The sequence below is a fragment of the Dendrobates tinctorius genome, unplaced genomic scaffold (assembly GCF_039654945.1).
Source record: "Dendrobates tinctorius isolate UK_male_01 unplaced genomic scaffold, ASM3965494v1 ptg000165l, whole genome shotgun sequence".
Lineage (NCBI taxonomy): Eukaryota > Metazoa > Chordata > Amphibia > Anura > Dendrobatidae > Dendrobates > Dendrobates tinctorius.
The window spans coordinates 35,049,694-35,121,782 of record NW_027361832.1 but is presented as its reverse complement, the minus strand read 5'-3'; the positions used below and the strand labels follow the sequence as shown (position 1 = coordinate 35,121,782).

Genomic DNA, 72,089 nt, shown 5'->3' with positions numbered 1-72,089 from the left:
GTGAGGAAAATGACAAGACAGTTAAACATGAGGTAAAAAGATCTTTCTGGAAGATCCAGTCAGTTGGGGATGGAGAGCTGATCTCACAGGAGGGGAAATCATCATGCAATTGAGGGTCGCAGCATAGTTATAAACAGCAGAGGCCCACACACAAAGTGCAGAAGGAATATTTCTAAACCCCCACCTGGCAAGGTGGAGCCCCCGAATGCCTCCAGGCGAGCCGGACTTATTCCATCACCTGTATGTGGTACTCCGGATTGCAACCAATTACCAGTAAAAGGTAAAGAAACTGCACCACTCTGTGTCCTCCTCTCATTTCTCTGCACCCCAACGTTCACAGCCATTTTGACTATTAATCTAACATCTTTGCCCTGGGACTTTTGCTCTACCTGTGGAGAGCTATTTTCACCCCAGCTGCGCCACATCAACAGTCTCAGGGGAACAACACCGCAGCGATGGTCGTTTCTGACCAGAAAACCACAGGTGGCATTACGTATTTAACCATCTACAAACTTTATCTTCATTTTTACCACATCTAACAACATCACCAACAACTTTTCCCCTTCTCCTTTCATCATTATTATTTAATGGACACCCCAGGGCCACAGACCGGGTCACCGGCGGCGTGACACTGTCCCCCGTTGAAGTCGACAGGCCCGGTATCGAGTACCCCACGGTCCTGCACCGCGCGCATGCTCTCACGTCCTCACGCCGCCGTGCGCGTGCCCCGGGCGTTCCAACTGGCGTCACGAACAGGATTTGGTGAGCCTAGCAAAGCTGGGTAAAGGAGCCTGGCAAAGCTGGGTACTGTGTGCCATAGACTTAATTAACTTTATGAACACTTTTGATACCCACAATGGAACATAGATAAAAATGAGATTCTTTGGGTGCAAACAGAGAGTGCAGGACAGTATATGGGACTATGCCCTTATTCTTCAGGAGGCACTATGGGCTGTAAAGCAGGTTGACCCTGAGAGTGTGCAAGATGAAGATAGATTACTAACAGAGCAGTTCATAGAGGGACTCCAGTCTAACAACCAAAGGACACAGCTGCGCTTTCTAGTCTGACAAGTCCGTCCACCCGTCAGGTCACCTTCCCTACATCTTCATGAGGGCCGGAAAGCTTCTGAGTGGTTTTATCATTGTGACAAGTAAGTCATCGGTGAAGGCCGCTGTCTTATAATGTTGCTTTCCAATTTTTACACCTTCTATTCCTATGCTTTGTTGTATCACAATTAATAAGGGCTCCATTGTCAGCACGAAAAGCAGTGGCAACAGCGGGCAGCCTTGGCGTGTGCCGTTTTTTATGGTGAACGTGTCTGTAAGTGAGCCATTGATTCCAATGTGGGCCTTTGGGTTTTATATAACTTCATTATGGTTAAGACTATCTGACTTGGGAATCCAAACCCTATTAATGTTTCTTCCAAATAGGTCCAGTCTACCCTGTCAAAGGCCTTTTCCGCGTCTGTACCGAGCAGAACCAATGGGAGATTACTCTTTTTCTCGTATTGCATAAGGTGTAAAATCTTATAAGCATTGTCCTTCCCCTTTCTCCCCCCCACAAAGCCTGTTTGGTTTAAAGATATTACCGACGTCAGGAACTTCGCTATCTTGCGCGCCAGCATATTTGCAATTAGTTTCAGATCAACATTCAGCAACGATATCGGCCTGTAGCTACTGCATTGTTCCTGGTCTTTATCTTCTTTATAAATTAATGAAATTTTTGCTTGCAAGGCCTGGGTGGGAAACTGATCCTTACCCAGTATGGAGTTGCACATATTCAGCATGTGTGAGTTAAGGATTGAGGAGAAGGACTTATAGTAAGTTATTGGTAGACCATCAGGTCCAGGTGCTTTCCCACTTGGGCTCTTTGACAGGGCAGACTGGAGCTCGTCCAAACGGAATGGTCTGGTCAGTTGGGACTGTTGTGTTTCAGTCAGTTGTGGCAATTTCAGTCGGGATAGGAAGTTTCTAATTGCGATTTTCCTTTTTTGCTTTTCTAAGCTTGATTCTGTTGAGCGTAAGTTATATAGATGTTTGTAGTATTCCAAAAACTCTGACTGTATTTGCGCATAGTTTTGGGTGCTTAGTCCTCCTGGTTTTTTGATTGAATGTATATATGTACGGGCTTGGCGCTTTCTTATCTTTGAGAGCATAAATTTACTGGCTTTGTCTCCATGTACGAACATTCTAATTCGCCACGAGGTGTACCATTTTGCTGATTTTTTGTTTAAAATGTCCTTCATTTGCTGTATTTTCTTAGTTAGTGTAGCCATCAATTTTGTATCTGTTTGCTTTTTGTGTTGGGTCTCTAAGTCAAATATCTCTTTGTATAGGGTGTTTATTTCTAGCTGTCGTTGCTTATTTTGGTACGAGGTTATTGAGATTAGTTCCCCCTAATTACTGATTTATGTGCTTCCCACAAAATTGGAGCTGAAACCTCCCCTGTGTCATTTTGGTCAAAGTATTGTTTGAGAGTCTTGGTTATGCGGGCGCGAGCTCCGAGGTCAGACAATGTCGACTCATTCAGTTGCCATGTTCTACTAATGGAGAAAGGTTTAGACAGCGTCATTTGGAGGGTTACTATAGAGTGGCCTGAATGAATATTAGGAAGTATTTTTGAGGTCAGGGTATTGGGGAGTAGCCTTCTAGGAATAAATATGTAGTCCAATCTATGATAAGTCTTATGGGGATGGGAGCAGTAGGTGAAGTCTTTGTCATTCGGCTGTAAGTATCCAAATGTCTAGCATCTGCATTGATCTTATTTTTGTTTTAATTCTGGCCAGATCTCTTAGAGATATTGAGCTTTTCATTATAGTGATGTCTATTTGAGGATCCAGTGCTACATTCAGGTCTCTCCCTATGATGAGAGTCCCTTCTCTAAAGTCTTCTATTTTCCTTAGGGTTGCAACAGCAATTTCAAATGTTTCTTATTGGGGGCATAAGGACGGCAAATGTGTACATATTTCCCGCTAAGAGTCCCTTGACCAGCACATATCGCCCATGCGGATCTGTCAGTATTTCATGAAACTGAAACGGTATTCCTCTCGCTATCACCACAGAAGTGCCCCTCAAGCCCACCTGTGTTGTTGTGGCAAGGTACCATGTGTCCTAATATGTTCATTCAAAGTTGGGGAGTTTATCTACTTTGAAATGCGCTTCCTGGACCATTAAGATGTCCGCTTTTTGTCTCTTAAGAGTGTGTAGTGTGTGTCGTCTGGTAATCGGCGAGTTTAGGCCGTTTGTGTTTAAGGAAGCAAAGGTAAATACCTTATTATGAGTGGCCATGAATATGGAAGGTATGGTGGGTGAGTATACTCTTGATCGGTGTCCACCTTTGTCCCAGGTGCCTTTTTGATGCCGGTATTTGGGTGGAGGGAGGGGAAGGGGGAGAGACAGAAGAGATAGATAGAGCATGAAAAAAGAGAAAGAAAAAACATAGTGAAATTTGTGAATATCACAATAATCAGAGAACTACAACTAGAAATTCTATAGAACTTAAACATCGTTCTTGTGGGAGTTTTCAAGGGAAAATTTATTACTCTGAGTCCCAGAGCCCAAAGGATTACATCTAACTCAATATAATAGAATTATAATAACGAGAATCTCTGGAAATCAAGTGCTAGTATTGAGCAAAGTCTCAATAGATATCTACCATGGGATATTATAATCAGTAAGAGGAACCGCATTGAAAAGAACAAGTGTACCAGGGACCCCAGTGTTCATGTCGCCCCTTCGTCTCCTATTGAGTTTGGGAACTTTGTGGATTTCTTCTTTTGTCTCTGGGATTTTGGGGTCCCCTCCAGATGCCACGGAGTTGGGTTTGGCAAATGCTGATAGTGTGAAGCTGAGTGAAATGACTCGAGGTCCAGGAATAGCTCCAGAGGAATGTCTAGGGCCTTGCATATTTCTTTGATGTCCGAGGATGACCTGGCTTGGAATTTTTTATCTCCTGCTGTTATGAAGATTCCAAATGGGAACAGCCAGCAAAAGCGGTGCCCTTTAAAGCTTCTGTAAATGGTTTTAGAATTTTACGCTTTTTGAGCGTTGTGGCCGATAGGTCTTGGAAAAGTCTTACTTTTGAGCCTTTGTACAAAATTTCTTGTGTTTCCCGAGCTCTACGAAGAATCAGGTCTTTAATTCGGTAATCAAGAAAGCGGCACAGCATGTCTCTTGGGGGCTCTCCCTGCTTGGGTTTGGGGCATAGAGACCTGTGCACTCTAATGAGTTCAATGTCCTTAGGATCATCGTCCAGTAGTTGATTAGTGAAGATCTCTGTTGAAGCTTTAGTTAATGCTTCGAAAGTCACTGACTCTGGAGGCCCCTTTATGCGAATATTGTTTCTTTGTTCACGATTTTCGTGGTCTTCAAACGTAGTTTGGATTTTGCACGTTACATCTACAGTTGGTACATCATAGCAATGGCTTGCTTCCTCATCTTTCCATTGCTTGCTGTCACTTCTGTGCAGTACACGCCTGGACCGGACTGTCCTAGACTGCTTCCCAGTTCCTTCCTGGCCTGACCTTGCTACAATGATATTTCCTTCAGCCTGTTTTGCCCCAGACATGAATTCATCAGTCACTACGTTTGGTGGCCCCTGGTGAAGCATCTGGCCCATCTGTACCAATCTTGTCTAAGCTCCAACTCCCTTCATTTCCTTATTCCAGCCAACTTCTGTGCTAAAAGCATTGGCCCAGGCTATCAGATGCCACATATTCCATTTCCTGTACTGGCCCACTGCTAAGACCCGCAGTGGCCGTGGGTAATGTGGACTATAACGACTTGACATTACGTGGCTTCCGAGCTGTCCAGGCCTATAGTCCATGTGGACACTTGGGCGCCCTGGCCCCGTCTGACTAAACCACTCTTCAGCACTAACCTTAACTCTCAGAAGCCCCTCCTACAATTAACCCTCTATGAACATCCTATCAGGCTCCACTAGTATGCCACCTCTAGTGGCCCGCAACCTAATTACATCTACCCAGTCTATGGTGAGACTGTGTACTAAGAGATGCCTCCTCTAATGTCCCAAGAAAGGATGCACTAACTTTCCTTAGCTGTATATATACATAAGGCACAAAACATCTGCAATACTATAATACAGGAATACCATGCAATATATTAGTTTTCTATAAAATGGTAACACATTCATGTGGCAATACCATAAACAATGAGCTGTAATTAGTGTTGAGCATTCCGATACCGCAAGTATCGGGTATCGGCCGATACTTGCTGTATCGGAATTCCGATACCGACTTCCGATATTTTTTCAATATCGGAATTCGGCATCGGAATCGGAAGTTCAAAGTTGATTGACAGCCTGACGTCATCATGATGCGCGGTGTGTGCGCATCATGATGCGCCGTCATTTCGGGCCTTCCGGGGGTCTCTGCCGGCCTGCCGGGGGGCTGTGTGGACTGCCCGGGGTCTGTACCGGCCTGCCGGGGGGCTGTGCCGGCCTGCCGGTGGTCTGTGCACCCTGTGGGGGTCTGTACCGGCCTGCCGGGGGGCTGTGCCGGCCTGCCGGTGGTCTGTGCACCCTGTGGGGGTCTGTACCGGCCTGCCGGGGGGCTGTGCCGGCCTGCCAGGGGGCTGTGCTGATGTCCGGGGGTCTGTGCAAGCATCGTCCGATGGGACTACAAGTCCCATCTGGCGATGCCTGCTACCATGACAGTGATTGACACATTAGCCAATGATGGGACAGTAGTAGTCCCATCATCCGGCTAATGTGTTAAATGTTAAAAAAAAAAAAAAAAAATACTACATACATACTACATACATACTACATGCATGCTACATACATACTACATGCTACATACATACTACATGCTACATACATACTACATGCTACATACATACTACATATATACTACATGCATGCTACATACATACTACATGCTACATACATACTACATATATACTACATGCATGCTACACACATACTACATGCTACATACATACTACATGCTACATACATACTACATGCTACATACATACTACATATATACTACATACATACTACATACATGCTACATACATACTGCATGCTACATACATACTACATACATACTACATACATACTACATGCATGCTACATACTACATACATACATACTACATGCATGCTACATACATACTACATGCATGCTACATGCATGCTACATACATACTACATGCTACATACATACCACATACATACTACATACATACTACATGCTACATACATACTACATATATACTACATGCATGCTACATACATACTACATGCTACATACATACTACATGCTACATACATACTACATATATACTACATACATACTACATACATGCTACATACATGCTACATACATACTGCATGCTACATACATACTACATACATACTACATACATACTACATGCATGCTACATACATACTACATACATACATACTACATGCATGCTACATACATACTACATGCATGCTACATGCATGCTACATACATACTACATGCTACATACATACCACATACATACTACATACATACTACATGCTACATACATACTACATATATACTACATGCATGCTACATACATACTACATGCTACATACATACTACATGCTGCATACATACTACATATATACTACATACATGCTACATACATGCTTCATACATACTGCATGCTACATACATACTACATACATACTACATACATACTACATGCATGCTACATACATACTACATACATACATACTACATGCATGCTACATACATACTACATGCTACATACATACATATTCCCACACAGCAATGGCATAAAGTGAGACTAGGGACTTTTTTTTTTTTTTAAGTGGCGGAGGAATACAGTGCGGAAGGATACCTACCTTCCGTCATTGGATTCCTGCAGCCCGTAGAGAACGGCAGCATCATCTGATGCTGCAGTTCTCTACCCAAGATCATCGTGGGACACACTCGTGGACTGCTTCGGATCGTGGGTGAGTATTTTTGTGGTTTGTTATGTTAATATTTATTCCGGAAAAGACAATGGCTTCGGGGAACAATGTGACAAGTATTGGTAAGTATGTTACTCTATGTTATATGTACTGTATGTCTATGTATGTATTGTATGTATGTAGTATATATGTGGTATGTATGTAGCATGTAGTATGTATGTGGTATGTATGTAGCATGTAGTATGTATGTAGCATGCATGTAGCATGCATGTAGTATGTATGTAGCATGCATGTAGTATGTATGTATGTAGTATGTATGTAGCATGCATGTAGTATGTATGTAGTATGTATGTAGCATGCATGTAGCATGCAGTATGTATGTAGCATATATGTAGTATGTATGTAGCATGTAGCATGTAGTATATATGTAGTATGTATGTAGCATGTAGCATGTATGTAGTATGTATGTGGTATGTATGTAGCATGTAGTATGTATGTAGCATGCATGTAGTATATATGTAGTATGTATGTAGCATGTAGCATGTATGTAGTATGTATGTAGTATGTATGTAGCATGTAGTATGTATGTAGCATGCATGTAGTATATATGTAGTATGTATGTAGCATGTAGTATGTATGTAGTATGTATGTAGTATGTATGTAGTATGTATGTGGTATGTATGTAGCATGTAGTATGTATGTAGCATGCATGTAGCATGCATGTAGTATGTATGTAGCATGCATGTAGTATGTATGTAACATGCATGTAGTATGTATGTAGTATGTATGTAGTATTTTTTTTTTTTTTTTTTTTTTTAACATTTAACACATTAGCCGGATGATGGGACTACTACTGTCCCATCATTGGCTAATGTGTCAATCACTGTCATGGTAGCAGGCATCACCCGATGGGACTTGTAGTCCCATCGGACGATGCCTGCACAGACCCCCGAAGCCTGCACAGACCACCGGCAGGCCGGCACAGCCCCCCGGCAGGCCGGCACAGCCCCCCGGAGCCTGCACAGCCCCCCGGCAGGCCGGCACAGCCCCCCGGCAGGCCGGAACAGCCCACCGGAGCCTGCACAGACCACCGGCAGGCCGGCACAGCCCCCCGGCAGGCCGGCACAGACCACCGGAGCCTGCACAGACCCCCTGGCAGGCCGGCACAGCCCCCCGAAAGGCCCGTACAGACCCCAGAGAGGCTGTACAAGGCAAAAACAGGGTTTTTCTTATTCCGATACCGGAAGTCCCATAGACTTGAATGGGACTTCCGGTATCGGAATCGGCGATACCGATACTTTTTTTAAAGATCGGCCGATCCATTCCGATCCGATACTTTGAAGTATCGGACGGTATCGCTCAACTCTAGCTGTAATACATCATTACACATGTAGCAGTATAGCAGACAATTATCATAAAACACATCTGTAAACATTAAGAACCGGAAGACAATCAGAGGGAAGGGAAGCATAAAAGACATTATATCTCTCCCCCTTACACATAATCACCACACTACTCTCCTGAAATACTCTGTGCTACTCGAGATGCTGTCTCTGTATGTAACTAGTCTTTGACTTTCCACATGATCAGCGTAATCCTCTCCTTAAATGCTCTGTGCTGCTGGGGACACTGACTCTGTATGTAACTAGTCTGTGACTTCCCACATGATCAGCTCAATTCTCTCCTGAAATACTCAGTGCTGCTGGGGATTCTGCTTCTGTATGTAACTAGTCTGTGACCTCCAACACAATCACCACACTACTCTTCTGAAATACTCTGTGCTGCTGGGGACGCTGCTTCTGTGTGTAACTAATCTGTGACCTCCCACAGCGTCAGCGTCAGTGTGAGCATGAGTGTGAGCGTGATACAGTGAGCAGCACCAACAGAATCCCTGCTGCCTGCCATCCTCAGTGACCATCTACTTGTCAATATAACTTTGCAGTCACTAACAAAATGGCTGCTAACTGTGTTCTTAACCCCTTAACGACCGCCGATACGCCTTTTAACGGCGGTAATTAAGGGTACTAAAACCACAGCGCCGTTAATTCACGGCGCTGTGATTTAAGTGAATAGCGCCCCCCAGTGTCGGATTTTCTCCAGGGTCTCGGCTGCCAGGGGTAGCCGAGACCCCAGAGAACATGAATCGGTCGGTTTTTACCGACCCCCGCTTTTGCGATCGCCGTTATGAACCCTATAACTGTGACCGCAAAAAAAAAAAAGCCGCCATTTTACATTTAATTTCTCTCTCCTCTGATGTGATCGCACATCAGAGGAGAGAGAAATAGGGTCCCCGATCCCCCCCGGTACCTCTCCGTGGTCCTCCGTCCCCTCCCGGTGGTCCCACGTCCCGCCGGCATCCTCCGATGGGCGCCGCCATCTTGAAAATGGCGGGCGCATGCGCAGTGCGCCCTCCGGGAATCTGCCGGCTCCAGCTGGCAGATTCCATTCATTATTTTGATCACTATGATAAACGATCATAGTGATCAAAATAAAAAAAATAGTACATAACCCCCCCGTTTATCACTCCCTTATATAGGCCAATATAATAAAATAAAGAAAATATTTTTTTTTTTTCAGTTTTCCATTAGGGTTAGGGTTAGGGTAGGGTTAGGGCTAGGGTTAGGGTTAGGGTTAGGGTTGGGCTAGGGCTAGGGTTAGGGTTAGGGTTAGGGTTGGGCTAGGGTTAGGCTAGGGTTAGGGTTAGGGTTGTGCTAAGGCTAGGGTTAGGGCTCGGGTCACGACTAGGGTTAGAATTAGGGTTAGGGCGAACTAGATTTAGGGTTAGAATTAGGATTAGGGATTAGGGTTGGGATTAGGGTTAGGGTTGGGATTAGGGTTAGGGGTGTGTTGGGGTTAGGGTTGGAGCAAGAATTGAGGGGTTTCAACTATTTGCCAACTTTGGGGGTCTAAAAATTGGGGTCTAAAAAATCACTTTTGTGGAAATAAAAAAAGACTTTTTATTTTCACGGCTCTGCGTTTATAAACTTTTGTGAAGCGCTTGGGGGTTCAAAGTGCTCACCACACATCTAGATAAGTTCATTATGGGGTCTAATTTCCAAAATTGGGTCTCTTGTGGGGGGTTTCCACTGTTTAGGCCCATCAGGGGCTCTGCAAGCGCAACATGATGCCCGCAGACCATTCCATCAAAGTCTGCATTCCAAAATGGCACTCCTTCCCTTCCGAGCTCTCCCATGCGCCCAAACAGTGGTTCCCCCCCACATATGGGGTATCGGCGTACTCAGGACAAATCGCATAACAACTGTGCGGGTATGATTTCTCCTGTTACCCTTGTAAAAATAAAAATTTTGGGGCAAAAAATCATTTTTGTGGAAAAAAAATGGATTTTTTATTTTCACGGCTCTACGTTATATACTTCTGTGAAGCACTTGAAGGTTCAAAGTGCTCACCACACATCTAGATAAGTTCCTTAATGGGTCTAGTTTCCAAAATGGGGTCACTTGTGGGGGGTTTCCACTGTTTAGGCCCATCAGGGGCTCTGCAAGCGCAACATGATGCCCGCAGACCATTCCATCAAAGTCTGCATTCCAAAATGGCACTCCTTCCCTTCCGAGCTCTCCCATGCGCCCAAACAGTGGTTCCCCCCACATATGGGGTGTCGGCGTACTCAGGACAAATCGCATAACAACTGTGCGGGTATGATTTCTCCTGTTACCCTTGTCAAAAATAAAAATTTGGGGGCGAAAAGATCATCTTTGTGGAAAAAAATAGATTTCTTATTTTCACGGCTCTACGTTATAAACTTCTGTGAAGCCCTTGGGGGTTCAAAGTGATCACCACACATCTAGATAAGTTCCTTAATGGGTCTAGTTTCCAAAATGGGGTCACTTGTTGGAGGTTTCCACTGTTTAGGCACATTAAGGGCTCTCCGAACGCAACATGGCATCCGATCTCAATTCCAGCCAATTCTGCGTTGAAAAAGTCAAACGGCGCTCCATCCCTTGCGAGCTCTGCCGTGTGCTGAAATAGTGGTTTACCCCCACATGTAGGGAATCGGCGTATTCAGGAGAAATTGTACAACAAATTTTGTGGTTGATTTTCTCTTTTAACACTTGTGAAAATAAAAAAAATTGGTTCTGAAGTAAATTTTTTGCAAAAAAAAGTTAAATATTAATTTTTTCCTTCCACATTGCTTTAGTTCCTGTGAAGCACTTAAAGGGTTAATAAACTTCTTGAATGTGGTTTTGAGCACCTTGAGGGGTCTAGTGTTTAGAATGGTGCCACTTTTAGGTATTTTCTGTCATGTACACCCCTCAAAATGACTTTAAATATGATGTGGTCCCTAAAAAAAAATGGTTTTGTAAATTTTGTTGTAAAAATGAGAAATCGCTGGTCAACTTTTAACCCTTATAACTTCCTAACAAAAAAAAATTTTGCTTCCAAAATTGTGCTGATGTAAAGTAGACATGTGGTAAATGTTATTTATGAAGAAATTTGTGTGACACATCTCTCTGATTTGAGGGCATAAAAATTTAAAGTTTTAAAATTACAAAATTTTCAAAATTTTCGCCATATTTCCATTTTTTTCATAAATAAACACAAGACTTATCGAAGAAATTTTACCACTAATATGAAGTACAATATGTCATGAAAAAACAGTCTTAGAATCAGCGGGATCCATTAAAGCGTTCCAGAGTTATAACCTCATAAAGGGACAGTGGTCAGAATTATAAAAATTGGCCTGGTCATTAAGCTGCAAATTGGCTCTGTCGCTAAGGGGTTAAATGTCACCCTCTCTTATCCCTTAGCAAACACCCAGAAGTGGAGCAGAGGAGTGACATCACACACTTGTCAGCAGATTCAGCCCAGATTTACTGCAGTGCAGTTATGTGAGTTAGTTGTACACTAGGTTTTTGTGTCAAATTTCAGTAGCTGCTCCCCCCAGTGTATAAATGAAAATTCCAATTAAACACTGGGGGGAGCAGCTACTGAAATCTTTTGAAATTATTTTTCATATTTTACTACATTATAAACAAATTATGTTTTTTAAGAAAATTTAAACATTAATTCTTTACATTTTTTCAATTGCTGAAAAAATTTTTTTTGATGGCAACTTCCCTAAAACTGCTGAGCTGTCACACATTATCTGTACTATTTGCTTAGTGAATTATGGTTTCTCTCCTTATCTTTGTGGCTAAGCTGTGAGCTCTGATGTCCCCTCCTGATTGAATCAGCTATACCTTATGATATGATTACTGCAAAACATTATGGGAAAATCTGCTTACTCAGCCATGCCTGAGCTCATTTGATCCTTCTCTTCATCTTATGCAATATGTAAAATGATGATTCACATAAAGCGAATTGAAAGTTGTGCAAATTCCTAAAAGTTCAACTCAAATTAGATTTGGATCAAATCAATTTGCTCATCTATATCATTCATACTATATCGTGATACTGAGAATAACATCAATCATTTTTTTTACTGCAATGGAGAGATAAGATAATTGTATGAGCTAATTTATGTAATTTGCCAATAGTTTTGTAAGCTATGGTGAGTTTGCATACAAAGCCCACCTGTTTATTCTTTTTTTTTCATTTAATTTTAAAAATGGTAAAATGAGTGATGTTGGTTAAGTAATAACTAATGCAAACAATACTATAATACTTTTTTCCTTTACAAGAGTCGGGCAATACTTTCCTATTAGGACGGGCAAAGCTCTTAGCATTGTGGAGTGGCCAGTACAAATCTCTGTGTGCCATAAAACGTCATTACAGAAAGTAATAAAGCTAATTTTAACTCCAGAAAGTTGAAGTTAGAAATTATGCCAATGGAAAGGATTCATAAAAAAATCCTTCAGTCAAGTAAATGATAAAACAATTAGAACCAGACAGAAGCAAATATTGGAATTACTGTTTGTTCAAAAATAGATTACTTTAGCAGACTATTTCAGGTTAGAAGCAGCTCTCCTTATGAATTTTCCAGCCTTAAAAGGAGTAATAAAATGCAATATGCATAATTGTTATAAATTAAAAATTTATTTACAGGATGATTCATTAGAAATACAAGTAGAACCTCAGCAGTTTTATTCTTTCCCTTAAGATGTTAACAAAAAAAGAGCAGAATCAAACATCTGGAGCATATATATATATATATATATATATATATATATATATATACAGTTGTGGCCAAAAGTATTGACACCCCTGCAATTCTGTCAGATAATACTCAGTTTCTTCCTGAAAATGATTGCAAACACAAATTCTTTGGTATTATTATCTTCATGTAATTTGTATTAAATGAAAAAACACAAAAGGATCGCTCCTGTCAAACTAACCTGATCAGCTTCTATGAGGATGTAAGCTCTCAAATGGACCAAGGAGAATCATTGGATGTCATTTATCTCGAATTCTCTAAAGCATTTGACACTGTCCCACATAAAAGATTGGTAAGTAAGATGAGAAAGCTTGGGCTAGGGGAAAATGTGTGTAGATGGGTAGGTAGCTGGCTTAGTGATAGAAAACAAAGAGTGGTTATTAATGGGGCATCCTCAGATTGGGCCAGGGTTACTAGTGGGGTACCACAGGGTTCTGTATTGTGCCCCCTACTGTTTAATATATTTACTTATGATCTAGTGGATGGCTTACACAGTAAAATATCAGTATTTGCAGATGATACAAAACTATGTAAGGTAGTTAACACAAAGGAGGACAGTTTGCAACTACAGACAGATTTGAGTAAATTGGAGAATTGGGCTGAAAAATGGCAAATGAGGTTTAACACAGATAAGTGTAAGGTTATGCACATGAGAAGGAGAAACAGATGCTATAATTACTTACTAAATGGGAAACTGCTGGGGAAATCAGACATGGAAAAAGACTTAGGCATCTTAGTTAATAAGATGTTAAATTGGAGTGCCCAGTGTCAGGCAGCTGCTACCAAAGCAAATAGGGTCATGGGATGCATTAGAAGAGGTCTGGGGACACAAGATGAAAACATAATTCTCCCTCTGTACAAATCACTTGTCAGACCACACTTGGAGTATTGTGTGCAATTTTGGATGCCGGTGCTCAAGAAAGACATTACTGAACTTGAAAGGGTTCAAAGGCGGGCTACTAAAATGATAAATGGAGTTGGTTCACTACAATACCCAGAAAGGTTATCAAAATTTGGTCTATTTACTCTAGAAAAGAGAAGACTTAGGGGAGACCTAATATATATGTACAAGTATATCAGAGGGCAATACAGAGATCTCTCCAATGAACTGTTTGTACCAAGGACTGTGACAAGAACAAGGGGGCATTCTCTTCGTTTGGAGGAAAGACAATTTCTGCAGCGGCATAGAAGAGGGTTCTTCATGGTAAGAGCAGTGAGGCTCTGGAATTCTCTTCCTGAGGAAGTGGTGATGGCCAACTCACTGAATGAATTTAAGAAAGGAATGGATGCTTTTCTTGTGAGTAACAGTGTAAAAGGTTATGAATTACAGAATATTATAGGTAGATGGTGGACCCAGCTTAGGGGAAGGAATTTTTTTTCCCTATGGAGAAAATTGGCTTCTACTCTATGGGTTTTTTTGCCTTCCCCAGGATCAACAATGCAGAACAGCTGCACTAAAAATAGGCTGAACGAGATGGACATAATGTCTTCCTTCAGCCTTCAAAACTATGTTACTATGTTGAAAGAGAATTGAGCAAAATGCAAAACATTGATCATTTCACACAAAACTCCAAAAATGGGCCGGACAAAAGTATTGGCACCCTCAGCCTAATACTTGCACAACCTTTCGCCAAAATAACTGCGACCAACCACTTCCCGTAACCAGCAATGAGTTTCTTACAATGCTCTGCTGGAATTTTAGACCATTCTTCTTTGGCAAACTGCTCCAGGTCCCTGATATTAGAAGGGTGCCTTCTCCAAACTGCCATTTTTAGATCTCTCCACAGGTGTTCTATGGGATTCAGGTCTGGCCTCATTGCTGGCCACCTTAGAAGTCTCCAGTGCTTTCTCTGAAACCATTTTCTAGTGTTTTTTGAATTGTGTTTTGGGTCATTGTCCTGCTGGAAGACCCATGACCTCTGAGGGAGACCCAGCTTTCTCACACTGGGCCCTACATTATGCTGCAAAATTTGTTGGTAGTCTTCAGACTTCATAATGCCATGCACACGGTCAAGCAGTCCAGTGCCAGAGGCAGTAAAGCAACCCCAAAGCATCAGGGAACGTCCGCCATGTTTGACTGTAGGAACCGTGTTCTTTTCTTTCAATGCCTCTTTTTTTCTCCTGTAAACTCTATGTTGATGCCTTTGCCCTAAAAGCTCTACTTTTGTCTCATCTGACCAGAGAACATTCTTCCAAAATTTTTTAGGCATTTTCAGGTAAGTTTTGGCAAACTTCAGCCTGGCTTTTCTATGCCTCGGGGTAAGAAGTGGGGTCTTCCTGGGTGTCCTACCAAAAAGTCCCTTTTCATTCAGACGCCGACGGATAGTACGGGTTGACACTGTTGTACCCTCGGACTGCAGGGCAGCTTGAACTTGTTTGGATGTTAGTCAAGGTTCTTTATCCAACATCCGCACAATCTTGCGTTGAAATCTCTTGTCAATTTTTCTTTTCCGTGCACATCTAGGAAGGTTAGCCACTGTGCCATGGGCTTTAAACCTCTTGATGACACTGTGCACGGTAGACACAGGAACATTCAGGTCTTTGGAGATGGACTTGTAGCCTTGAGATTGCTCATGCTTCCTCACAATTTGGTTTCTTAAGTCCTCAGACAGTTCTTTGGTCTTCTTTCTTTTCTCCATGCTCAATGTGGTACACACAAGGACACAGGACAGAGGTTGAGTCAACTTTAATCCATGTCAACTGGCTGCAAGTGTGATTTAGTTATTGCCAACACCTGTTAGGTGCCACAGGTAAGTTACAGGTGCTGTTAATTACACAAATTAGAGAAGCATCGCATGATTTTTCGAACAATGCCAATACTTTTGTCCACCCTCTTTTTTATGTTGGGTGTGTAATTATATCCAATTTGGCTTTAGGACAATTCTTTTTGTGTTTTTTCATTTAAGACAAATTAAATGAAGATAATAATACCAAAGAATTTGTGTTTGCAATCATTTTCAGGAAGAAACTGAGTATTATCTGACAAAATTGGAGGGGTGTCAATACTTTTGGCCACAACTGTATATATATTGCAAGGTGCCTGTAGGACACCTTGTGGATGAGAGATAAACCTACAATAATACTTAAGTACATAATAGAACTAAAAGGGTTTATCATCCATGACAGTTTGATTGCGAGCAGCTGAAGAGTAAGGTTATGTGCACACGGTGCGGATTCTGCTGCGGAACCGCAGCGGTTTTGGTTCTGCGGTTCCACAGCAGATTCTGCTGCGTTTTACAGTACCATTATTTTCTATGGAAAAAAAAACCTGTGCACATGCTGCAGATTTTTCCATGCGGTTTTGCTGCGGTTTACAATCTGCGGCATGTCAATTCTTTGTGCAGTTCTGCTGCGTTTCTGCACCCATTGACTTCCAATGAGTCATGCAATTCCGCAGCAAAGCCGCAGAGATAAAAATATCTGTGGTTTTTGCTGCGGAATTGGGTGCAAATCTGCAGCAGAAGTAAGTGATGTAGGGAGGAAGAGGAAGTGTGTGGGCGGAGTGTAGTGTAGGGAAGAAGAAGGAAGTCGCCATCTTTAACATCATGGAAGGTGTGACATCGGCGGCCGTGCCCGCCGATGCCCCTTCAGCGGCGGTGCCCGCCGCAGCGTTCCCTCACCTGCGCGCTCCTGTCCACGCGCACTTCCGCTCCGCCAACCGCCCTGCTGCGGGTACCCGCGCCGGCCTTAGGCCGCGCGCGCGCGTTCCCCCGCTCTCTTCCGCTAGTGGGGGGCGTCGCTGAGGGGCGGGCCTGTAGGACGTACTTCCTGGTTCAGGATATATCAGGCGTCCGCCCTATTCTGAGGGCGCCTGGTGATTGTGTGACTTCCCTGCACTCACCGGCCGCATATCTGCTCTAGAGTACCCTGCCTGTCCTTCTGTCTAGGGCTATTTCCCCCTGTGTGCCTTGTGTCCTGCTCCGCTCCCGTCTGCCTGTCTCTGCCCTGTCCCCTCCGCTCCGACTCTCCTCCTGTGGACTTCTGCCCAGTGCCCTCCGCTATTCCGTCCTGGTACTCTTGTTCTGCCTGCCTGTCCTTCGAGCCGTCCCTCCTGGTACCGGCTGTCGCGGTTCTGCCCCCTGCGATCCTGCCCCTAACGATCCCTGTACAGGGGTCGGTCTTCACCTGGTGAGCTCGGCCCAGGGGCTCCTGATCCACGACCCAGAGGGTCCACTCTCGGACATATTTGGCCAGAGTCGTCACAGTATCACCAGGCCATGGATCCCGCCGATGCCGCGGCCGCTACACAGAAGGAACTGCTTTTCCTACGAGAAAATCAGACCCGGATAATGTCCTTCATGAAGTCAATGGACACCCGGCTATCCGCCTTGCAGACCTCAGACCCCGGGCACGCCCCCCTCCTGGCCAGCCTCCAGCAGGAGCTCGCGCAGCAGCGCGACGCTCAATCCCACATCTTAAGTTACATGGCATCCGTGGATGATCGATTGCTTGCTCTGCAATCCTCTGTGGCCGCTACAACTTCCCCCCGGGACGTAGTCTCAGCTCCGTCTCCCCATCTGGGTAAACCCCCAATGTACAGCGGAGACCCTAAGTTATGCCGGGGTTTTCTGAATCAGTGCAGACTGCACTTTGAGCTGGCCCCCCTCCAGTATCCTACTGACCGCGCCAAGGTGGCATTCATTGTGTCCCATCTCGAGGGTGAGGCTCTGTCCTGGGTGAATCCGTTGTGGGAGAGGGATGACCCCGTAGTGTCTAGCATTCAGAATTTCTTGGAAACCTTTCGCAAGGTATTCGATGAACCGGGTCGCTTAGCGTCCACTACGGAGGCCCTTTTTAACCTCCGCCAGGGTTCCCTTACTGTGGGGCAGTATGCCATCCGCTTTCGGACCCTGTCTTCAGAGTTGGGATGGAACAATGAGGCTCTTGTGGGAGCCTTTTGGAGAGGTCTCTCCAGTAAGATCAAGCATGAGCTTGCCGGGCGAGACACTCCCACCACCCTGGAGGACCTTATTTCTCTGGCCACTCGTATTGATCTACGCTTTCAGGAGCGCGCTCGAGAGGCGGTCGGGGAGAGAAGGTCCTTTAGGCTGTACCAGGCTCCTGTCCCTCGTTTCCCTGCATCTCCTGTTAGTACAGCTCCTGAGCCCATGCAGATTGATCGTGTCAGACTGTCCGAGCAGCGGCGCAGGGAGAGGATGACCAAGGGACTCTGCCTGTACTGCGGAGGGGCCAACCATTTTGTGCGCTCTTGTCCGGAGAAGCCAGAGAGGCCGGGAAATGCCTCCACCTAGGTCAGGTAAGAGAGGACCCCCTAGGTGATCAAAATTCCTCTCTCCCCCTTACCCTTTCAGCTTTGATAATTGCAGGTCGGGAGCGTGGATCTGTGGAGGCGTATGTGGACTCGGGTGCTGCTGGTAATTTCATCCGCCAGGAGGAGGTTGATAAACTCCGGATCCCGGTAAATGTATTGAGGAACCCTCGTGCTATTTCCTCCGTCGATGGTAAACCTCTACACGGACTCATCACCATGGTTACCGTCGAAGTAGATCTTCAAATCGGAGCACTCCACCTCGAGAGAATAGCCTTTTATGTCCTGCCGCAACTAGCCCATGCTGTTCTTCTTGGGTTACCCTGGCTCAGACGGCACGAGCCGGTGATTGACTGGCGCTCTGGGGAAGTTCTCCGTTGGGGGCACTCCTGCCAGGAGCACTGCCTGCGGGCTCTCATTCGTCCCCGTCCGTGGTCGAAGCCAGCCGACCTTCCGGGCCTTCCCGCACCCTATCACGCGTATGCAGATGTATTCAGCAAGAGGGAGGCGGACTCTTTACCACCTCATCGCTCCTATGACTGCCCTATCGACCTGATCCCCGGAGCCACCCCTCCCAGAGGGAGAACTTATCCTCTATCCCCAGCAGAGACCACGGCTATGACGGAATACATACAGGAGAATCTGGCCAAGGGGTTCATCCGGAAATCCTCGTCCCCTGCGGGCGCGGGTTTCTTCTTTGTTCAGAAGAAAGATGGGTCCCTGCGACCCTGTATTGATTACCGGGGCCTGAACAACATCACTGTTAAAAACCGGTACCCGCTCCCGCTGATTCCAGAACTCTTCGACCGGCTGAGGGGGGCCAGGATCTTCACGAAGTTGGATCTGCGGGGAGCTTACAACTTAATCCGAATCCGAGCAGGGGACGAGTGGAAGACGGCCTTCAATACTCGGGACGGCCATTATGAATACTTGGTCATGCCGTTCGGTCTCTGCAATGCTCCGGCGGTGTGTCAGGAATTCGTAAACGAGGTATTCCGGGACCTACTCTATTCCTGCGTGGTGGTATATTTGGATGATATCCTCGTTTTCTCGGCCGATCTGTCCTCCCATCGGAGAAGTGTACGCATGGTCCTGCAGCGCCTTCGAGAGAATCATCTTTACGCCAAGATTGAGAAGTGCCTCTTCGAGCAAACAGCGTTACCTTTCTTGGGATATATCATCACGGATTCCGGCCTAAAGATGGATCCGGAGAAGCTGTCCGCGGTACTCCAGTGGCCTCGTCCAGTTGGCATAAAGGCCATCCAGCGTTTCCTCGGCTTCGCTAACTATTACTGACAGTTTGTACCCCACTTTTCTACAGTTACCAAGCCCATCACGGTCCTGACCCATAAGGGGACGAAGTCTAACGGCTGGTCTTCCGAAGCCGAGGACGCCTTCCTTGCCCTGAAACGCTCTTTTGCCTCTGCTCCGATCCTACACTGCCCAGTGGCCAGTAGGCCCTTCATCCTAGAAGTGGATGCCTCCTCCACTGGAGCTGGGGCGGTCCTTTCCCAACAGGCTCCATCCGGACGTCTAGTCCCCTGCGGGTTCTTCTCCAAATCCTTTTCCCCTGCGGAGTGCAACTACTCCATTGGGGACCGGGAATTGTTGGCCATTAAGATGGCGCTGGAGGAATGGCGATATCTGCTCGAAGGGGCAGTACATCCCTTTACTATCTTCACGGACCACAAGAACTTGGCCTACCTGCAATCCGCCCAGAGACTCAACTCCAGACAAGCCAGGTGGGCCCTGTATTTTTCCCGTTTTGAGTTTAAGCTCCACTTCCGGCCCGGCAGTAAGAACATCAAGGCTGATGCACTTTCCAGGTCCTTGCAGTCACCTGAAAAAGAGGAGGATCCATCATATATTATCGAGCCGGCTAAAGTTATCTCCGTGGCTCCTGTGAGATTCTCTACTCTTCCGCCTGGCAAGACCTTCGTCCCTTTGAACAAGCGTCTGGAGGTGCTGCGCTGGGGGCATTCCTCCAAGGTTGCTGGGCATGTTGGGATTAAGAAGACCCTTTTGCTTCTCTCCTGGTATTACTGGTGGCCCTCTCTCCACCAAGACGCAAAGGACTTTGTAGCCTCCTGCAGGACCTGTGCTCAGAACAAGGTTCCGAGGACTCTGCCCTCCGGTCTCCTTCACCCGTTGCCTGTGCCAGAGGCCCCTTGGCAGCAAATCGCAATGGATTTCGTGACTGATCTGCCTCGCTCTGCTGGATGTACTACCATCTTAGTCATCGCAGACCGCTTCTCCAAGATGGCCCACTTCATTCCCTTGTCCGGACTGCCATCTGCTCCGAAGTTGGCCGAGATCTTTATCCACCAGATCTTCAGACTGCATGGTCTTCCTCTACGAATCGTGACCGATCGAGTGGTCCAGCTTACCTCCTGATTCTGGAGGGCTCTCTGTCGGCTCCTGGGCACGTCTCTCGACTTCTCCTCAGCGTATCATCCGCAAACCAATGGCCAAGTGGAACGGATTAATCAAATTTTGACTACCTACTTACGCCACTTTTCTAACGCCCATCAGGATAATTGGGTCTCACTCCTACCTTGGGCAGAATTCGCTCATAATAGTCATCCCAGCGAATCAACGGCCAAGACGCCATTCTTTGTAGTAACTGGGCTAAATCCTGGTGTTCCGCTGCCCTTTTCCGCATCGTCTGGAGTTCCTGCAGCAGATACTCTCGCCAAGGAATTTTCGCAAATCTGGAGGGAGACCAGGGAGGCACTCGAGGTAGCCAGCATTCGAATTAAGAGACACGCAGACAAGAGACGAAGGGCTCTACCCCCATACCATCCCGGGGACAAAGTCTGGCTTTCAACCAAACATATCCGCCTAAAAGTCCCTGCTTACAAGTTAAGTCCTCGATACATTTGGCCTTTTGAAGTACTTGGGCGCATTAACGAGGTAGCCTACAAATTGAGGTTGCCGGCATCACTCCGAGTCCCTAATGCCTTCCATGTCTCGCTCCTTAAACCTGTAGTTCTGAATCGGTTCCAACCAACCTCCATGTCCCCTCCTTCGCCAATTTGTTCGGACGATGTCTTTGAAGTAAAGGACATCTTGGCCATGAAAAGGGTCAAGGGTAAGACTCTTTTTCTTATCGACTGGAAGGGTTTTGGTCCAGAGGAGAGGTCCTGGGAGCCCCGAGAGAATGTCGATGCCCCCCTTATCATGAAAAGATTTCTGGCCAACCTCAGAAGGGGAGGACCTATGGGGGGGTACTGTGACATCGGCGGCCGTGCCCGCCGATGCCCCTTCAGCGGCGGTGCCCGCCGCAGCGTTCCCTCACCTGCGCGCTCCTGTCCACGCGCACTTCCGCTCTGCCAACCGCCCTGCTGCGGGTACCCGCGCCGGCCTTAGGCCGCGCGCGCGCGTTCCCCCGCTCTCTTCTGCTAGTGGGGGGCGTCGCTGAGGGGCGGGCCTGTAGGACGTACTTCCTGGTTCAGGATATATCAGGCGTCCGCCCTATTCTGAGGGCGCCTGGTGATTGTGTGACTTCCCTGCACTCACCGGCCGCATATCTGCTCTAGAGTACCCTGCCTGTCCTTCTGTCTAGGGCTATTTCCCCCTGTGTGCCTTGTGTCCTGCTCCGCTCCCGTCTGCCTGTCTCTGCCCTGTCCCCTCCGCTCCGACTCTCCTCCTGTGGACTTCTGCCCAGTGCCCTCCGCTATTCCGTCCTGGTACTCTTGTTCTGCCTGCCTGTCCTTCGAGCCGTCCCTCCTGGTACCGGCTGTCGCAGTTCTGCCCCCTGCGGTCCTGCCCCTAACGATCCCTGTACAGGGGTCGGTCTTCACCTGGTGAGCTCGGCCCAGGGGCTCCTGATCCACGACCCAGAGGGTCCACTCTCGGACGTATTTGGCCAGAATCGTCACAGAAGGCTACCGTCGCATGTGGATCGATGTGGGCCGTCTCATTGATTTGGTATGTATGCATGTATGTATATGTGTGCGTCAGTCTGTGTGCGTCAGTCTGTATGTGTCTGTCTGTGTGCATCAGTCTGTGTACGTCAGTCCCCATGTGACGGTAGGCCCACAACTGTGCTCAGTCGCCGTATGGGACTGCTTCTCCCATCCGGCTATAGGATGGGTGAGTAGTCCCTGCAGTGACTGTGCACAGTTGTTCAGTGAAATGGTTAAAAAAACATACATGACACATACAATACAAGTAACATACAATAAAGGACATACAGTACAACATACAACATTAAATACATACTCACCACCTAGCGATGCTCCTGTACTTTTTCACGGAGTTTACCAGTGTTCAGGTGCTCTGGGACCTCGCTTTATGGCACTATAGCTGCGTGTGACCTTTCCCATGCAGCAGTGCCGTAAAGGAGAGTACCGGAGTCAATGAACTCTGGTAAACTCTCTCGCGCATGCGCAGTAACACACTGCAGGAGCTTAGCTCCTGTCAGTGTGTTTCTGCTGCCATGGTGGATGGTCACATCTCAGGATGTGACTGTTCTCCATGGCAGATCGTCGTGGGACCCGCGTTTATGGACTGCGTCGGAACAGGGAGTATGAATTTGTTTTTTTATTTTTTCTAGGAGAACGAGGGCGTCACAGTGGATTGAGTGTAAAATAAGATTTCTTGTCAAAAACTGTGTCTTTTTATTTCATTAAAGGTTTTTTTTGTCTCTGTGTTTTATTTCAAATTTTACCTTTTTGGATTAATAATGGTTCGGCGTCTTCTTGACGCCTCTCCATTATTAACTGGGCTTAATATCACCGATGAAAGGTGACATTAACCCCTTTATTACCCCACATCCCGCCACTGCACGGGAGTGGGAAGAGAAGTGCTAAGTGCCGGAATTGGCGCATCAATAGATGCGCCATTTCTGGGGCGGCTGCGGGCTGGTATTTGTAGCCGGGGAGCCAATATCCATGACCCCTTCCTAGGCTATGAATATCAGCTCACAGCTGTCTGCGTAGCATTTCTGGCCCAAAAATATAGGGGGACCGCACGTAAATTTTTTTTTGGGTGGTCCCCCTATTTTGAGAGCCAGAAAGGCTGCGCAGACAGCTGTGGGCTGATATTCAAAGCAAGGCTACAAATATTAACCCTCAGCTGTCTGCTTAGCCTTTCTGGCCCTAAATATAGGGGGACCGCACGTAAATTTTTTTTTGGGTGGTCCCCCTATTTTGAGAGCCAGAAAGGCTGCGCAGACAGCTGTGGGCTGATATTCAAAGCAAGGCTACAAATATTAACCCTCAGCTGTCTGCTTAGCCTTTCTGGCCCTAAATATAGGGGGACCCCACGTAAATTTTTTTTTGGGTGGTCCCACCATTTTTAGAGACAGAAAGGCTACACATACATTAACCCTTCCCAGACAACACGTAATTGAGGAACCCAGAACGTATTTTAGATTTTGTTTGTGATATTGATTATGGTAGGGATTGTAGTAAGTGTAGGGATTATGGTAGGGATTGTACTAAATGTAGGGATTATGGTAGGGATTATGGTAGGGATTGTACTAAGTGTAGGGATTAGTGTAGGGATTATGGTAGGGATTGTACTAAGTGTAGGGATTATGGTAGGGATTGTACTAAGTGTAGAGATTAGTGTAGGTATTATGGTAGGGATTGTACTAAGTGTAGTGATTAGTGTAGGGATAATGGTAGGGATTGTACTAAGTGTAGGGATTAGTGTAGGGATTATGGTAGGGATTGTAGTAAGTGTAGGGTTTATGGTAAGGGAAAAGATTAGGGTAAAGGTTATGGCTAGTGATTCGGGTAAAGGGTAAGCTTAGGGGTAGGGTTAGGGGTAGGGGGTAGGGTTAGGGGTCGGGTTAGGGGTAGGTTTTTTTTTTGCATAATGCTTTTCCCTGTGTTTTTTCTTTTTTTGGGTAAACATAGTATCTAATGATCGAAATCTCTACATTGAAGGTCCATGATTTTCCACCCATATGGTACCCCTCGGACGAGGCCTACAAGGACCGCTATTACCGCGATCACTGCTGGACCAAAGTGTTACGCCAGCTGTATCCTGACTGGGATTCTTGTATCAATGCAACACAGTTGCAAATTGATAATTCTAATATTCGTTACACTACAAAAATTGGTGTACCTAAATATTATAATTAATATTTTGTTACTTTTTTCTTAGAGAAAGATGTAAAGCAACGGTGGAGGTCCATGAAGGACAGATTCCATAAATATGTGGCAAGCTGCAATAAAAGTGGATCCTCTCCCACCTGACACTCCTTCCCTTTTTATGAGGAACTACAATTTTTGGTAACTGGCAGGACATTGCGTAGGTAAATAATTTTTATTTATACAAAGTCTTTTAAAGCAACCTATCCTCTATTTGTAGGTGGTATAACACAATCGGCTGCGTAATCAACGCTGCATACAACTGCACCGTTATTTTAATTTGTTGTGCCCACATAGAACAGCATAGTAGAAGACATGTGATGAACTTCCCTCTCCACTATGTGTACAAACAGTGGAGGTTGTAGAGCTACGACCCCGGACATGTGACACATGTTTTGTCCCCACAGCATGTCACTTGTCTTGCGTTTGCACTCTGTCTCTGCAAGATATTGAGATTATGGGTTTTTTTTTCTCAAACAGCACTCAAGGCAGCATTGTCCCTCCAGCAGAGGAAGATTCGGAAGAGGCATCAGGACCTTCAACTGGAGCTTCTGCGACCTGTTCTTCAGCTGGTGAAGATGGTTCTGGTGGTGTCCCTTTGTCTGCAGATGCTGGGGCATCGTCGTCTGCCGCTGATGAAAATTGTGTTGTAGTGGAAGGGCTCGCGATCCGCTGTCAGGAGAGCAAAACCAAAAAAAAAAAAAAAAAAAAAAAAAACAGCGGATAAAGCAATATGTTTGTGGCCATATGTTATCTTTCAAATTGAAAAATTAATGACAATGTTTGTCATAAAGTTTGTTTTTCTAATAAATTTTTCTGGTTACTTTTACTTAGTGTTCTTTCTCCAAATTATAAGGGGGCTACACAATGGCTACGTATGGCCAGTGTCATGGGTACATCATTCATGACAATACTATTGGGTAGAGTCAAAGTATGGTGATGGTGTAAGTTCAGGGGAGTATGGGACCTACATAAATTAAAATAAACCGCTCCTTGTGCAAATTTTAAAATGATGACCATAAAATTAGCAATTCCAATATTTTTTTATTGCGTAAGGATACATAGAAACAATAATTTTAGCATAGGATATCAGACCTCTAATTGATCACTATATAATAACTCCAATCTGTAAAAAGGGCAACTCAATAGACAGACAACAAATAGTCCAAATGAGTTCCAGAAAGTCCAAAACGTTAGTAATGCATTACTACAAAGTTAAACACACAAAGACTTTGTCTTGTGCAAAAAGGTGTAAACATTTTATTTGCAAATTACATTTACATAAATTATCATTAGATACAAAATATTAGTCATATATGGTGGAGAATCAGGCCAGGACACCCGACAATATGGACAAAAATAACCAAATGGAATTAAGTGCCATTCAGGGAAAAGTAACGGGCCAAGCAGTATTAATGCCTAATTCCAGCCAAGGTAGTTATCGGTTTGAAATACCCATTAAACATAGGTCCTATAATGAGGAATATTTTCCAAAAGGCAAGATGAGGCAAACATAAGGCTCAATGGCCGATCATAGCATCCCAAATAGTACATCCTCAGTCCAATCAATAGACCACTGGTATAAAGTACCAACAAATGTTTTCTTCTCCATAGTGGGGGTCGGGTGGTCCGGCCTGTGCCCATAGAAACTATGTTGTTATCAATCCAAAAAAAATTAATAGCAAAAGAAAAAGACGGGTCCTTCTTTGCTGCCGTTCAGTCTTTTTCTTCTCTGAACTTTAACTGCTGTTCAGACTGTCCAACACCAGCACAGGAGTATTGCCAGTGCTCGGCACCTTCTGGGCTCATAAAATAGTCAGTAAAGGATTCTCTCACATGCACACCCGAGTTGGATGGTCGTCCCACATGGCGCACTGGATCACATTGTGGCTGCTGGTACTCCACATCTACCTCAGAGCTGTACTCACGAGAATAGTTGTGGAGCACACAGCAGAGCAGGCCTTAATCACGTGTCAATGGTGTCTGGATCCAACTGGCTGGCAGTGTGAAAGATCCTCCACTGACTAGTCATGATCCCGAAGGTGCATTCCACAAATCTTCGTGCACGACTCAGCCGATAATTAAAAATCCTCCGCCGGGCAGTCAGTCCCCTTCGTGGGTATGGGCGCAGCAGGGTTGTCATTAATGGAAAGGCCTCATCTGATACCATCACAAAGGGCACTGGATGTGTGGAACCCGGCAAATGTCTTGGGGCTGGGAGCGTTCCACCATCTCGAAGAATTTGCTGTCCAACATGTGATGTTCGCAACACCCGAGAATCCCCAGTACTGCCATAAGCACCAACGTCAATGGCAACAAATTTCTAATGTGCATCAGCTACCGCCATCAGGACCACTGAAAAATACTTCTTATAATTAAAGAAGCGTGATCCTGATCATGGTGGCTTCTGCACTCTTACATGTTTACCATCAACTGCACCTATGCAGTTTGGGAAATTGGCCACAGACTGAAAGCCTGCTGCAACCTGCAGCCAAGTCTCCTCGGTTGGGGAAGGCATCACCATGGGCTGCAACTTCTGCCAGATGACGGCACATGTGCACCTCACAATTTGAGAGATGGTGGATTTACCAACTCTAAATTGGAGGTGTAGGGATGTGTAGCTCTCTCCTGTGGCCAAATACCTGAAAAGAAAAAAAAATTAGAAATGTCACACAAAAATGAAATATAACCTGTCAGCATGTATGGGCGCTATAGATGACTAAACCACCTTTCAGGTCTTCTATGAAGTATTTTATGTTGTCGCTAACACCCCAGTGTAAAAAGAAAGCTGAAAGACAACACGCTGACATGTACATAGACCCATTAATTAGAGTGTGTCTACCTGTGTCAGTGTCTCCGTTACATGGTCCAAATATAATAACCGGTACCGGATACACTGATGTGTGAAAGGGGCGTAATGACATTCCAACCGAAAATTATTTACTTACCGCAAGGTGATGAGCAGCCTTTCCTCAGCAGTGATCGCCTTCCTCATAACCATATCAGCAAATGTAATATGAGGACCCAAGATTTCAAGAAGATGATCAAAGGCGGTGATTGGAAGCCGGCAGAAGGACACAAACTTTTCAGGATATCTGCAAAGTAAACAAAAAAAAAAATGGTTAGTTAATGATTACATACTTTTATACACATTTTAATTTGTAAAATAGCTTGAGTTATTTTGCAACTTACCTCCTCAAATCATTATAAAGAACATTAAAATGCCCTTTGTCGGTTCTGTCCACTAAGAGTGGGTGCACCCAAAATTTACACCCTTGCTTTCCCCTTCTGCGCTGCTGCTGAGCCTGAAATAAAAATATACTTTTAGTACACAGCACACTCAAAAAACAAAGATATGTGAACAATTTTATGATTTATAACCCTAATCCCAAAAATATTCTTAATCCAAAACATAATCTAAACTCTGGTTTCCCAAAAAACACCAATACGAAATCTATTCATAATCCAAACAATAATCACAAACCTAACCAAAACACAACACTAATCCAAAACCCAACCATAAACCCTAATCCCATACCCAATCCATAATCCCATACCCAATCCAAAGTCTATTAATAATCAAAACACTAATCAATAACCTAACCCAATCACAACCCTAATCCAAAACCCAACCATAACCCTATTCCCAACAAACCCCAATCCTATCCATAATCTAATCCAAAACATACTCACGTTCCTTATCCAAAAAAATATTAACACGAACGTAATCAAACCCTAATCTATTACCTGCTGTCTGTGCTGCATCAGGATTTGCAGCAAACACCCCAGCATGAGGATTCAGAAGGGCCTGCGGAGGCGCTGCACTCTGTGATCTTCATCCTGCTGGGCACTCTGCTGCTCATTTCTGTCAGTCATCATTCTTTTTTTGTTAAAAAGAAAATGGAGGCTGGGGGGTTGGAGCAGGAAATGACATCACCTTTTTTTTTTTCCTGGAGTGTAGTATGTCCAACTTTATTTATTTTTTTCTTGCAGAAAACCGCAGACAATTCTGCAAAAAAACCACATTAAAAACAGCAGAAAAACTGCAGCAAAACCGCACTTGCAGTTTCTGCCAAGAGGTGCGGTTTTTGCAAAACCAAAAACGCAGGACACTTTACTACGTGTGCACATAGCCTTAGGAGAAACTTCTGCTTACCATATCTCCACCTCTGGATGTGTTTCACTTTGTAAAATATATGTTTGTCTCACTCTGTAGGTGTGTATGGAGGTGTGCAGAGCTCCTGGATTGAGCATCTTCACTAAAGGACTAAGAAGATGGACTCTAAGCCAGGCAGGTTAACCAGCACTATTGTATGAAATTGTTACTTTATGGTTTACTTTGTGTCGGACAAAGACTGTATTTAAGTTTTATTGTGATGTGGTTTATGAGGACTGAAATAAACCAGCTGGACTCTAACCAGGAATGGTTCCTGTGATACCTCAGATGGCTCCCAAGTGAGCAGCATTGTTACTATATGCTCTGGCAAAAAAATAAGAGAACATTTTCAAATGTCAGTTTGTCTGATTTTTCTCTTTATAAGTTCTTTTAGTCTAATAACTTCTGACAACAGGTCATCAAATTTCCAAGCACTAAATTTGTTATTTTTTTTCTGACAAAGAAAAATGGTCAAAATTAAAAAAAAAAAACCCAGACCTTTCAGAAATAATGCAAAGAAAGCAAGTTCATAATCATTTAGAAACAACAATATTAATGTTTTAACTCAGGAAGAGTTCTGAAATCAATATTTTGTGGAATAACTGTGATTTTTTAAAGCAGCTTTCATGCATCTTGGCATGCTTGCCACCAGTCTTTCACACTGCTTCTGGTGCAAAAATTTAAGCATTTCTTCTTTGTTTGATGACTTGTGACTATCCATCATCCTCCTGATTACATTCCAGGTATATATATATATATATATATATATATATATATATATATATATACCTCTGGCAAAAATTAAGAGACCACTGCACAGTTTTATAAAAATCAGCTTCTCTACATGTCTGACAGCCCTTCCATTCCAGTGTCAGTTGAATTCCAAACAGAGTACACCTCATTCTAGTTAATGTGCTTCTAATTAGGTGATCACCTGAACCAAATCTTATTTAATGAGGGAAAGTATAAATAAACCTGCTGTGGGGTTCACAATCCTCTAGCAAATATGACAAGTGCTAGTAATATCCCAAAAGTAATAGGAATGAAAAAATAACTTTTAACCATGCCAAAGGAGTTGAAAAGAAAATTCTTGATTGGGGAAAAGAAGGGCTCAATTCTGGCTTATCTAGCAGAGGGATACAGTGAGCAAGTCAAGCAGCAAACATTTGGGACAACAAAGCTACAGACTGGCAGAGGGCGAAAACGACTCTTCACTGACCAGGATGACCGTCATCTTATTCAAATGTCACTCAGCAACCGCAGGATGACATCAAGTGACCTACAAAAGGAATGGCAAATGGCAGCTGGTGTCAAGTTCACGGCAAGAACAGTTCGTAACAGGCTCCTAGAGGCAGGCAGCTTCATGCTTGATTTTCCTCAATTCATGAGCATTTATTTTACGCCTTTTTTATCAACACACTTCTTGTGACCCTGTTGCATATTTGCCATGAAACGCTTGACTGTTCAGTGATCACGCTTCAAAAGTTTGGCAATTTCAAGACTGCTGCATCACTCTAAAAGACATCTCACAATTTTTGACTTTTCAGAGTCCGTCAAATCTCTCTTCTGACCCATTTGGCCAAAGGAAAGGAAGTTGCCTAATAATTAAGCACACCTTATATAGGGTGTTGATGTCATTACCCAACACCCCTCCTCATTACAGAGATGCAAATCACCTGATTTACATATTTGGCAGTTGGCTTTCAAGCCTATACAGCTTGCAGTAGGACAACATGTATAAAAAGGATGATGTGATCAAAATACTCGTTTGCCTAATAATTCTGCACACAGTGTACTTCACTTCAGGCCCCCTTTTGGTATATTGATGAATACGTCAGTATTTCTACACAATTTTTGTATCATTTTGCGAAACGTACAACTTTTGGCACTAAAGAGTACAAAAAAAAACCTGATTAAAAAAAACATTTTTGACTTTGTGACAAAAATTTATGAATCACATGCACCATATTGATTAATTTGGCATCACAAAAGGAAACTAATCCAAGAAGACAAAAGAGGAAAGTGAATTAAAAAACAAAAATGCAAATGATGACTCAGGGGCCAGAGGCTTTAAAGGTATGATTACTTGTAGAGACAAGGTTGTAAATGTTGGCAGAATAATTTTTGTCTTCATTTACAATTTAGTGATGCGGACATCTAATATTACACCGGTGAAGGTAGGTGAACTTGCCAATGTATAGGGAGAGCCAGTAATAACAAGCATTTAATGTCTTCTGCCAAGTGGTCTCCAGCTCAGCTGATGGCTTTACAAAGTTTCCATTCACTGTTTTGACTTTTCCCTCTCCCATATCCCATATAAACAAACAAAATTTCCACACATGAAGAACATCATATTCAGGCCCTATGCTGAGAAATAATACACCCTGTGGTTTATTTATTAATGTTTTATTTCACTTAGTCAATAGAAATCATTTTACAGTATGGCACATAGAAGGAGGGCTCTGTTTCTCTATTTTAGTCCCTGACCTCTGAGCCACAGTCAAACTGTCCCTGCAGGCTTAGGCCACAATCACGCTGTATTTTTAGAGGAATCTTATGAACATGACACAGTGTTCTAGATGAGTTGTGTCATTGGGATAATACAACTGTGTTTTATTCAGTTGTTTGATGCTTTGATGATTGAGAAAATTTGCATGATTTATATCAGTGATTATATCCACAAATTGCATGGTTTGCTTCTGCTTTAGACTTGGTTAACCATTCTTAACAGTGAGTAGGAGGAAAGGATGCAAAAATATCATGACTATAAAGCAGCTATTAAAAAATTTAAACAAAGTAATAGATTCTAAAGTCGCAGTGGTTTTAAATGATGCGTAATCCTACCAATCCTTCAAAAGCGTAACCTTAGCTAAGTCAGCATTTGTGGGCTGTTTGTTTTCCCTTTTATTAAAGGCAATATGTGATTTATTTGTTGGTTGTTTATTTGCACCATACCTCCCACCATTACTTCTGCTGCCAGGAAATGCAATGAAGATGCAAAAGTAAAAGCAGAGACATTGCTGTGTAAAGGTATTAGCCCCTTAACCTGATTTTTTCTACTTTTGCTAATTTAAATATTTCACATCATAGAACAAATTTAATATTAGCTAAAGAAAAACTCAAATAAACTCACAATGCAGCTTTTAAATGGATATTGCATTAATTGAAGTTAGATCTTTATTTCAAACCACTATATAGTTCACTCGGCAGCACCCAGAAGAAGACACAGGAACACTGTCTCTTTAAATCGTCCATTGGTTTATTATATACACGTGGCATAAAACAGTGCAAAGTACAAATAAAAGTGGCCCTTCTTGGCAAAACAAGAAACCAAAGAAAAATGGTATACTGTACAGTCTGTATGGATGCGGAGATCCACCTGCTCAAGATTACCAAAAGCACACATTTCAGTTTAGTATAAACACGAGCACCATTCTGAAGTTAGCCTCCACAGACATACTGAACCACAAATGAGTCAGAGGACTGTGTATTTACCCTCTAGACCCCAGAGATATGGAGATATGGTGGATGACCTCCCACCTACTCTTCAACCGTCCACAAAAATCCAGGACAAAACATACCCGATTTACCCCTCTCAGCATATAAAACTCTGGAGTAAACTTCCAGGTTTCAAATCAATGAAGCTAATAGCCTCTGTGAAACATATCTGCCCTTCAGTACTTTACTGGTGACTTTGTCACAAAGGTTGTGGAAGTATACTGGAACACTGTTCTTTGCAAAATTGTTTTATTTTGGCTAGCTTGGAGAAGTTTCAGGATTGAACTGCCCATTTAAGGTCTTGTTGCATAATCTTAAGGTGTTTCAACTCCAAAACTTTAATCTGAGCTTGTAAGACAGGTAGAGACAGCATGTAGGAACAGCACAGGGGACAGGCAGACAGGCACTTTGTTGTAGCAAAACTTATTTCACACACAGTGCCCACAATCAGCAGAGCTTGACTGGCATACAGTCACTTTGTTGTAGCAGAATTGAGTATGTAAACAGCAACCAAGAATAAAAGAGACTTTTTGGCAAAGAGGCATATTGTAGAAGCAGATCCAAGTGGGCAGACGGCTGAGGAGAGTTTTTCAGGAGGCAATCTATTCCTACCTTGTGGTAGACAGCAAAAACTCAAGTATATGAATATTCAGGTGCTATGTAGATACTTGAGCAGGCCTTGAAAGGCCTAGATAGATTACATCAAAGGTGCATGCCGAGTATAGATGATCAAACCTTTTAAGGTTCGGTTTTGCTGGAATGTATCCGAATTTCATGAAATTCAATGTGAGGTAAAACCAAATGCATAGACAACACCCCCGGGGGGGGGGGGGAAGTTTCTAAACAGCTCAAGTTAGGGGCAGACACCAGGAAAAGTATGGACCATGTGAGTGCTGTATGAATTTTGTACACCAATGTCCTTGAAAACCAGACATTTCATCTGCCGCATACAGTAAAATCACAGCATGACCCGACAGAATAGAATAGATATATACAGATAGAATAGAGAGATATAAAGATGTCAGTCACATATATAATTAGTGCAGTGCTTGTGTAGTTTACTGTACCTATATTTTATTACTAGATAAATTATTTTCTGAAAAAAATGGCAATTGATCCCCAGATTTGTTGGGGACAGCTGGGGGAGTATGTTTATAGCATGGGAAGGGTGTAATACAGATGGAGCTTTCCAGGTTATCACTATCAGCTCACAGCTGTGTACTTAGCCTTTCCTGGTTATTAAAATGGGGACCCCCAAAAAATTAAATAAGGTCCCCTTATAATTAATAACCAGCAAAGACTAGGCAGACAGCTGTGGGCTGACTTTAATAGCCTGTGAAGGGACCATAGATAATGGCCACGTCTAGACTAAAAATTTCAGCTCTCAGCCATCCCAGAAATGGTGCATCCATAAGATGTCCCAAATCTGGCATTTAGCCTTGTTCTTCCCACTTGCACTAGTGAAGTGGCAAGTGTGATAATAGTTGGGGGGTCGATGTCACCTTTGTATTGTCAGGTGACATCAAGCCCAGAGGTTAGTAATGAAGAGGCGTCTATAATATGCCCTCATTACTAACCCCATATTTATATTCTATTAGAAAAACACATGCCCAAAATAAAGTCCTTTACGTGAACAAATGACACACTCCTTTATTGACTCTCATTTAAGCCATACTTATAATATTTCCCAGTCCACTGAAGCCAATAAAAGAACTAAAATAATAAACAACAATATTCCTCACTTGTCCAGAATAAAGAGATAATCCATAATTTCCCATGATGATCCTGATGACTCTCAAGGACAGCCGGGTACATACTGTACACACTGACACAGGAGATAATCGCTCCTTCAGCATGTAGCGCTGTGCTGCGATGAGAAAATGCACCAGAATTCATCAGCTGATGAACGCTGATGAACCCCCGATCAACTCACTAATGACACCCTGCTGCTTAAGAACTTTCTCACATAGCGCAGTGGTGATGCCGTAAGTGAGATACCATGACTCATCAGCTGATGAACTCCAATGAACTTTCTCACCACAGTTCAGTGCTGCACACTGCAGGAGTGATTACATGCTCCTGTCAGTGTGTCGCTGGCTGCCAGTTAAAGCAGTCATATCAGCTGATGTGGCTGCTCTACAAGTGATCCGAATTGTTCAAGGACATTATGGATTATGGCAGATAGGTGAGACAAAAATGTCCAGGAAGGATGGGAAATCTTGAAAAATGAAATTCTCAAAGCACAGTTGTTAACAATTCCGAAAAGAGGGAAGAATAGGAAGCATTTAAGGAAACCAGGATGGGTGAACACAGAACTTAAGCACATGCTAAAAAGGAAGAAAAAAATGTTTATAAAATGGAAAGAGGGAGGCATATCTAAAGAAGAATATAATGCTGTCTGCAGAATCTGCAGGGCACAAATCAGATTAGCTAAAGCTGAAAATGAATTGAGGCTTGCAAGAGATGTCAAAAGCAATAATAAAGGATTTTGGGGATATGTCAAAAGTAAAAGAAAAGTCAAAGATGCTATAGGATTTTTACAGGATGAAAATGATGAAATGGTAAGACAGGATGTTGAGAAGGCTGAACTTTTAAATTCCTATTTTGCATCTGTTTTCTCTCAGAAAGGAAATGTACACCAACTGTTATTCACTGTCCTATTGAGGGAATAGAAGAATCCAGGATATCTATAAACAGAAAGATAGTGAGGAAACACTTAGCTAACCTAAATGAATTCAAGTCTCCAGGTCCAGATGAATTACACCCCAGAGTACTGAAGGAGATAGCAGAAGAAATTTCTGAACCACTCTCCATAATCTTTGAAAATTCTTGGAGAACAGGAGAAGTGCCAGAAGACTGGAGAAGAGCAAATGTTGTTCCTATCTTCAAAAAGGGGAAGAAGGTGGACCCAGGCAACTATAGGCCGGTGAGTCTGACTTCTATACCAGGAAAGATCTTTGAACAAATTATTAAACAACATTTAAGTCAATACCTGGATAAGAATGAAGTGATCAAACAGAGTCAGCATGGGTTTGTAACTAATAAGTCATGTCAGACTAACTTAATTTCCTTCTATGACGGTATCACTGATTGGGTGGATCAAGGAAATGCTGTAGATATAGTATATCTTGACTTCAGCAAAGCATTTGACAAAGTCTCTCATACAATCCTTATTGAAAAAATGACTAAGTATGGAATGGACAAGGCAACTGTTAGGTGGATTCATAGCTGGCTTAGTGATCGGACCCAAAGAGTGGTCGTAAATGGCTGCACATCCAGTTGGAAGAATGTCTCAAGTGGGGTACCACAGGGCTCTGTCCTGGGCCCTGTATTGTTCAACATCTTTATCAACGATTTAGATGAAGGAATTGAGGGTAAACTGATTAAATTTGCTGATGACACAAAGCTAGGAGGGATAGCTAATACTAGAGAAGAGAGAGAGAGGATTCAAAAAGATTTAAATAAACTGGAGAAGTGGGCAGTAACTAACAGAATGGTTTTTAACAGGGAGAAATGCAAAGTACTACATCTGGGCAATAAAAATGAAAAAAGCATATATAGAATGGGAGGAATAGGGCTAAGTGACAGCACATGTGAAAAAGACTTGGGTATACTAATAGATCACAGACTGAATATGAGTCAACAGTGTGATGCAGCAGCAAAAAAGGCAAATGCAATTCTAGGATGTATTAACAGAAGCATACAGTCTAGATCACGTGAAGTAATTATTTCCCTCTACTCCTCTTTGGTCAGACCTCATCTGGAATATTGTGTCCAGTTTTGGGCACCACATTTTAAAAAAGACATCAACAAACTGGAGCAAGTTCAGAAAAGAGCGACCAGAATGGTGACCGGTCTGCAAACCCTGTCTTATGAGGAAAGGTTGCAGGATTTGGGAATGTTTAGTTTGCAAAAGAGAAGACTGAGAGGAGACTTAATTGCTGTCTACAAATATCTAAAGGGCTGTCACATTGTAGAAGGATCAACTTTATTCTCATTTGCACAAGGAAAGACTAGAAGCAATGGGATGAAGCTGAATCGGAGGAGACACAGATTAGATATTAGAAAAAACTTTTTGACAGTTAGAGTGATCAATGAGTGGAACAGGCTGCCACGAGAAGTGGTGAGTTCTCCTTCAATGGAAGTCTTCAAACAGAGGCTGGACAGACATCTGACTGGGATGATTTAGCGAATCCTGCTTTGAGCAGGGGGTTGGACCAGATGGCCCAGGAGGTCCCTTCCAACTCTACGATTCTATGATTCTATGATTCTATGATTCTATATGGTGGTTTATTATCTCTTCTCATTTCCAGGTCACATGGGCATTGGGGATTAGGTGTAAGGTGAGTATATATTGTATTTGTAATTTGTATTTCATGGCAAGCAGCCTGGAAATGTGACCATTTAGCTGAGAACTTTCTTTTTAGTTCTAAGGCCTGGGGTAGGGACAGATGAACATTGTGTTGAGAAAAGGATTTGGAATTGCCTGATGAAGGTGCCTCAGAATGTGCAAAGACAGGTGCCAGTGTCATGGGCAGGAGATTTGACAAGCACCTAACATGGGAGAAGAAGCAGTGGTGTAATCCACTGGCACCATTTGTGGACCCAGGTGTTCAGCCCACCAAGTTTGTTGTTTAGATGATGTGTGCCTGATCGTGCTGATTGTGGTCAGGCTCTTATTGGTCAGACCCCTGTTGATCTTGGCATGGCACAGGTTTCAAATGACCATTTTTATCTCTATAATTGAGAGCCCTCAGTGGTTGATACCTTTTAATGGGTAACTGAAAAAATGGTAACAAATTGCAAGCTTTCGAGACTACTCAGGTCTCTTCATCAGGCAAAGACTAATAAAACATCTGTAGAATCACATATTTATGCACAAAGCAGCACAGAAATAGTGCAATAGATAAGACAAGTGACGTGAAGCAGAATTATCATTATGGGAGAGGGATAAACATAAATATTGGAACTGTTCATAGATAAGGAATCTGGATGTTTTATAGTCCTCTGATTGGGGTCTGGTACTGTGTTGTGATGCCCCCAGACGGTCTGAAGAGCAAATTCCTTAATTGATGTAAAAAGACAAAAAATCCATGCAACACATTCATTCCTGCACTGAGTGGCTTCTCAGACAAATATGAATAAACCAAAATAAAGTCCAAATTAATAAAGACTTTAAATTTTTTTTATTTAATTACACAATAAAAGGAAAACCAAACAATTGGACATAATACAATACCATAATAAGTCATAGTGTAAGGAGATAATTACATAGTGAACACATGGGCCATGAATAAATTCTGTGATCATAAGAAATCCATAAGCAATATAAAGTGCATATAGTGGACAGACCTAAAGTCTGAAAGCCCAAATAAAGTGCATAGGAAATGTAATAGGATCATAAATACCCGTGATCAGTGGCTCAATGTGTCTCCAGCTCCCTCCAATGTACGTTTCGCCTACCGTGGCTTTCTCAAGGAAAATGATCTGAATCTGCATTTGACCTATAAAGCGGGAAGATCCAATGTTGAAGTTTTGGATATTTTGTTTCAAGTTGATGATACTGGCTTTGTCTACTCTTATGTGTTTCGTAAGCCCACCTCGACAAACAGTCTCTTACATTTTTCTTCCTCCCACCAACGTAGTCTTATTCGTGGTATACCTGTGGGATAATTTTTACGCATGCGACATATTTGTTCAAAAGAAGAATTGTTTGAAAAAGAGAGATCTGAGTGAGAGATTTAGGGAAAGAGGATATCCTGAGGCATGCATCCCAGTTGGACATTTAGTGCAAATAATTAAGCACACCACATTAGGTGTGATGTAGCTGAAAGTACCTGGGATCTTGTAGTCCTGATGTGAGTTGGGGATCTTTATCTTGTCCGTGGTCATTATTATCTCAGAACTCTCTTTAAAGAAGTCCCAGACAGGGACTGACAGAGAAAAAGTCACAAGTATCGGTAGTCTGTGGAACAGTTGCCCACTTTCTCCCTCTGGTCACCCAATGCCTCTTCCTGTCTGTTTTGGGGCTGCCGATGTCTCCCCCTCTGAGCTGTTTGCCTCACACTGCATGTCAGCTTCACAGGTTGGGTCAGTGACTTCATTATCCACCATCTGGTCTTCCACCATTGCACCCTGATCCTCCTGACTTTGTGACTTAACAGCTATAACACTTAGCAGCAATTATGTCTCATCATTTTCTTCCTTATCCCAAATTTGCCATTCCCTACTGTCATGTTCTTGTGGCCATGCCTACTCTAAGGTTTGTGCATTACTAAACAGCATTTCCTCCTGTCCTATGTATGTTGAGAGCCCACAATCAAGAAATGTTTTTGGTGCTGTTGATCCCTCTCCCTCAGTGCTGCTGGCCTTGTTCTGCATGCCAACATCTCAGGTTGGGTCAGTGACTTTGTCAACCACCACCTTGTCTCCAACCGCCTCACTCTGGCACTCCTAATTTGGTGACTTAACAATAACCTGACTTATTGGCAACTGTATCTCATCATCATCTACCTCCTTAGACAAGATTTCATCTTCTTGTGACCATGACTGCTCTAAGTCTTGTGCATTTCACCAAACAGCATGTCCTTCTGTCTGTCTTGGAACATACAGGGTGAAAGGCCACAATCAAGAAATGATGATATAAAGAGCTATTTGGAGTGTCCTAGTATGGGAACACTGGTCTCCTGGAAGTCAACATGTTGGAAGGAAGAAGGATGAGGAGGGAATTAAGTGATCCAGAATCTTGGCTGGTGAGACTGGGCTGTGTGGAAGACTGGGTGGTGCTGGCAAGCATGCTGGAAGCATTATCTGCTATCCAACTGACCACCTGTTTGCACTGGTGTGGCTTCAGAAGTGGTGTCCATGGCCTTCCTGCAAAGTGGGACAGGAAGCTGTATGGATGGGGTGTTGCATGTGCTCCAGCAACAGGAGTAGTCATACCTGCCTCATGTCCTCGGCATCTGCATACATCATCAGCACTTCCACTTCCCCATCCTTTAAAGCACGTCTTGCGCATTTTGTAATTGCTAGGTCTCGTGAGAAAAAGTTTATTTTTAATAAAAGAAAAAAGTTGGTCACCTGCAGCAATCAAAGCGGTATTTGGGAGTTTACTCCACCGTAATGTAGCAGAAAGAACACAAAACTGTATGGATGACAATCAAATTCAATCCAGAAAAATGTTTCAATGCTTTTTTTCAGCTTTAAAGATCACAGAAATGTACATAAAAAACATAACACTGTATGTCTGACAAATGAAAGCCTACAACATTTTTAGAGATTACAGAAATGTTCACAGACATGTTCACATACCAAGTAACATTGTATGGCTTAGAAATGGAAGCTTACAACGTTTTTAAAAGCGTTTTCTCATTTTAAAAGATCACACTATCAAGATTACATACTAGGGAAGAGTGTATGGCTGAGAAATGCAGCCCAGGAAATTGCTTCAATGATTTTTGGATGTATTATATAACATAAAAAGGACTTCAAAGCATGTAATACTTGATGGATCAAAATATATTGAATTTTTTTCAGCCCTGATAACAAAAGCTGCAGCTACAGTGGGGCAAAAAAGTATTTAGTCAGTCAGCAATAGTGCAAGTTCCACCACTTAAAAAGATGAGAGGCGTCTGTAATTTACATCATAGGTAGACTTCAACTATGGGAGACAAACTGAGAAAAAAAAATCCAGAAAATCACATTGTCTGTTTTTTTTTCATTTTATGTGCATATTATGGTGGAAAATAAGTATTTGGTCAGAAACAAAATTTCATCTCAATACTTTGTGATATATCCTTTGTTGGCAATGACAGAGGTCAAACGTTTTCTGTAAGTCTTCACAAGGTTGCCACACACTGTTGTTGGTATGTTGGCCCATTCCTCCATGCAGATCTCCTCTAGAGCAGTGATGTTTTTGGCTTTTCGCTTGGCAACACGGACTTTCAACTCCCTCCAAAGGTTTTCTATAGGGTTGAGATCTGGAGACTGGCTAGGCCACTCCAGGACCTTGAAATGCTTCTTACGAAGCCACTCCTTCGTTGCCCTGGCGGTGTGCTTTGGATCATTGTCATGTTGAATGACCCAGCCACGTTTCATCTTCAATGCCCTTGCTGATGGAAGGAGGTTTGCACTCAAAATCTCACGATACATGGCCCCATTCATTCTTTCATGTACCCGGATCAGTCGTCCTGGCCTCTTTGCAGAGAAACAGCCCCAAAGCATGATGTTTCCACCACCATGCTTTACAGTAGGTATGGTGTTTGATGGATGCAACTCAGTATTCTTTTTCCTCCAAACACGACAAGTTGTGTTTCTACCAAACAGTTCCAGTTTGGTTTCATCAGACCATAGGACATTCTCCCAAAACTCCTCTGGATCATCCAAATGCTCTCTAGCAAACTTCAGACGGGCCCGGACATGTACAGGCTTAAGCAGTGGGACACGTCTGGCACTGCAGGATCTGAGTCCATGGTGGCGTAGTGTGTTACTTATGGTAGGCCTTGTTACATTGGTCCCAGCTCTCTGCAGTTCATTCACTAGGTCCCCCCGCGTGGTTCTGGGATTTTTGCTCACCGTTCTTGTGATCATTCTGACCCCACGGGGTGGGATTTTGCGTGGAGCACCAGATCGAGGGAGATTGTCAGTGGTCTTGTATGTCTTCCATTTTCTAATTATTGCTCCCACAGTTGATTTCTTCACTCCAAGCTGGTTGGCTATTGCAGATTCAGTCTTCCCAGCCTGGTGCAGGGCTACAATTTTGTTTCTGGTGTCCTTTGACAGCTCTTTGGTCTTCACCATAGTGGAGTTTGGAGTCAGACTGTTTGAGGGTGTGCACAGGTGTCTTTTTATACTGATAACAAGTTTAAACAGGTGCCATTACTACAGGTAATGAGTGGAGGAAAGAGGAGACTCTTAAAGAAGAAGTTACAGGTCTGTGAGAGCCAGAAATCTTGATTGCTTGTTTCTGACCAAATACTTATTTTCCACCATAATATGCAAATAAAATGAAAAAAAAACAGACAATGTGATTTTCTGGATTTTTTTTTCTCAGTTTGTCTCCCATAGTTGAGGTCTACCTATGATGTAAATTACAGACGCCTCTCATCTTTTTAAGTGGTGGAACTTGCACTATTGCTGACTGACTAAATACTTTTTTGCCCCACTGTATATATTATTCAGTGGACTGCACAGGCCTAATCACTGGCTACAGACTGTATTCTGTCACGCTCTCTGCTCCTGCGACTCTCTCTCCATCCCTAGGCTGCATGCATATTGTGTGTGATAGAAACAGCTAAGCAAATAATTAGCCCTTTGAAGGGTTGTTAGCATGATGGCTCAGCTTCATCACCAGTATGAAGACTGCAGGCCTCTGGTTCATTATGCAGTGCCCACAGGCCTAGACAAGCAATCTACTGCTCCAATACAAAGTGTCACAGAGCTGTGCAATGGCATCAGTGTGCCGAGCCGGGCGGCGCCAGTCCCTTTATAGTCCCTGATGATGTCAGACGGCCGCCAGCCAATCACAGTAATGCCACAACCAAGATGGATATGGCATTACAGTGACTCTCAGGCAATCCTTGTATGCTTATTGGCTGCATAACAGGCGTCAAAGATGCGGGGCCAGGATTCGAGTTTTACATCGAGCACTGCCCAGTGGTCACCGAGTAATAAGCACATCCGAGTACCGTGATACTAAAGAAATAACCGAATATCACAAAGCGTGTTCACTCATCCCAAATAACACTCTAAAAAAAGTGTAAAAAAAAGTTGATGGGTTAAATTTCTCACCCATACAGTATTCCATTGTCTGGAGTACATTTTTTAAATATAAAACATCAAACATCTTACAGATGAAGTGCACTTGCGATAAAAATTACGGATTTGTGCGATGCCCATTAGAAATATATAGCTAGGTAATTATACCACTGTATAGAAGGACAAAATATGCAATACCACATATACAAGCAAAAAACAATTGTTGACTCTAATAAGAAATCCTTAAAAGGGACCTGGTAATCTCTAGGTGAACACTATGCACAAAAAAAAGTAAGGTGCAATTTATTTAATAGTAAATGGGTTTTATCCACAAAACACAGTGTTTTCAAAGCATTTCACATGTGGTACAATAAATACTAAATAAGGTACGCTGGTAAAATGATCACATCCTTATAGATTGCTAAAATAGCTGCTGGGTAGAACAAAAAAAGTTTAGTCGTAGGGCCTGATAACACGGGGCCAAAAGGTGTGCAGCGTCAGATGTAAATAGTCACAGGAGGAATTGGAATCCTTGCTGCCTGTAGAGTGTTCTTATGTCCACGGGTCTGAGGTGGGAATGTCGTGTTGCGAAAGTGTCCTCCCGTTTGGTATGATGTCACATAAAACTACAGTATACGAAAAGAACCAAAATTACCGACACATTTTGAAAGGTCCCAGCCTTTCTTTCTCAAGGTATGGCTGTGATACAAGGGAGTCTCTTTAAATGCTGCAGCAAGAAGTGATTAATTTAACCCCTTCCTTACCGATGACGGAATAGTATGTCATTGATAAGGATCCACTGCTTTGAGGTGGGCTCCGGCGCTGAGCCCACCTCAAAGCCGCGACATGTTAGCTGTTATGAACAGCTGACATGTGCCCGCAATAGGCGCGAGCGGAATTGCCGTCCGTCCGCGCCTATTAACTAGTTAAATCCAGCTGTCAAAGCTGACAGCGGGCATTTAAATAGCACTTCCGGCCGCTGGGCCGGAAGTGAGCTCATCACTGACCCCCGTCACGTGATTGGGGGTCGGCGACGCATTGCCTAGACAACCACAGGTCTCATAGAGACCTCTATGGTTGTTCCAGGCAGATGGCTTTGAGCGCCGCCGGGTGCTCAAAGCCATCGCCCATTTGTAGCAGAGCCAATCGGGTTGTGCAAGCTTCTAGCCTCCTATGAGGCTATTGAAGCATGCCAAAAGTAAAAAAATGTTTAAAAATAAAAAAAAATAAAAAAAAACTAAGTTTAAATCACCCTCCTTTCGCCCCAATCACAATAAAACAATAAAAAAAAATCACACATACACATATTAGGTATAGCCACGTTCAGAATCGCCCGATCTATCAATAAAAAAAGCATTAACCCAATCGCTAAACGGCGCATCAAGAAAAAAAATTAAAAACGCCAGAATTACGTTTTTTTGGTCGCCAAGACATTGCATTAAAATGCAATAACGGGCGATCAAAAGAACGTATTTGCACAAAAGTGGTATCATTAAAAACGTCATCCCAGCACACAAAAAATAAGCCCTCACCTGACCTGATAAATGGAGACGCTACCGGTCTCAGAAAATTGTGCTTTTTTTTTTTAAGCAAATTTTGGAATTTTTTTTCACCACTTAGATAAAAGAGTACATAGATATGTTTGGTGTCCATAAACTCGTAATGACCTTGAGAATCATAATTTCAGGTTAGATTTAGCATCTAGTGAACCTAGCAAAAAAGCCAAGCAAAAAACAAGTGTGGGATTGCACTTTTTTTTTGCAATTTCACCGCACTTGGAATTTTTTTCCCGTTTTCGAGTACACGACATGGTAAAACCAATGGTGCTGTTTAAAAGTAATACTCGTCCGGCAAAAAATAAGCTCTCACATGGCCATATTGATGGAAAAATAAAAAAGTTATGGCTCTGGAAAGAGGGGGAGGGAAAAACATAAACGAAAAAAGCTCAGGGAGTGAAGGGGTTAATGATACTCGGTTCATCCTGCTTTATCAAGACCTATGGCTAAACATTTTTTGTGTTACCCAGCAGCTATTTTCACAATCTATAAGGACTTTTTTAACCAGTGTACCTTATTTGGCATTTATTTTTTTCCATGTGTTCACCTAGACATTACTAGACTCCTTTTTAAGGATTTCTTATTAAATAATTGGTCTTTGTTTGTACATGTGGCTTTGCAAATAAAGTCCTTCTACAAAATGGCATTTGCAAGTGCTTTAGCAGAGTAAAATAGGTTTTTGGCTGTATTTTTCTATGTGTTTTTTACATGCGTTTTTGGTTGCAGATTTAAAAATAAGCAACGTGTGCATGAGACATCAGAATTCTCATTCACTTTGCCGGTACTAGGGAACCCTTCAGGTGTTATGGCAGAAAAAAAGAGGATAACAATGTAGTAAATTTGAAACGTGTGCACAGGCACTTAACCTGAAAGCCACCAACCAGGATTAGCCATAAGGTCGCCGTCACACTAGAGAGGAATACGGAAGAATGAGAGGCGATAAAAAAACGCTTTTGTATATTTAAGATGCAATTTCAGATTTCAAAAGATATATTTGATTTTTAAAGATTTCATAACAACATTGGACAAGGCACATCTGAACAGTGAACACTGCACGTCACCAATATCAAGGAAAATGTCTCAGAGGCCAAAAATCACTTTTGTGATGATTACTCAGGATTTTTGATAATTTATAGTTAGAACAAAAATATTATTGTTTGCCAGGTTTGCACCTGAAATATTCTTAACTAAGTAGAATTTTTGAAGTTAGCTTTTGAGGAGAGGCAGCATGTTGCAATAACACAATGCTAAAGATATTTAAACTTGTGAAATTGAATTGTTTAAAATTTAAAGGAGTGTTCCCGGGAAAAAAAAAAGGTATTCATATCAACGATTGCTTTAACCCCTTAATGACCGAGCCCATTTACCCTTAACGACCAATACAAATTTTACAATTCTGAGCAGTATCAATTTATGAGGTTTTAGCTCTGGAAAGCTTCCCACTGATTCTGAGAATATTTTTTTTGTGGCATATTGTACTTCATGATAGTGGTAAAATTTCTTTGATATGCCTTGTATTTATTTGTGAAAAAAATGGAATTTTGGAGAAAATTTGGGAAATGTCACAATTTTTAAACATTGAATTCTTATGCTCTTCAATCAGAGAGATATGTCACGCAAAATAGTTAATAAATAACATTTCCCACATGTCTACTTTACATCAGCACAATTTTGGAAGCATAATTTTTTTTTGCTGGGAATATAGAAGGGTTAAAATTTGACCAACGAGTTCTCATTTTTCGAACATAATTTACAAAATGATTTTTTTTTATGGACCACAACACATTTGATGTGACGTTGAGGGGTCTATGTGACAGAAAGTACCCAAAAGTGAAACACCTCAAAGTGCTCAAAACCACATGCAAGAAGTTCATTTACCCTTCAAGTGCTTCACAAGAACTGAAGCAATGTGGCAGAAAAAAGTGAACATTTAATTTTTTTCGCAAAAAATTTACTTTAAACCCAAACTTTTTTTCATTTTTGACAAGAGTAACAGAAGAAAATGAACGACCTGCACCAAACGCAACCTGCTGCAGTTTGGTTGTGCTCAGCGCACCGTCAAAAAGGCGCATGTGCCACCAAATGCATACTGCGCACGGCCTGTGCCCCCAGTGACAAAGATAGGGGACGCAGGACGCATGCAGCATCATGCGCCGGTAGGCGGAGCTACCGTCGGAGGCGCGGCAGGGGGCGGGGCTTAGTGGCGGCCGTGCGCAGGCCGTCGCTGCGCTCAAAAGCGTTCGTGTGAAACTAGCCTTAGTGTGTGACAGCAGCCAAACATAAAAACCCGATATAAATCTGGTATCACTGTAATCACACTGACCCAAAGAATAAAGTCGCCTAATCACTTATGCCGCATGAGGAATGACGTAAAAAATAAATAAAACCAATTCTTTACCTACTGTTGATTTTTTTCATTCTGCCTCCCAAAGATCTCAGTAAGGCTTGGTGCACATTTTTCCTGCGCTCTGTCCTGAGCGCTTACACTGGGGTTTCCGTGTAAATCTCTGAAATATGTGATTCAGACAAGACCCCCGGTGGAAGATTCCCTATAATGAGGCACATGGAGGCACTGTGGACGCCATAGAACCTGTGATCTAGCGATATCCGTCTTTAGGATTGCACAGTTTTGTGAACTTCTGAAAAGGAAACTGCTGAACAGAGGCTTTGGATTGTGCCTCAAAAGTAGTTTTCAGCCACATATTGTTGAGGGAGGGCTAAATTAACCCTTCACGGTTGATCCAGTGATTTCCAAATTAATTCACAAGGCGTGGCTAGCAACTGGGAATGACCACACGGAGACGGGGGTCTCTGTACGGGAGGATCAAGACAGATCACTAGACCCCTTTATTTTAGTCACTTCTTTTATAATATTTTGCTTAATTATGCAGTTCTCAACTACCAATAGCATCATTTCACTTTATAAGCCAATAATATTGCAAGTAAACCGGAAACTGCATATATGTCCGCATCCAAATAGCATAGAAAGTAGTATAATGGCAAATTCCTCAGAGTTCTACACCCCCGGTTCCCTTATCTTGCACCTGATGGGAACAGTTTGGTTTCATGACAGCATGAACTTTTTCATCCTAATTACAAAAATTTATCTTACAGCAACAAAAATAGAGAAACGAAACCTTCAGAGAATGGAGAAAATGAAACTTCAGCTCTGATTTTAGTTTTAACCCTTCACAATATGAGGTATCGGTGAACTCAGGAGAAATTGCACAACAAACTTTGGGGTCTAGTTTCTCCTTTTGCCCTTGCAAAAATACAAAATCTGCAGCTAGAAAAGATTTTTGTGGGGAAAATTTGATTTTTTTTTTCACAGCTTAACGTTATAAACTTCTGTGAAGCACCTGGGGGTTCAAGGTGCTCAATACACATCTAGATTATTGCTGAGAGAGCATGCTCAGTATTGCTCGAGCACCAAGCATTTCCGGGTTTGCTCGGCGGGAGCTCAGGTCCCCGCCCTGCATGTTTGGCACTCTTTAGAGCACCAATCAAGATGCAGGGATTGTCTGCCATGCACTGTAATGCCGCAGCCATGTTGATTGTAGCATTACAGAGATTGGCTTGCCATGCAGCATCATCAGGTCTATGTCAGACCTGGCGCCGCCCTGCTCGTCGCGCTCAGTTTGGAATCACCAGTGTAAAGGGGGTTTTACACATAGCGATATCGCTAGCGATATCGCTAAAGCATCACCGATTTTGTGTGATACTTACCTCCGACCGGCTCCCCCGCTGGCTATCGCTGATCGCGCGAGATCGTCCATGTCCATTTCTCGTCAGGCGCTTCCTGCTGGGCTTCCTGCTGGCACCGACGAGCGACGCGTGGACGCGGGCGGGAGGACGTCAGGATCGCCGCGTCTGAAAGGTAAGTAACGACCGCTGCTGCATCGCTACATCGCTGTGAGATCTGCCTGTGTGGCAGCTCACTAGCGACCATTTAGCGATGCACCAGCGTTCCTGACCGGGTCGTATCGTTGTCGGGATCACTGGTGCATTGCTAAATGTAAAGGGGCCTTAAGGAGAGTTGCAGCAGTGATAGGGACAGAATAGGTGGCATATCAGTTAGTGTGGGTATACCATTGTTGAATCCACAAATCCAGCTAAACCAACAGTCCTTCTAAGAACTAATAATGGGGTATATAGATATCAGTGCAAGGCAGCAGGCAGTGTATGTGGGTATATAGATATCAGTGGTAGGCAGTATATGTGGCATACTTTATTATATACAGCAAGAGGGTCCATTCTATTACTGTCTGCTGCCTATTACAGATATTGAATGTATATACATAGCCCCAGGTATCAGTGGTCAGGAATTCTTTTTTTGCATCTTAATTCTGATTATTTTATTTAAAAGCAATCCAGAGCACACATTTTTTCTTCTCCATTTGCTTGTTGGCACTGCAGAATACTGCCAGATCCTTTCCATAGTGCAGCGTTAAAATTCAGCTATTTTAATCAAGATGCAGGGATTGTCTGCCATGCACTGCAATGCCGCAGCCATGTTGATTGTAGCATTACAGAGATTGGCTTGCCACGCAGCATCATCAGGTCTATGTCAGACCTGGCGCCGCCCTGCTCGTCGCGCTCAGTTTGGAATCACCAGTGTAAAGGGAGTTTTACACATAGCGATATCGCTAGCGATATCGCTAAAGCATCACCGATTTTGTGTGATACTTACCTCCGACCGGCTCCCCAGCTGGCTATCGCTGATCGCGCGAGATCGTCCATGTCCATTTCTCGTCAGGCGCTTCCTGTTGGCACCGACGAGTGACTCATGGACGCGGGCGGGAGGACGTCAGGATCGCCGCGTCTGAAAGGTAAGTAACGACCGCTGCTGCGTCGCTACATCGCTGTGAGATCTGCCTGTGTGGCAGCTCACTAGCGACCATTTAGCAATGCACCAGCGTTCCTGACTGGGTCGTATCATTGTTGGGATCACTGGTGCATCGCTAAATGTAAAGGGGCCTTAAGGAGAGTTGCAGCAGTGATAGGGGCAGAATAGGTGGCGTGTCAGTTAGTGTGGGTATACCATTGCTGAATCCACAAATCCAGCTAAACCAACAGTCCTTCTAAGAACTAATAATGGGGTATATAGATATCAGTGCAAGGCAGCAGGCAGTGTATGTGGGTATATAGATATCAGTGGTAGGCAGTATATGTGGCATACTTTATTGTATACAGTAAGAGGGTCCATTCTATTACTGTCTGCTGCCTATTACAGATATTGAATGTATATACATAGCCCCAGGTATCAGTGGTCAGGAATTCTTTTTTTTGCATCTTAATTCTGATTATTTTATTTAAAAGCAATCCAGAGCACACATTTTTTCTCCTCCATTTGCTTGTTGGCACTGCAGAATACTGCCAGATCCTTTCCATAGTGCAGCGTTAAAATTCAGCTATTTTAAACAGGGGTTTGTCTGTCACAGCGATCACATCTGAGTTTGCAGCAAATTCTGCCATTTTTGTGGTACTGTAAAATTGTTTGGAGTGTTTGGTGTGTCTTATACAAGTTCTAGACACCAGTTTGCTTAAAAAAAATCTTTACCTACAGGGCAGATATTTTAAACTGTGTTTTGTCCACCACACAGATCACCTATCATTGAGAATTGTGTCATTTTAGGGCTCCATTGAATTTTTTTCTGTGTCTTAGCCTATTTAGTGACACAATTTTGCAGTAAAAAAAATACAGGCCAGATAATTTAAAGTCTGGTATCTCCGTCACACGCCTCACCTATCTGTGTGCTAACAATTGGGGCATTTTTTTGTGCTCCATTGAACTTTTTTGCTGTGTCTTAGCCTAGTTATTCACACTCTTTTGCTGTTTTTTTTTAAAAAATACAGGCCAGATAGTTTAAAGTGGGAGATCTCCGTCACACACTTCACCTATCTGTGGGCAAAAAATTGGGGCATTTTTTGAGCTTCGATGAACTTTTCTTGCCGTGTCTTAGCCTAGTCAGTGACACAATTTTGCTGTTTTTAAAAAAAATCCAGGCCAGATAATTTAAAGTTGGAGATCTCCATCACAGGTCTCACCTATCTGTGGGCTAAATATTGTGGCATTTGTTGGGCTCCATTGAACTGTTTTTGCTGTGTCTTAGCCTAGTTATTCACACTTTTGCTGTTTATAAAAAATTCAGGCCAGATAATTTAAAGTGGGGGATCTCCGTCACAGGCCTCACCTATCTGTGGGCCAAAAATTGTGGCATTTGTTGGGTTGAATTGAACTGTTTTTGCTTCGTCTTATCCTAATTATTGATGTAATTTTGCTGTAAAAGAAATCCAGGCCAGATAATTTAAAGTGGGGGATCTTTGTCACAGGCCTCACCTATCTGTAGTCAAAAAATTGGGGCATTTTTGGGCTCCATTGAACTGTTTTTGCTGTGTCTTGGCTTAATTATTGACACAAATTTGCTGTTGAAAAAAATCCAGGCCAGATAATTTAAAGTGGGGGATCTCCGTCACAGGCCTCACCTATCTGTGCGCCGAAAATTGTGGCATTTGTTGGGCTGAATTGAACTGTTTTTGCTTCGTCTTATCCTAATTATTGATATAATTTTGCTGTAAAAAAAAATCCAGGCTAGATAATTTAAAGTGGGGGATCTTTGTCACAGGCCTCACCTATCTGTAGTCAAAAAATTGAGGCATTTTATGGACTCAATTGAACTGTTTTTGCTGTGTCTTAGCCTAGGTATTGACACAATTTTGCTGTAAGAAAAAATCTAGGCCAGGTAGTTTAAAGTGGGGGATCTCTGTCACAGGCCTCACCAATCTGTGGGCAAAAAATTGAGGCATTTTTTGTGCTCCATTGAACTATTTTTGCTGTGTATTCATCTAGTTATTGACACCATTTTAATTACAAATAAAAAGGTGTTACCTACAGGCCAGATATTTTAAACTGTGGTTTTCCCACATACGGATCACATATAAGTTCGCTCCAGTGAACGTGCAAAATATTGTAGTCCATTAAAATGGGCAAGGCACGTGCCAAGGGACGGGGAAGTAGAAGTTATGGTGATGGTGCATGCAGAGGGCAAGACCGAGGACGTGGGAAAGCTGAAATTGGGCCACAACAAACACCCACATCTTCTCGCTCGTCCTTCCTGTCACAATTATAAGGGGACCGCAGCAGCACACCACTATTAAACCCAGAGCAGTGTCAAAAGGTTGTTGGTTGGATAGTGGATAAGGCTTCCAATCACTTTGCCACAACCACCACCACCCTGTCTTCCACACTGTCAAGTTTCAGTAGCCACGAGTCTAGAATGCATATTCCTCACCCTGATCTTCCTTCCTCTCACCATACCAAGCGCTCGGAGACAACTGATCCCACACTTGGACACTCCGAGGAGCTGTTCAATTTTTCATTTATAGATTCAGGCAGGAGGACATGCAGAGTGAGGACAGCAGCACACAGGGGGAGGGAGGCGTAGCACCCCAACAGTTAGGAAGAAGCAGTGTGGTGGCCGCAGACAGAAGACGGGCAACTGTTCCCCGTAGCACCAACACAGCGAAAGTTGCCAGCACAAGTGTTAGGTCTTTCCCAGTCTGGTTGTTTTTTAAAGACTCTGCTGATAACCCCAAACAGGCCATTTACACCACCTGCCATACCCGCATCAGCAGGGGTAGCAAAACTACCTGCCTGACCACCACTAGCATGATCAGGCATATGGCAACAAAGCACCCAACTTTGTGGGCTGAACCCCAGGGTCCAGGAGCACTGTCTGTGGGTGACACCACTGTTTCTTCCACTGTTGTGCGTGGAAGCCAATCTCCTGTTCATGGTGCTTGTGAAGATGCCTCCTACCCTGCATCTGTCATTGCACACACTCAAATAGAAGTATCATCAAGCACGTTTACGCCCTTGTCCCAGCACAGCATTCAGTTGTCCATACTCTAGTCCTTGGAACGCAAGCGGAAATATGCTGCCAATGCCGCAGAGGCCACCCTACCAAATTCACACATTTCTCATCTGTTTGCGCTCAAAATGTTGCCTTTCCGCAACCTGATGGCTGTGGCCGTCCCAAGATACTCGGTCCCCAGTCGCCACTATTTCTCCCAGTGTGCAGTCCCCGCATTACACAAACACATGTGTCACAACAATAGCCATGCCCTCGACAAAGCTGTTACTGGGAAAGTCCACCTAACCACGGACACGTTGACAAGTGCTTCTGGGCAGGGACTGCACATCTCACTGATGGCATACTGGGTTAACATAGTGTAAGCCGAGACCCAGTTGGACCTGGGGATGGAACATGTCCTCCCAACGCCGAGGATTGCGGGCCTTACGTCAATCAGGGTTGCCCCCAGGGTTGCCTTACATCAATCAGGGTTGCCCTCCCATTCTACAGCTCCTGCACCACCTCCTCCTCTTCAGCCTCTATCTCCAAAATGACCAAATCAGTCACAAGCTGGAAGCACTGCAGCACTGCCTCAGCCAAGCAGCAACAGGCTGTGCTGAAGTTAATATGCTTAGGAGACAAACCGCACAATGCTGAAGAGTTGTGGACAGTTCTGAAAGAGGAGGCAGATCTGTGACTGACACCGCTGAGTATACAGCCAGGCATGGTCGTGTGTGACAATGGCCAGAACCTGGTAGTGGCTCTGAGGAGAGGTGAGCTCACACACGTACCATGCCAGGAACATGTGCTTAACCTTGTTGTTCAACGGTTTCTCAAAAGCTACCTGGAGCTGCCAGATCTGCTTGTGAAAGTACGATACCTGTGTGCCCATTTTAGATAGTCAGCTGCAGCTTCTGCCGCCCTTGCCGTGCTTCAGCAGTGTTTGCAGCTTCTGGCTCACCAACTGGTGTGTGATGTCCTCACGCGTTGGAACTCCACACTGCATATGATAGAAAGGATTTGTGAGCAGAAGATGTTGATCCTGGCAGTAAACAACTACCAAGTCTGTCGGTATTCAGTTCAGACTCCACACATAAGACCTCAGGAGTGGACATGGATGTCAGACCTATGTATCATCCTCCAAAACGTTGATGAGTCCACCAAGATGGTGAGCGACGATGACACCATAATTAGCATCACCATCCTGCTTCTCTGTGTTCTGAAACGCTCCCTGCTCACAATCAAAGAGGATGCATTGCTGGTGGAGAACAATGAGATGGACAAAGAACCATAAAGGGTGATTACACACAGCCCAGTCTCATGTCATCCCATTGTGGATTGGTTGCCAATGAGGAAGAGGAGGAGGAGGAAGAACAGGAGCTACTTTCATGCGGTATAGACAGTACTACAAGCACAACTGTCATACCGCCTGTTCAGCATGGATTGCCTGAGGATAGGGAGGAGGATGAGACCATGGTTAGTCATCCTCTTAATGAGGACACAGAAGTTTTGCCTGTTAGCAGTCTGGCATGCATGGCTGACTTTATGTTGTGCTGCCTTTCCTGTGACCCTCATATTTTCAACATTTTGGGTGACAGTCATTACTGGTTGGTGACACTTTGCTACAAGGAGAACTTTCAATCTCTTCTTCTAGAGGCAGACAGGTGTACTAAAATGGTGCAGTACCAGAAAGCCATTGTTGCGGACTTATTAAAAATATTCCCTTCTGAAATTGCTGGCAGCAGAGGTCACAGCTCATTGGACAATCAAGGAGTACAGGCGAGAGAGACACAACTCCAATCTAGCAGAGGCAGGGGAACACTGGAAATGTTCTGGGAGAGTTTTTCTCAGACCCTCCCATTGCAGTGGCCCTGAGGCATGGGGTACTGTCACAAGGAGTGCAAAGTTTTGGAAGATGCTGAGGGAGTACCTTGCTGACCGTACCAACATCCTCTGTGATTCCTCTTTGCCTTATAAATATTGGGTATCCAAGCTGGACACATGGTATGAACTGGCTCTTTATGCCTTGGAGGTCCTGGCCTGCCCTGCCGTTAGTGTTTTGTCAGAGTGGGTATTTAGTGTATGCTGATGGAATTATAACTGATAAGCAGCACATCTGCCTGTCAACTGAAAATGCTGATAGGCTGCTTCTTATAAAAATGAACAAGGGCAGGACTGGGCCAGACTTCTCTACACCACCGAATGATAACTGCAAAACATAATCTCAAATGCAGTGTCATTTTTAGGGAGCTATATTCCTATGCACCTCTTCACACCCACACATGGGTATACCCTTCCTTATTTTGGGCTTATTGCTGTTATCCTCCTCCTTCTCATCCTCATCATCCATCACCACTAGATCACCATGGTGACCGTGGTCCGTGATGCAACAGCCACTTTACTGTGCTAAAGGGTGTTTTTGATGCATGTAAAAAACATTTTTACACATTATGTTGATGTGTACCCACCAAGGGGAAATGTTTGTCAGCCCATACACTTAGTGTATGGGCATTGTATAGTAGACCCGCTCCTTTAAATTGGGAAAAGATTTTTAGGAGGCTATCTTCCACGTCTCTTCAGACACCACCACTAGATCACCAGGGTGAATGAGTTCCGTGATGCAACAGCCACGTCATTGTTTTCAAGGGCATTTATGATGCCCGTAAAAAAAAAAAGTTTGCACAGTATGTTGATGTGTACCCCGCGGGGTAATTGTTTATCAGCCCATACACTGAGTGTATGGGCATTACAAGTTTAGGAGACCCACTCTTTTAAATTTGGGAAAAGATTTTTTGTAGGCCCTCCTCCATGTCTCTTCCAAGGAGTATTGGGGTGCATCCAAATTTGGAACAGGCCTTGCATTCGCTTCATGGGCAAACATTATGGAAATTAATACTAACAATGGGAACTTTGGTTTCTTGTGACCAACCAGTGCGTTGGTTCAAAGGGTTATTGGGGTGCGTGTAACTTTGGGGCAGGGTGGGCCTTGCATTCAATGCACAGGCTAATGGTATGGCAGTAGCAAATTAATAATAATGGCAACTTTGGTTTCATACGGCCATCCAGTACGTTGATTCAAAGGGTTTTTGGGGTGCATTAAACTTTGTGGCAGGCATTGCATTCACTTCATGAGCAAACTTTCTGGTAGTAAAAAAAAACATGATAATGGGAAATTTGCTTTCATGTGGGCATACAGGACATCTTTTTTTTGGGTTATTGGGGTGCTTCCAAATTTGGAGCAGGCCTTGCAATCACTTCATGGGCAAACTTTATGGGAGTAAAAAAATTCATAATAATGGGAACTTTGGTTTCATGTGGCCATCCAATACATTGGTTCAAAGGGTTATTGCAGTGTGTATAACTTTGGGGCAGGTCAGGCCTTGCATTCAATGCATAGGCTACCAGTTTGGCAGTACCAAATAAATAAGAATGGAAATTTTGGTTTCATGTGGACATACAGTACGTTGGTTCAAAGGGTTATTGGGATGCGTTTAACTTTGGGGCATGGCTGGCCTTGCATTCAATGCATAGACTAACAGTATGGCAGTAGCAAATTAATAATAATGGGAACTTTAGTTTCATGTGGCCATCCAGTACGTCAGTTCAAAGGGTTTTTGGGGTGCGATAATCTTTGGGACAGGCCTTGCATTTGGGTCGCCCTCACACCCAGGGCCCGCGGATCTCCACGAGTGGGGTTGTTGTCACGGCAGCTATGACCCGGTCCGTGGCCCTGGGCACCCATTGTAAATAGCAGAAATGCTCATTGAATGATTCGTGACGCCACCTGTGGTGTTTGGCAAGAAAGGTGTTAAGCCAATGCTGCAAGCAGATCCTCTGGGACAGATGGTGTAGTGCAGCAATGATGTTGTGGCCCTCCACAGGTAGGGCAGTAGAGTCAGGGCAGTGTAGGTGAAGAGATCAGGGAGAGACATAGATGGTGCAGTGTCAGGCACAGAGATGTAGCAGTGCTGAGGGTGTTGGAGCAGGAATAAGCGGAGGACACCAGGTGTCCGCATCCGTGCCGTGTCCTCCGGGTCAGGAGCTCAGTCAACTTCCAGGCAAGATGAAGTACTCCGTTCCAACACTCCTCCAACATATGTGCCTTTTCTGAACGTCTCCCTTTTGCGCCTATAGTGAAGTACTCTCAGTACTGAGTTACACTGGAGTTCCTCCTGTCAGATGTTCCTATGAACTCTACTTGTACAGCAGACAGCTGTAGCCTGCTTCGGGAACTCCTTGCTACTAAGTCCCGGCTCACTCACATTGCTGTTGTGCCCCCAAGTCTTGTGTGGGAATAAAGTGGTGACAACTTCTATTCCTCCGGTATCTGCTGCACGACCATTAGTATCCATACAACCTCGGGGACCGGACCCCGGCCTTGCGCTGTGAACTTGGGAAGGGTTCTGCTCTAACCCTAATCCTCAGTCCTCCTCTTCTCCTTACGTTCCGTTCAAAACTATCTTTCTTATAAAGAGTCAGGCTTTCCATCAATGTCTCTTTCCTGTGCCAGCAGACCCAGGTCACTGAGGTCCGCTGCAGCACTTCCCTCGTCCATCCCTCTCCGGGGATCTTCTCTCTCCTTCTGACCCCGTCAGACTCACTGAGTCAGACTGACTACATCCTAAACTCTTCCCAATCTCTTGGTGCAGACTAAGCTCCACCCACCTCCCAGCACTCTTCGTGTTCCAAGCAGGGAGCCACCAAAGGTGCTTTGCTACACTACTATGTTGTGTGGGATGCAGGTGTTGAAGTGTGGTCAGGTGTCTCCACCTTACCTGAATGGTGGGGCAACACACCTCAGGAGGAGGTGCAGTACCTCTGTGGCGACTGAACCCTCAGGGGTGCCACACATTCACTTCATGGGCAAACTTTCTGATATTAAAAAATACACAATAATGGGAACTTTGATTTCATGTGGGCATAGAGGACATCTTTTTTTGATTATTCTGGTGCGTCCAAGTTTGGAGCAGGCCTTGCATTCACTTCATGGGCAAACTTTCTGGGAGTAAAAACAAATCATAATAATGGGAACTTTGGTTTCATGTGGCCATCCAGTACAATGGTTCAAAGAGTTTTTGGAGTGCGTTAAGCTTTGGGGCAAACCTTGCATTCACTTAATGGGCAAACTTTATAGGAGTCCAAAAAATCATAATAATGGGAGCTTTGCTTTCATGTGGCCATCCAGGACGTCTGTTCAATTGGTTATTTGGAAGCGTCCAAATTTGGGGCAGGCCTTGCATTCAATGCATAGGCAATAACAGTATAGGAGACCCACTGTTTAATGATGGGAGCAACAAATCATAGCCGGCTGATGGCTCTCTAAGAATAGTGAGGACCAACTGCTGTCCCTTTAAAAGTCCATTTGAAATATTAAAGTCCACCTGATGGATCTCCTCCTTTAATAGTCCGTCCTTCATAAATGACACAGGATGTGTCTGATGATTATGTGTGTCACACACCACATGGCCAGCTAAGGTTGTAAATGTTAAAATGACATTTTCCAGTTAATGCATTTGTCTTGGTTGAAAGAAATGCTTAAGTTGAAAAACGCATCAAAAACGCTACTTGTGAACATAGCCCAAGTGGTGGAGGAGCATTTTTTTTTGGGGGGAGGTTATCTTGTCTTACATACAATTTTTTAATATATTTCCCAGGAAAATCAATTTTGGTTTCCTTTTTGTATGTTTTAACGAGCGCATGGAAAAGTCGCATCACACTCTGACAACATTGTTCACAGCAGTGGCCTGGGTGTCAGAAATGCTTCCAGGAGTCTTCCCCATGATGGTCCCATGTCATTTGAGCACTATTCCCATCGATTTCTGATGTTTTTAGACCCTAAAACGAATCCGGGAGGGTTGCAGCAAAAATGCTCGGGTTTCCCAAAGACTTACATTGGGCTTATTGCTCGGGTCGAGCACCCGAGCATTAAAATATGCTCGACCCGAGCAACGAGCACCCTATCATTTTAGTGATCGCCCATCACGAATCTAGATAGTTCCATAAGGGGTCTAGTTTCCAAAATGGTGTCACTTTTTGGAGGTTTCTACTGTTTAGGCACATCAGGGGCTCTTCAAACGTGACATGGCATCAGCTTATTTTTCCATCAAATTTTGCATTCAAAAAGTCAAATAGCGCTCATTCCCTTCCAAACCCTGCCATGCACCCAAATAGTAGTATTTCCCCACATATGGAGTATCCGTGTACTCAGGAGAAATAGCACAACAAATTTTATGGAGCAATTTCTCTTTTTACCCTTATGAAAATGCAAAATTTGGAGCTAAAAAAGATCTGGGATCTTTTATTTTCATGACTTAACGTTATAAACTTATGTGAAGCACCTAGGGGATCAAAGTGCTCAATACGCATCTAGATAAGTTCCGTAAGGGGTCTGGTTTCCAAAATGGTGTCACTTGGGGGTTTCCACTGTTTAGGCACATCAGGGGCTCTCCAAACATGACATGCATCCACTAATTATTACATTCAAAAAGCCCTGCCGTGTGCCCAAAGAGTAAATTTCCTCCACATATGGGGTATCGGCATGCTCATGAGAAATTGCACAACAAATTGAATGGTCCATTTTCTCCTGTTACCCTTGCGAAAGTAAAAAAAAAATACACGTAAAGGATCCGTCAGGATCTTTTATATCGATCTGATCCATCTAGGTCGTCTAATAAAAATCAAATTGTAAGGTTTGTAACTACATTTAGCTCTAGGTCTAATGCTGTACGTGGGGCTTTACAAAAGGCACGGCCTATCCTCCAGGTAGATCCAATCATCGGTAAATGTATTACGGAGAGGCCATCTATGTCTTTTCGGCGTGCTAAGAATTTAAAAGACCACCTAGTTTCAAGTCATTATACTTTTCGCCAACCATCCACATTTTTGGATGGCTTTACCCCTAGGGGTGGTTGAGTCCCATGTGGCCGTTGTGTGACCTGCCCCAACATTATTTGCAGTGACTCTTTTAGTGATTCGGGTGGTAATAAAACCTTTGTTATTAAGCAACGTATTACTTGTACAACAAGATACGTTGTTTATTACGCCACATGCCCTTGTGGCTTAATCTATGTCGGCCTGACTTCACGTCAGTTGAAGGTCCGTGTAAGAGAGCATGTGTTGGGGATTCAGGCAGCACAGGCACATGAGGACTCTGCCACCCTTAGGACCATCCCACAGCATTTCACGGATCATCATGATTATGATGCCACCCTTTTGAAAGTTAGAGGTATCGATGCCCTGAGAATAGATATCAGAGGCGGTGGATTATCTAAGAGACTTGGTCAGCTTGAATCTAGGTGGATTTGGCAGCTCAAAACAGTCCATCCGTAAGGTTTGAACGAATGTCTGTCATTTGCCCCTTTCCTATAGTCGCCCTTATGCTGCATTTTATAAGTGATGCTGCTTTGTGGTTTCTAATATTTGTTTTTATTTTCAGTGACTACTTTTCGTGTTATTTACCTTGCTGCTGTTCGTCTATTTCTTGGGATGGATGCCGTATACACCCACTCCAGTGACATAAACTTTTACTATTGCTTCCCTCTATGCCTGATTTGCCGATGAATTGGCTGAAGATTTGATACATTGATGCACATTTTGCTATATTTGTGAGCCATTAGTGGCATTTTGATTCAATGTATTTTATTATATTTATAATTGGCTATATTCCTATATAGAGAGATATATATTTATATATGTACATGTTTTTATCTATGCATTGTGACTAATAGATCTGTGTATATATATATAGGTTGGTACTTATTTCCCTCCCTTACGTTGGGCTATTTTTTTTTAGGGTTATATTCATATTTATACTATGGACATTCCCCCTGATATGTGCATTTTGCAGTATTTCGCATTAATTGCGCTGTTTATATATCTCTGCTAGAGTTGAGCAAAACGGGTCGAACAATTTCAAAAGTCGCCGACTTTTGGCAAAGTCGGGTTTCATGAAACGAAACCCGACCCTAGGATGAGGTCGGCCACGAGGTCAGCGACTTACGCGCCAAAGTCGCATTTCAAAAGTTTGTTTAGCGCTCTTTTTCAGCCAATCAGGATCCACGGACACTGTGGGCAACGTGATGACATAGGCAGGGGTCGCCACCATCTTTCAGAAGGGCATGCAAGTGATTGGCTTGCTTTGGTGGGCGTCACAGGGGTTATAAAAGGGCGTGCACGCCGACCGCCATCTTACTTCTGCCGATCTTAGCATAGGGAGAGGTTGCTGATTCTGTAGGGAGAGCGTTAGGCAGGGAAGAAGACAAAAAAACTGCTTCTGCTGCTAGCGATTTTGCCTGTGCAACACACCAGTCACTGTGTGTGCAGTGCAAGGGGAGGCTATATTGTGGTGGATCAGCGGTGTTGGTTGTTAGGCTGCCTTCTAAGGCTTCCTGACAGCTGCATTTCTGTTTCCCCACTGCTCTGCAAACTGCTTTTTTAAAAGCAATCCCAATTTTTTTTTTGTCCTGCTAAGGTACTGAGCGTGCATTTATTCACACCATACAGCGGTGTACGCTCCTCACACAGTACCGTGTAACGGCTGTTATCACAGCCACAGTGAAGCTATCTGTGTGTCACTGTGGAAGGATAAGTGGAGGACTTGTTCCGTTCTTACAGACCTACACTCTAGGGAGATTCCTATTCTGCCCAATTCTACAATTCACTTTTTTCACACCTGTGCCATCGAGCCTGTGACATAGCGCTCTGATATTCAGTGGGCCTCACACAATCCAAAAGTGTCCAGTGTCCACAAGTGTCTGCAGAAATTCAAAATCTCCCTTTTCCTGTAGTCACTTTTTTCACACCTGCTGCATCGAGCCTGTGACATAGCGCTCTGATATTCATTGGGCCTCACACAATCTAAAAGTGTCCAGTGTCTGCAGAAATTCAAAATCTCCCTTATCCTGTAGTCACTTTTTTCACACCTGCTGCATCGAGCCTGTGACATAGCGCTCTGATATTCATTGGGCCTCACACAATCCAAAAGTGTCCAGTGTCCACAAGTGTCTGCAGAAATTCAAAATCTCCCTTATCCTGTAGTCACTTTTTTCACACCTGTGCCATCTAGCCTGTGACATAGCGCTGTGATATTCAGTGGGCCTCACACAATCCAAGTGTCCAGTGTCCACAAGTGTCTGCAGAAATTTAAAATCTCCCTTATCCTGTAGTCACTTTTTTCACACCTGTGCCATCGAGCCTGTGACATAGCGCTGTGATACTCAGTGGGCCTCACACAATCCAAGTGTCCAGTGTCCACAAGTGTCTGCAGAAATTCAAAATCTCCCAGAAATTCAAAATCTCCCTTATCCTGTAGTCACTTTTTTCACACCTGTGCCATCGAGCCTGTGACATAGCACTGTGATATTCAGTGGGCCTCACACAAACCAAGTGTCCAGAGTCCACAAGTGTCTGCAGAAATTCAAAATCTCCCTTATCCTGTAGTCACTTTTTTCACACCTGTGCCATCGAGCCTGTGACATAGCGCTGTGATATTCAGTGGGCCTCACACAATCCAAGTGTCCAGTGTCCACAAGTGTCTGCAGAAATTCAAAATCTCCCTTATCCTGTAGTCACTTTTTTCACACCTGTGCCATCGAGCCTGTGACATAGCGCTGTGATATTCAGTGGGCCTCACACAATCCAAGTGTCCAGTGTCCACAAGTGTCTGCAGAAATTCAAAATCTCCCAGAAATTCAAAATCTCCCTTATCCTGTAGTCACTTTTTTCACACCTGTGCCATCGAGCCTGTGACATAGCGCTGTGATATTCAGAGGGCCTCACACAATCCAAGTGTCCAGTGTCCACAAGTGTCTGCAGAAATTCATAATCTCCCTTATCCTGTAGTCACTTTTTTCACACCTGTGCCATTGAGCCTGTGACATAGCGCTGTGATATTCAGTGGGCCTCACACAATCCAAGTGTCCAGTGTCCACAAGTGTCTGCAGAAATTCAAAATCTCCCTTATCCTGTAGTCACTTTTTTCACACCTGTGCCATCGAGCCTGTGACATAGCACTGTGATATTCAGTGGGCCTCACACAATTCAAGTGTCCAGTGTCCACAAGTGTCTGCAGAAATTCAAAATCTCCCTTATCCTGTAGTCACTTTTTTCACACCTGCTGCATCGAGCATGTGACATAGCGCTGTGATATTCAGTGTGCCTCACACAATCCAAGTGTCCAGTGTCCACGACCACAAGTGTCTGCAGAAAATCTAAATCTCCCTTATCCTGTAGTCACTTTTTTCACACCTGTGCCATCGAGCCTGTGACATAGCGCTGTGATATTCAGTGGGCCTCACACAATCCAAGTGTCCAGTGTCCACAAGTGTCTGCAGAAATTCAAAATCTCCCAGAAATTCAAAATCTCCCTTATCCTGTAGTCACTTTTTTCACACCTGTGCCATCAAGCCTGTGACATAGCACTGTGATATTCAGTGGGCCTCACACAATCCAAGTGTCCAGTGTCTACAAGTGTCTGCAGAAAATCTAAATCTCCCCTGTCCTATAGACACCTTGTACCTTGTTTTACATTACTATATAGTTTGTAGGATTTTGTCTACATTTCTACCAAAAATGAGGAAGGCTGGTGGAAGAGGCCGTGGAATTGGGCGGGGGTTGGCAGCTGGTAATGATGGTGTTGGTGGTGGATCTGATGGTAGTGGCAAAAGCAAAATAGGACCGAATGCAGGAGGTGTTGAGCCTGCGTCATCGTCTGGCTCCATAAGGCTTCGAAGGCTTAGTTTTCTAGGAGTTGGCAAACCGCTTTTAACGCCAGAGCATCAGGAAAAAGTTTTGTCTTACATTGCTGACTCAGCCTCCAGCTCTATCGCCTCCTCTTCTGAAGTTGTAAAAAGTAAAAGCACTGAGTCGTCATTGGAGGCTCATGTTCATGAACCACACCTTTCCTTGTGTCCTTCACCCCAACCAAGATTGAAGGATGACGCAGGCCATACTACTGATTACTCCATGGAGCTCTTTTCACATACCATGCCTGGATTATCAAGTGAAATGGTGAATTACCCAGGCCAAGATGAATCTGACATGGAGTGCACTGATGCACAGCCGCTGATAGATGATTCTGCGGGTACATTCACTCAGAGCACTACATTGTCCTCGCAGTGTACAGAGCCAGATTCTGACCCTGATGAGACTCAGGTGCCCCTTCCCGCACACTATACCACCATACACGGTGACACAGAGGAAGGTGCACAAGACATTGAAGAGGAGGTGATGGATGACCCAGTTGTTGACCCAGATTGGCATCCATTGGGGAAGAGGGTGCTGCTTCCAATAGCTCAGATGAGGAGCATCCACAGCAGACATCAACATCGCAACAGCTGTTATCTGGCAGGCCCGGAGCACTCCAAAGACAGGTTCCAAAAATCAAAAGAGTTGCTGGACAGCTTGTCCAGAGGGTCAAAACAACACAGCGTGCTAGGCCGCAAAATGTCTGCCAAAGTAGGAAGAGTGCAGTGTGGCACTTTTTTGAACAAAATCCTCATGATCAGGCCAAGGTTATCTGTAAGAAGTGCGCAAAGACCTTTAGCCGAGGGAAAAATCTGAAAAATTTGTATACCAGTTGCATGCTTAGACATTTAACCAGCATGCACTTGCAAGCATGGACACAACACCAAACCTCAAGTGCCACATGTGCAACTGATCACAAAGAAGATAGTCAGCAACGCTACATTGTTTCCCCCACTGTAAGCCCACCGGTTAGCACAGCAGCAAATGTTGAGGTGTCGTTGCAAGGCCGCAGCAGTCAGGGAATCCCACTGTTATATCAACGAAATACTGAATCTAGGCCATCAGAAAGAACACCAACTCCATCACCATCATCAACCCTCTCTCAGTCCGCCCTGTCCACCGCTACTTCCACCATATGCAGCTCTCAAGTCCAGCTCACCCTCCCAGACACTATGAGTAGGTCAAGAAAGTACTCAGTCTCTCATCCGCGTACACTGGGTTTGAACGCCCACATTGCCAAACTAATCTCGTTTGAGATGATGCCCTATCGGTTGGTGGAAAGCGCAGCTTTCCGCGAACTCATGGCCTATGCAGTACCACGCTATGACCTACCCAGTCGCCACTTCTTCTCTCGCAAAGCCATCCCAGCCCTCCACCATCATGTGAAAGACCGCATTGTCCATGCACTCAAGCAGTCAGTGAGTGGAAAGGTGCACCTCACAACTGATGCATGGTCCAGTCGGCATGGCCAGGGCCGTTACGTGTCCATCACTGCGCACTGGGTTAATGTGGTGGATGCAGGGTCCACAGGGGACAGCGGTGGTGGGACAGTGCTGCCTAGCCCATGGTATAGGAAACAGTTGGCTGTAGGCGTTCCACCCTCCTCCTCCTCCTCCAGAAGCGAAAGCTCGTCCACAGAGCGCAGTCGTACGAGCACTCCATCTGCAGCTGCCACTGTTGCACACGAGGTGTCCCCCTATCGAGCAGCTAGTGGAAAGCGTCAGCAGGCTGTGTTGCAGATGATGTGTTTGGGCGACAGACACATCGCCGAGGTGCTGGCCGAGTACTTGAAGCGACAAACTGAGTCATGGCTGGGCAGTGTACATCTTGAGGCAGGCAAGGTAGTTAGTGATAACGGCCGTAATTTTGTGGCAGCCATAGGCCTTTCAAAACTCAGCCACATACCTTGCTTGGCTCACACCTTGAACCTGGTGGTGCAGTGCTTCCTCAAAAATTATCCGGAGTTAACAGCCCTGCTCCATAAGGTGCGAAGACTGTGCGCGCACATCCGCCGGTCGCCTGTACACTCCGTTCGTACGCAGAAGCTGCAGCGATTGCTCCACCTTCCCAACCACCGCCTCATTATCGACATTGCAACAAGGTGGAACTCCACCCTGCACATGGTGGAGCGGCTGTGCGAGCAGAGACAGGCCATAATGCATTTGTGGGAGGATACATGGCCAGGCACTTTGAGAGCAGACATGGAGTTGACAGGTGTGCAGTGGTCGAAGCTGAAAGACCTCTGTAAAGTCCTTCAGTGTTTTGAGGAATGCACACGGCTGGTAAGCGCAGACGACGCCATCCTAAGCATGAGCATCCCACTTATGCGTCTGCTCATGCAAACTTTGACGCACCTTAAGGAGCAGGCGTCTGCAGCCAATGTTGACGAGGAGGAAGAGATGGAGGGAATCCTTGATGACATTCAGCCATTGTCTGCTCAGGGACCTCTCCTGGATGAGTTGGAGGAAGAACAGGAGGAGGAGGATGATGATGGGGATGATTACTTAGGGGAGGAGGATGCATCTCGTGGGGCAAGTGAAAATGTTGGCGTGGCAAGGTCTGGTACAGGGTTTGTGCGTGACTGGAGGGATGTGGATTTGCCAGAAAGTGCTCCTCCAACCAGCACTCGCAGTGCATCATTGACACCGGGAACATTGGCCCACATGTCAGATTATGCCTTGCGGATCCTTAAAAGGGACCCCCGCATTGCCAAAATGATGAACGATGACGACTACTGGTTGGCCAGCATCCTGGATCCACGCTATAAAGGCAAATTACAAAACATCATGCCACAGGACAACCTTGACCTAATATTGGCTAATAAACAAGCAACTCTGGTAAATTGGTTGCTTGAGGCATTCCCAGCACACAGCAGCGGTGATGGTTCTCACACGAGCCGTACGGGCCGGGGGCAGCTTGGCAGAGGTCTTCATGGTGCACACAGCAGAAGTGGCGTTGGAGACAGGGGTTTCATGACAATGTTGTGGACTGATTTTTCAAGTACCGCTCACACAACTGGTAATACAGCATCGATGGAAAGTGACAGGAGACAGCAGTTGTCAACTATGGTTACAAACTACTTTTCCTCCCATATCGATGTTCTCCCACACAGGTCATTCCCCTTTGACTATTGGGCTGCTAAACTGGACACCTGGCCTGAATTGGCCCAATATGCCTTACAGGAGCTCGCTTGCCCAGCTGCAAGTGTGCTATCGGAAAGAGTCTTCAGTGCAGCTGGATCAATCCTCATACACCCTCTGAGGAAGGAATTATTTCCAAAACGCGCGTCGGGGTTGACTGTGTATGCTGTGCAGCACCCTCTCTCCCTGGTATGTTTTGAATTTAGTTTTCCAGAGGTCATGGCTACTATATTTCTAATGGTGCTCAGCCAGGGATTTTTCCCTATATTTTGTTTATGTGCTGGCCATGTATTTATGACCTATTCCTTCTGTCTACATGAATGTGCTTTATTGCTCACATAGCCAGGTGTATACTATGTCCATCACGCTATTTTTCTGAGGTGTGCTATATACCATTACACTGCTTTTCTTTGTATGTGTCACTTTTTAATAAACATTTTTTACTTCACCTGGTATTCTAATAAAGATTTGAGCTTTTATTCCCATATACTCTGGACTTTTTGCATTGCTTTCCTCTGTGTGCTTTAATCCAGATTCCAGACATGTTGATGTGCTCAGAGCAATTACAATCACCACAAACAAAAAATACTGCAGCCCTTGTCCACCTTAGCTGCTCTCTGTTATCCTCATATTAGCAAGGGATTTCATTGTTATTGCAATATCTGTTCCCATAAAATCTAAACTTGGCTCATCAAAACAACTAAAACCTTCTCCATACCAAGCCCAAGAATGGTCATTCTCTACATAGCATTCCTTAGGCATAGCATAATGCATACTGTCTTCCCCACCACTTCCAGTCTATCCAATAGAAAAACCACCCAAACCTCAATTATCCATAGGTACCCTTGAAAATAAGAAAAATATTATTATTAATGTTTTATTACAAGTTTGACATGCCTAGTGTTTCTGCAAGATGCCATCTGTCGGTTGTAACGAATAGATTCATATGGCAAAAATATATACTATGACATACTTTTTAAAAGGATGTTGGGTAGCCTGTGTATTAAGCACCATTTTGTTTTTTTTACTGTAGGGTGGTTTTCTTGGTAATGTAATGAAATTACAACAGGAGAAACAAATAAGCAATTTTTCACTTGGCAGGGAGGCTCTGTGCTCAACAAGGTTCAATTGGTTTCATAAGATCTCTATGTACAGTATATGTTTATGATTTCTCTCACCATTCAAATTGTTAATTTAATGTTTTTGACTAAAGTTTATGACTTTGATTTTTTTTCTTTAGAAAATGAGACAGGGACATTAGGTTGTGAGTATAGGAGAGCGAACTTGTTTGGAAAACGTTCACCAATCTCAAATTAGGCACAAACGTTGTACATTCGGAATTGTGTTCGGCAAAATTTGCTCGGTAAATGATTGCATTTCCATTAATGCTTTTGTTTTGACTTTGTCTAGGATAATGGTGCTGTATGATGAGCGGGGGGGGTGTGTCACATGTACTATGAGGGGAGGTGGTGTGTCTAGGAGCAGCAGAGTGTAATTTTTTTTTGTTCGGTAATAATATCTTAATGTATGGACATTCCGGCAGTGAATCAGGGCACAACGTCATGAAAAAAGGTCTTCTGTTATTGGCTATATAAAAAGCGGATATCTTATTTTGCTGGTAACATTTTATCAGTGTAACAGCACAAAAAGGCCACACCTGCTGCTGAAAGTGAACTTGTCAATTCGCAAGATAGGATCCTTTCCTGTGTGATAGGATCCCGTCGATCTTCCTACATCTAAGTAGATTGTGCTAAAACTGTGTTGCAGTCAGGAGGCCCCATTTGCTAATCAAAATCGATTGGGAAAAACTGTGTTGCAGTGAGCAGTCAGAAGGTCCCATTTCTGCTTAAAAATCATTAGTCCTAATATTGGAGTTCAGACAGGAGGCCCTATTTGCTTATCCAAATCCTGTATTGCAATGAGGAATTAGGAGGCCCTGTTTGCCGTTAAAAATCATTAGTCCTAATATTGGGGTTCAGCCAGGAGGCCCAATTTGCTAATCCAAATCCTTTCTGATAAAACTTTGTTGCAGTGAGGAATCAGGAAACCTCATTAGTAGTGATGAGCATTCCGATACCGCAAGTATCAGGTATCGGCCGATATTCACTGTATCGGAATTCCGATACTGAGTTCCGATACTTTTAGCATATCGAATACCGGAATCGGAAGTTCCCATAATGCTATGAGCCAGTTTGATTTGATTCAGCCAATAACAATCCTCAGAAGTGTGGGCACATCCTGTTAGGCATGTAGGCATGTTAACTATTGGCATGGCTGTGATTGGCTGCTGAAATGATGTCATGATGCACTATAAAAGCGCTGCCGCCATTTCAGGTTCACTCTGCTGTGAATTCAGTTAGGGACAGGCTGCTGTTCAAGACTGTGAGGGACAGTTAGAGATAGCGATTTTCACAATCATAGTGTTCTTTACCCAGGCTACATAATCCACCACTGTAGCTTTCTTTTGCCTTGCAGCAGTGCTCACAGCTGTCTGCAAGGTCTGTGTGAGTGCAGCTCACGCTGAGTAGTGTGTCCTGCAGCCACGTCTGGTTGTAGGCCGCTCAGCGTGTCTCACTGTCTCATACATATTTTTCTTTTTTTGCTGCTCATTTTTCATTCTCCTGTTAGTGTGCATCCATCCGTATCCATATAAATTGGTTGCAAACACTATAGGAGTAGACAGCGGAGCCTCTCTGCAGCCTTTCAGTGCTAGTGCCCAGTTTGCTGCACTGTTCACGGCTGTCTGAGAGGTCTCTGTGTGTGAGGACAGCTCACGCTGTAGTGTGTCCTACAGCTACGTCTGGTTGTAGGCCGCTCAGCGTGCGTCACTGCCTCACACATATTTTTCTTTTATTGCAGCTCATTTTTCATTCTCCTATTAGTGTGCATCCATCCGTATCCATCTACATTGGTTGGTTGCAAACACTATATAGGAGTAGATAGAGGAGCCTTTTTTCAGGCTTGTGCCCTTCAGCTGCAGCCAGATTAGTATTACCCTATTTTTTGGAGCCTCATCTTTTGCATTGTAGGTGTCATGTCGGACGCTGTTCACACCACAGCATCCGGCAGGCAGAGGTAGTTCCACCTCCAGCCACTATAGCCTCAGTGGCGCCGGCCTGATCTTCAGGCTCTCGGGGGTTAATCCTGCTGGAGACCAGGTTGGATGGTTAGTCACGCCCACGGTCTTTAAATAGTCATGCTGGCCTATGGGCGTCGCCGATTATAGCTTGTGTTTCATACCAAGTGGTTCCGGTCTGGAGTGGAGGTGTTCAAGAGAGAGAGATTCATATCTGGTGTCGTATGATCCGTCGTTATCCTTTCTCCTTCCCATATTTGTGTTTAGTTGTGCCCTGTTCACATTACTGTTTATTCCTGTGTGTGTGCGGCGCAGTGCAGTTTAAGTTCTCCCTGTCTGTCATTATTTGTGTGGGAGCTTTGGTGGTGACTTCTCACTGGGTGGAGGGTGGAGGGTTAAGTGCAGGGCTGAGCAGGAGATAAGGAAAGGTCGGAGGCTCAGGCATTTGCACCTTCAGCAAAAACCCTGGGTTGAGGGTCAGACAGGGTTTCCCCTAGTAAAGGGACACCACAGGGGCCCCGGGTCTTTCAGCCTTAGTTGAACTAAGCCCCCGTGACATTATAATCGGCCCACATTTTTTCAGGAGTCCATGGATCCATTAGATTCCATAACCCGCCAGTTGGCGGCGCTGTCCATACAGGTCTCCGAGTTGAATGGGGCAGTTCAGCAGCAGGGCCTGGTAGTAGCAAAGGTGCAAACGGCATCTGCAGGTATCGGTGCAGAGCCGAAGTTTCCGCTGCCAGAACGATTTTCAGGCGATCGCAGCAAATTTGTCGTATTTCGGGAGGCCTGCAAATTATACTTCCGCATGCGGCCAATATCCTCAGGTAATGAGGCCCAGCGAGTAGGGCTGGTGTTGTCATTACTGAGTGGTGACCCCCAAGCATGGGCATTTTCCTTACCACCTGACTCTGCTACATTTCATTCGGTCGATAATGTTTTTTCTGCCCTCGGGCTCATTTACGATGACCCTGACCGACTGGCTCTAGCGGAATCTAAAATCCGCGCCCTCCGCCAGGGGGAGCGCTTGGCAGAAGACTATTGTTCGGAATTTCGCCGCTGGGCTGTAGACACACAGTGGAATGACCCAGCACTGCGGAGCCAGTTTATTCATGGGGTATCAGGGAGGGTGAAACAAGCCCTCCTGATGTATGAGACTCCGGCATCATTGGAGTCTGCCATGAGTTTGGTGATACGTATTGATCGCCGTTTTCGTCAGGGGGCACAGGAGACGCTACCTCTGGGGGAAAACAGAGGTGCAGGTGTGGTTGAAGTAGATGAGTCCCCTGAACCTATGCAGATTGCTGGCGTGGCACAGGTTCGGCCTCGCGCTCCGGGAGTCCGGAAGTCCGGAGCATGTTTCTACTGTGGTAAAGGTGGTCATTATGTTAACGTTTGCCCGGTACTACCTAAGAGGGTCACACCGGCGGAAAACTGTTAAGCTCAGAGGGTATGGAGGAGACCCAACTGAGCGTATGCGTATCCTCCATGATGGTATCTCAATGTATGCTCCCTGCCAAGGTTATTGTCGCCGGCAGAGAGCTACCTATATCAGTGTTTGTGGATAGCGGTTCCGCCACCAATCTCATAGATGAGGAGTTTGCACACACCGCCGGGTTTAAGATTGAAAAACTTCCTCACCCCATACAGGTGGTGACCATTAATGCTGTTCCCCTCCCTCAAGGGGAGATTACTGAGTTTGTGGCAGAGGTGAAACTCCACATTGGGGTCCTACATTCTGAGTCGGTTACATGTAGGGTCCTCCGTAATCTCCCAGCTCAAATGGTCCTGGGTTTTCCATGGCTGTCCAGGCACAACCCGGTAATTGATTGGAAAACTCAGGACATAGTACAATGGAGTGGTTTCTGCCAAGACAATTGCTTGGCCACATGTGTGTCCGCCGTGACGCCCAGCCTGCCGGAGGCTTTGCAGGATTTCGCGGATGTTTTCTCTGAGAAGGGTTGCTCAGAACTGCCTCCACATAGAGCCTATGACTGTGCTATTAGGCTAAAACCCGGGGCCAAATTACCTAAGGCCAGGATGTTTAATATTTCTGGTCCTGAGAGACAAGCTCTGAAAGACTACATCGCGGAGAGTCTGAGCAAAGGTCACATCCGGCCTTCGTCCTCGCCTGTAGCCGCGGGGTTTTTCTTCATTAAGAAGAAAGATGGGGGGTTACGCCCGTGTCTGGATTTCCGAGAGTTAAACCAGATTACTATCCGTGATCCCTACCCAATGCCGTTGATCCCGGATTTGTTCAACCAGGTAGCGGGGGCAAAATGGTTTTCCAAGCTGGACCTCAGGGGGGCGTATAACCTCATAAGGGTCCGTCAGGGGGATGAGTGGAAGACGGCGTTTAACACTCCTGAGGGTCATTTTGAGAGTCTGGTTATGCCGTTTGGGTTGACCACCGCGCCTGCCGTTTTCCAACATTTTATTAATGATGTCTTTGCTCATGTCCTGGGGAGATTTGTGATTGTATACCTGGATGATATCCTCATTTATTCTAGCGATCGGGACACTCATTTGCAGCATGTTAGGCAGGTGTTACAGTTGCTCCGGGAGAACCAGCTCTATGCTAAGCTGGAAAAATGTTTATTTTTTGTCCAGGAGTTGCCCTTTTTGGGATATATTGTGTCCGCAGCTGGTTTTAAAATGGACACCGCTAAGGTGCAAGCGGTGTTGCAATGGGAGAGGCCGGAGAGTCTGAAAGCACTCCAGCGGTTCCTGGGGTTTGCGAATTATTATAGGAAATTTATAAAACACTTTTCGACTGTCGCCAAACCGCTCACGGACATGACAAAAAAGGGTGCCGATCTGGCGAACTGGCCTGAGGTGGCTATACGTGCATTTGAGCGTCTGAAGAATAGTTTTGCTTCAGCCCCCATTCTGGTGCAACCAGACGTGTCTAAACCTTTTGTGGTAGAGGTTGATGCGTCGGAGGTGGGAGTGGGGGCAGTACTGTCTCAAGGCTCGTCCTTGAGCGAGATGCATCCATGCGCCTACTTCTCCAAGAAGTTGTCGCCGGCCGAACGGAATTATGATATCGGCAACAGGGAGTTGTTGGCCATCAAACTGGCTTTTGAGGAATGGCGACACTTCTTGGAGGGGGCGGCTCACCAGGTCACAGTTATCACCGACCATAAGAATCTGCTCTACCTGGAGTCGGCCAAGCGTCTGTCTCCTAGGCAGGCTCGCTGGGCATTGTTTTTTACTCGTTTCAATTTTCTTGTGACGTACCGTCCCGGGGCTAAAAACACCAAGGCGGATGCTTTGTCTAGGTGTTTTCCAGGGGGAGAACCTCGGGAAGAGCCGGTACCCATCCTCCAGAAAGGGGTAGTGGTCTCGGCTCTCACGACTGAGGTAGAGGCGGAGATTGCCGAGGCCCAAGTGGAGGTACCACCAGGACTTCCCGCCAACAAATCATTTGTACCCCTGCATCTTCGGCCTAAGGTGTTGAAGGAACACCACGATTCGGTACTGGCTGGTCACCCAGGGGTGAAGGGCACCTTAGAGCTGGTATCGCGTCGTTTCTGGTGGCCCAAAATCCGGCAGGACGTGGTCTCGTACGTGGCAGCTTGCATCACGTGCGCTAGGGCTAAGTCACCCCGAACCCGTCCTGCTGGCACGCTACAGCCTCTGGGGGTACCCAATAGGCCATGGACAGAAATCTCCATGGATTTTATCACTGACTTGCCAGCCTCGGCAGGGAACACGGTCATCCTGGTGGTGGTTGACCGTTTTTCAAAGATGGCGCATTTTGTGGCGTTGTCCTCTTTGCCCAATGCTAAGACGTTGGCTCAGGTATTTGTGAAGGAGGTGGTCAGACTCCACGGAGTACCGTCTGACATAGTATCTGATAGGGGTACGCAATTTGTGGCGAGGTTTTGGAAAGC

The 72,089-nt window shown here is 44.3% G+C and overlaps 1 long non-coding RNA gene across 1 annotated transcript; it reads right to left on the bottom strand.

Moving 5' to 3' along the window:
- Positions 1-24,576: 24,576 nt before the first annotated feature.
- On the bottom strand, positions 24,577-46,022 carry LOC141053080 (uncharacterized). Its single transcript, XR_012220966.1, has 2 exons — positions 45,780-46,022; positions 24,577-25,087 (listed from the first exon to the last, which is right to left on the bottom strand). It is a non-coding gene; the product is annotated as an uncharacterized lncRNA (long non-coding RNA).
- Positions 46,023-72,089: the final 26,067 nt, after the last annotated feature.